The sequence below is a fragment of the Leptodactylus fuscus genome, chromosome 3 (genome assembly GCF_031893055.1).
Source record: "Leptodactylus fuscus isolate aLepFus1 chromosome 3, aLepFus1.hap2, whole genome shotgun sequence".
Lineage (NCBI taxonomy): Eukaryota > Metazoa > Chordata > Amphibia > Anura > Leptodactylidae > Leptodactylus > Leptodactylus fuscus.
The window spans coordinates 77,577,363-77,649,451 of NC_134267.1; the positions used below are offsets into that span (position 1 = coordinate 77,577,363).

A 72,089-nucleotide genomic window follows, 5' to 3' on the forward strand; every position below is an offset into this window, starting at 1 on the left:
CTCAAACCTTTTTGAGTGGTCCAGTTTATTACAAGCGACCTTCAGTACTTCTTACAACATCATCTGACTGCTGAGTTGAAACGGTTTATTTTTCTTGGAGGCTGCCATGCCTATGTACTAGTTGCGTATTCCTACCACACACTGGGCCACTTGTTTCCCCTCCCCGCATTTTTAATACATTGGTATTATATTACATTGTTTTTTAACTTATATTCATTAAAAGTTATCTTTTATAATCTAACAACTTCTATTCCAATTGGTGGTCTGCCATAAAATAGTGTCAATAGTACTTGATTGAACGGGTACCTTGATATTTATTGGATTTCACTTGAACATCTTCAAAATAAATAAACTCCTATATTTTCTCTGTCCTTCAGACTTTTCTGATCAAGGTGTGCAAGATATTTTTTTTCAATTATATAATTCAATTAAAATATTGGATTTTACCCTTAATGGTGCCTGTCCAACGAAAGTCTTCCAATGTATGCTGTCAATTCTGGTCCTACAAGCAGCCTGCACACTGTTGTCATACGCTGGACTGTCCACAATCAGGAGAAATATATCCACAGTGGTTGAGATGTTCCAGTTTTTGTTTAGATTTAAAACCTCAGTCAGTTGTTCAGTCACCAGAGCGTTGGAGTCTTTCATGTGCTATTAGTCTCACTATTCAGCAATTCCGGCATTATACATATTTGGTGGACCTGCCCGATTATTGTCTCTTTTTGGGATCAATTCACCAACCAGGATATTATAGCAGGCGCTGCCCTTGGAACCTAGGTTTATGCCCGCTAGGAGATAAGCCAAGAAATGTGCCAAACTGCAATTTTAGACTGACAAAGCATATTGTTTTTGCAACAAGCATCTATATAGTAATAAGATGGATAGCCTTCTCACTACCTCCATCAAGTTCTATACCCAGAATCACTGGCATAGTGATGTATGTGTTTGTGCCTGTCAATAATGTATGTACCATGACAATGCAATTAGTTTTGACATTTAAAAGATCCTCCCCATCTCATTCTACAACTTGTTGTGGTAGTCCACTGCTGATCTTGTACCCATGTACACACACGTGCTTAGAAAAAGAAGCTTTATTAATAGAGTACACAAACAATATATAATTACATCAACCTTAGTATTGAGGAAAAGTCGGATCAATCTTTTCAGACCAGGCCATCAAACCCCCTTTAATATCTTGAGCCATAAATTTGTGTATTCCTTTCTTTGAAAATTCCTGTAGTATCTTCACAGCTTTTTGTGAATCATTTCCTAATTTGCATATAACAATCACTACAAAAAAAAGAAAAAACAAGGGTTATTTAAAATTTCATAAAGATTTACGGATATTGATGAAGATATGTAAATTCATCATAACTTTTCCCTTCAACCACAATCTCTCCTATCCTTAAGTTGAACTTGATAGAGTTTTTTTTTTTTTAAAGATGTACTATGAATTATAAAACTTTGAATTATGTAATACTTTGCTGACACCTGCTGTACGTACACTCACCGGCCACTTTATTAGGTACACCTGTCCAACTGCTCGTTAACACTTAATTTCTAATCAGCCAATCACATGGCGGCAACTCAGTGCATTTAGGCATGTAGACATGGTCAAGACAATCTCCTGCAGTTCAAACCGAGCATCAGTATGGGGAAGAAAGGTGATTTGAGTGCCTTTGAACGTGGCATGGTTGTTGGTGCCAGAAGGGCTGGTCTGAGTATTTCAGAAACTACTGGGATTTTCACGCACAACCATCTCTAGGGTTTACAGAGAATGGTCCGAAAAAGAAAAAACATCCAGTGAGCGGCAGTTCTGTGGGCGGAAATGCGTTGTTGATGCCAGAGGTCAGAGGAGAATGGCCAGACTGGTTCGAGCTGATAGAAAGGCAACAGTGACTCAAATAGCCACCCGTTACAACCAAGGTAGCCAGAAGAGCATCTCTGAACGCACAGTACGTCGAACTTTGAGGCAGATGGGCTACAGCAGCAGAAGACCACACCGGGTGCCACTCCTTTCAGCTAAGAACAGGAAACTGAGGCTACAATTTGCACAAGCTCATCGAAATTGGACAATTGAAGATTGGAAAAACGTTGCCTGGTCTGATGAGTCTCGATTTCTGCTGTGAAATTCGGATGGTAGGGTCAGAATTTGGCGTCAACAACATGAAAGCATGGATCCATCCTGCCTTTTATCAATGGTTCAGGCTGGTGGTGGTGGTGGTGGTGTCATGGTGTGGGGAATATTTTCTTGGCACTCTTTGGGCCCCTTGGTACCAATTGAGCATCGTTGCAACGCCAAAGCCTACCTGAGTATTGTTGCTGACCATGTCCATCCCTTTATGACCACAATGTACACAACATCTGATGGCTACTTTCAGCAGGATAATGCGCCATGTCATAAAGCTGGAATCATCTCAGACTGGTTTCTTGAACATGACAATGAGTTCACTGTACTCCAATGGCCTCCACAGTCACCAGATCTCAATCCAATAGAGCATCTTTGGGATGTGGTGGAACGGGAGATTCGCATCATGGATGTGCAGCCGACAAATCTGCGGCAACTGTGTGATGCCATCATGTCAATATGGACCAAAATCTCTGAGGAATGCTTCCAGCACCTTGTTGAATCTATGCCATGAAGAATTGAGGCAGTTCTGAAGGCAAAAGGGGGTCCAACCCGTTACTAGCATGGTGTACCTAATAAAGTGGCCGGTGAGTGTATATAGCACTTTCAATATGGCACTTGCTGGGGAACAGAGACCTAGAGGTACTGCCCTTTAACAGAGAAAACTCCAAACACTGCCACTTAACTTCTCAGACGTCAGGCTCAGATGCATCCACGGTCTCAGAGAGATTTTTACTTTAACTTTCCTTTAGGTAGCCAAACAGTTTCCATAAAGAAAGACAGTGGGTCTCAATTCGCCATCATGGTAGCCAGGAAAATTTCTGAAGGCTTCCATTGCTATGCTAGTTTTGAGCCCTGTGGCAGGTTTCAATAGTAATATAGCAATTATCCCATGTCTTTCATCAGAGTCCAGTATATAGATTAGATTACAGTCATGTTAGGTTCACCTGAATCAAACGTTGATATCTCAGTTGCTCAGATATCACGGTTTTTGTCAATATGCACGTGAGCTGTAGTTCAACGGAGTACAGGAGCGTACTGCGCATGCTTGCGTAAGCGGCCACAAAAAAATGGCTGCCTGCATGTGCAGTCGTCTCTGCCCGAGCCGACTTGCGCATGCGTAGAAGTTTGTCCCCAGCGCCGGAAGAGGCCGTTCCAGAAGAAGATGGAGGCGTCACTGGAGATTTCTCTCGCAGCATTATGGACGCCCCCAGTGCTGCAAGAGAACTCATTTGCATACCGAAGAAAACCGTAATTTATACCAAACGGCAGCGCGGAGAAGACATCTAAAAGCAAAAGAAGAATAGCCTTTCTTAAGGCTATTCCTACGTGTTGGAAATGCATAAGAAAAAAGGAATCCAGCTCCACTCCGATTCCATAAAATATAGCTTTTATTGAATCAACTAAAAATCCATAAAAGGATGCAAATATTTGTTCATGTCACAGTAGGTCCATGACAATAAAGGGAAAAGCTGACGCGTTTCGAGGTAAAGAAAAGGACCTCTTAGTCATAGCCTGATTCCCTTTCTTTTGAGATCCATATATATAATGGGTCTGATTGCATGCACCTGATGCATTGACCAATTACAACCATGTGTGAATGCAGACCGACCCACAACAAAAATTGACAAGTAACACATAGAAAAGAAACAGTTGTATATAAAACCAGTTAAAAACGCACAAATTGAATGGACATATAAATAAACCATATAGTTGTAAATAACCTTAAATAAGCATTTATGAACATTTGTATTAAACAATGCATTATAAGGTTCAACATTTGTATATGTGCAGAACTGGTATCCCGAGAAATAACGTGTACCATTAATCTCCTATATATACCCTTTTATGGCTAGACCGAATGTCTGTGTGAATATAAACATAAATGAGAATGATTAAAAAAACTGCACACTCCCATAAAGGGTGTATATAAACAAGAGTGTGCATATACTCAAGAGATGAAAAATCACCTGCTGATACCAGGGTGATGACCCAAATGATCCATGTATAAAAAAGTAAACCAATGAAAAACTCTTGCTGAATGCGGCCTAAATATAAAAAGTAGCAAAAACACACCCACTGGTAAAGTGAACCTACTCCATAAGAATGTTTAACCTACCTGAGAGAGGTTATCCCCGAGAGTTGAACTGCCAAAGGCACAAATTAACCAAATAAGCCACACTACGGTAATGAACCGCTTAGTTTTTTTTTTAATTGTGATTCATTTTCGAAATATTAAGACATAATCAGGAGTTCTATTATCATGTATTGCTATATATGTGTTCTTTTTTTGACATAATGTATAGTACCACATCTGATTACTCGTTGGTCTAGTTGGACGTCTGTCGACATCTTATAAATATATAGTGGGTCAAATTAGATCGCATTAATTCCCTTTCAGGGATTTAGTTTATTTGCAGTATCCATCATGATTCAGTTCAAACACATATACTTACCAGATATTATCCATCGGGAGTATGTTTTGGTCGCTGAATTTCTTGATTCATTTTCTCTTTTTGCATTTTGAATATGTGCATGGTCTTCATTGGTTTAGTTGTCCCGTACAGCATTGTTGGAGCGCATGTGCGCGGTAGTCATGGCAACCGTTATTCTTGCAAGCGGTTCATTACCGTAGTGTGGCTTATTTGGTTAATTTGTGCCTTTGGCAGTTCAACTCTCGGGGATAACATCTCTCAGGTAGGTTAAACATTCTTATGGAGTAGGTTCACTTTACCAGTGGGTGTGTTTTTGCTACTTTTTATATTTAGGCCGCATTCAGCAAGAGTTTTTCATTGGTTTACTTTTTTATACATGGATCATTTGGGTCATCACCCTGGTATCAGCAGGTGATTTTTCATCTCTTGAGTATATGCACACTCTTGTTTATATACACCCTTTATGGGAGTGTGCAGTTTTTTTGATCATTCTCATTTATGTTTATATTCACACAGACATTCGGTCTAGCCGTAAAAGGGTATATATAGGAGATTAATGGTACACGTTATTTCTCGGTATACCAGTTCTGCACATATACAAATGTTGAACCTTATAATGCATTGTTTAATACAAATGTTCATAAATGCTTATTTAAGGTTATTTACAACTATATGGTTTATTTATATGTCCATTCAATTTGTGCGTTTTTAACTGGTTTTATATACAACTGTTTCTTTTCTATGTGTTACTTGTCAATTTTTGTTGTGGGTCGGTCTGCATTCACACATGGTTGTAATTGGTCAATGCATCAGGTGCATGCAATCAGACCCATTATATATATGGATCTCAAAAGAAAGGGAATCAGGCTACGACTAAGAGGTCCTTTTCTTTACCTCGAAACGCGTCAGCTTTTCCCTTTATTGTCATGGACCTACTGTGACATGAACAAATATTTGCATCCTTTTATGGATTTTTAGTTGATGCAATAAAAGCTATATTTTATGGAATCGGAGTGGAGCTGGATTCCTTTTTTCTTATGCATTTCCTACAATCGTCCCATGGCCAGCGGGCAGTGATCACGTGCTTCACCCATTCCTGGATCAAGTACTATCATTAAACCCAGTGGGACTATACATTTCCTGTGGAAGTTTCAAGTAAGTGGGCTGTTCAGTCTCCTTCCCCATTCTCCTCTGTTGTTGCATTCCTACGTGTTAGTCAGAAAAAATTGCATTTTAATGATAGGATCCCTTTAATCTCTCCGGTCTTTGCTGCTACCATTCTGGTATGGTGTAAAACAGCATCAGTGCCGTGGGGAGCAGGAGGGCTAGGAATCTAAGCATTTGATCGAATCCATCTATAAGTACTTAGGTTAATTCCTTTGACCCTACTAAAGACTCTGATGATTTGTACTGGTTCAACAATACCTACTAGTACATTGAAACGTGTCAGGCAATTGAATGTCCCGTTTTAGGCAATTCCTAGCTATTGCAGTCCTGGGCAGTTAGGGTTAACAGCCATTAGATCTTCACTGCCAGGCAGTCTTAGCTAGGGCTGGTGAAGCTAGATATAGCCATCACATATAGCCACTAGCTTTGTATTATATTACTGTAAAGGGAGGATTAGATTCTTGTCTGTATATACTATTTATTAAACTAAGCTGTGACGAATAGTGTCCCATGAGCATTGATGATACTATATAGTATCTGGACAATTAGTAGACACATCCAGCTGGTTTACTATAGCTGAGAGGCTTTGAAAATGCTATCAGCCTCTGGTTTATATAGTTAAAATTACAGGATTCCTCCCTAACTTATAAATGATCAATTATGGAGATTAGTCTTGGTCTTTTTGTTTGTGAGCTTAGTCTTTTAAATCATATTTAATAAAATTTAGTTTTAGACGTCCTTTTGATAGTATACTCACCTATCCTCCTTTTTCTTGTTTATTTGGGCAAATCATATCGTCATATCCAGTAATTTTTTTTTTGGCTCTTTGTTGTAATTTAACATTACTGGCTTGAGGAAGCATAGGGCTGGGTTTCCACATAACTGGAGGCAAATTTTAATTATAGTTATGAGTAGCACATTTCCACTATGCCAGTAAACAAGAGGTTTACAATCTAATGGAGGTTAGCATACATGTGAAATGCATTGATACATATGCAAGGAATTACTGCAATTAAAAACATTGTGTAAATCCAGCCGTGAAACTTGGTCTCTGTGTTGGCTGGATTTACCAGCTTGAGCATCATGCCAGGAGAGGAACTCCTAAACAGTGTAGTTATCTATGTTACTAGGAGTCCCTGCATCCCAGCGATATACTGTCCTGTACTATAATCACTATAGGACAGTATGTCACTGGGAAGTAGAGGTTGTAACATGGCGAGTCCCTCTCCTGGCATAATGCTCAGGCCGGATGAAGCTTGACTGCGTCAATGTGGGAAAAGAAGGTTTATTAGACACTTTTTTGTATTGAAAGTGCCTCTCATCCTTTTGTTGGTACAAAATCATGTACCAGTCTAGAGAAGGCCAGCATTATATGGTGATGGTCTATAGCGCTAATAATTGAAGATATCTACTAGCTATAGCTGCAGTCCAAATAAATGCATTGAGTTGTGTGCAATCTTATATGCTGAAGTTGTCTCTATATATACTCGTATATACTTGAGTATAAGCCGAATTTTCAGCACAATTTTTGTGCTGAAAAAGCCCCCCTCGGCTTATACTCAAGTCAAGCAAAAAAAAAATAAACATATTTTTTTTATTGGGGGAAGGGGAGGGGAGGGGGATCTATGACCAGCCACAGTAGTAATGTATAGAATCTCTGATAAAATAGTGGAAAAAAAAGAAGCTTTGAAAAAAATATAATAAAAAAATAACAAATAAAATTTCTAAATCCCTCCTTTCCCTAGAATACATATTAAAGTAGAAAATGACTGTGAAACATATACACATTAGGTATTCCTGTGTCTGAAAGTGCCCAGTCTACTGAATATAGGGTATCTGCAGCGCAGATACCCTATATTCAGCCAGGCTGAATTCCAAGTGGGGGGAAAAAAACAAAACAAAACAAAAAAAAACAAAAAAAAACAGTCCTCAAGCTCAGGGAAGGGGTAGATAGACAAACAAAATACCCCCTCCTCCCCTTTCCTAGCATCTACTGCACTCAAAAACTCCTACCATTTTAAGTTTTGAAATTTTCCAGTAGCCGCTGCATTTCCCTCCCTCGGCTTATACTCGAGTCAATAAGTTTTCCCAGTTTTTTGTGGTAAAATTAGGGGCCTCGTCTTATATTTGGGTCGGCTTATACTCGAGTATATACGGTAGTTAAAAATCAATCAGTAGCGCTACAAAACGTTAGTGTAGCCATGTCCTATATGATGGCTGGCTTCACCAGATAGGGATATAATTCTCAGGAAATCTTGGGCTTTGGAAATTGGTTTATTATATATTAAACTGATCATATTTTTCTCTTTGTTGGGATTTGCATGGAATCTATGAGAGGTGCATATCATGTGCATATGTTTTTCTCTGTTTTTTGTTGCATTTATTTTATACTGAGCTGGATGGGAGGGTAGTGGAGAGTTCTACAATGTGGTGGTAGGGCATAGTAGACTATCTGGTAGTATATATCAGAGAGGGTTTTCTTTTTCCTTTTTCAAGGATGTTAAATTTTTTTTTAATTTAGAATATTAGAAAACTGAGCAAGCTTGATATGTTATACGATATTTTGATATATTGACATGTATCTTCTTTATGTAATTTGTTTAGTTTTTAAAAGAGATGCATCTTACTCGGGATACATTATATTTGTTGACTAGAAGGTGGACCGCATATTCAATGAACTCTGTTTTATCTAATTATTAAAGCAACGTCACTTTGGTACATTAGAAAATTGCTTTGGAATTAGGATATGGGAATCGGAGGATACGGGAATTTAAACTCATGATGGCCTTTGACACTCTCCAAATGGGGTTAAACCAGTCACCACGTGACTGATCAAAGGAACCATAAACCCAGAGAACTTTCCTGTGAACTGATATGTTTTTTTTTTTTTTTTTTTTTTTTTTTAACTATTTGCATGTTCTGCTTTCCATCTACTTTGCATCTAACACTCTACTCCTGTATAAATATGCCTGCTTTAGATATTGTGTTATACCATCCTGATAAAGCGATAGCTTTAGTATCCCGAAAGCTCGCAATATGTCATCATTTTTTAAGTTAGCCATTTAATAAAGGTATCAACTACTGAAGACTTCTCTCAGAAAATGTTTTATTTCATATTCACTGGCTACACGGTACAAAGATATTTTTCCTGATCCAGAATTAGGGCACTAAGTATTATTAAAGGATATATTTATCTAAATGTCATGGCTCTTTCCATAAAATTACTAATTGTTTTTCAGAGGGATTAGCCTTCCAAGGTTAACAGAGGAACATGCTGCTGTTTTAAGGGTCTGTTTTGATATTGGCAGAAGTACAGATGTATTGGACAAGGGATCTTATCAATCCCTTTTACTTCTTGATTTATTTATTATAAATTGCTAGCCACAGAAATAGCTATGAGATTGTCATGTATAGGTCCTTTGAGGTGCAGCTGGATCCAATGGGATTTAAGCCTGGGAAAGCCAACCATGGACAATATAAAGAGATTATACTGGAGCATACAAAGTACAGCCGATAATGCAATTCTTTCCCATGATGCCATCAAGGCTTTGACCATGTTGACTGGAAGTATTTATACATCATTTTGTATAAATACCAGGTTTTCTTAGGTGGATCAAACTTTTATAGAAGAGGGAAAAAGCTAGATTGAGTATTAGCCTGTATTCAGACAACCGTGGGTGAAAGCAGCCATGAAAATACACCCAAGCGGCGCCAGCTTTTCCGGATCTCTCATGCATTGCATGAGTAAAAACTTTAAGACAGTTAAGGACAGGCACGGAGTGCAAAAGAACGCACCCGATCGCCATTTAAATGAATGAAAAGTGTCACGGACACAGCTAGTGTCTGCTGCTAATGCCCGTGCAAGATTTTGAACGGACATTAGCAGACACTACCTGTTGGACAATGACGGTAGTGTGAACGCCCCCTAATACATAATCCCTAATATGCTTAAAACAAACAAAAAAAAAAAAAAAAAAAAAAAACCAACGAGAATTATGAAGATATTTTATTTTTTTTGTGTATTTTCTATTTCTAGCCTTATGGTCAATTTTGTTATTTGTTAGTTATCAATGTTTTGCTCAGTGATTTGCATCAGAGGTTGTGTATGAAAACCAGGAACAGGCGTAAAACAAAACGGTTACAAATCTTTCCATTATACCTTACCTCTGTGCAATCTGCTCTCCTAGTTTTGGCTCACAATCACTGATGCAAATCACTAATCAAGACAGATATGTGAATAAGGCCTTAAGCATGCTTACCTTTATTGTCCAATTCATTAGTGCTCTTGTTCAGTTCTGCTAGTCTTTCAGTCAGGACAGTGGACCAAGTCAAATTCTTGTCCTCCAGTTGACTTAAAGGTATATCTTTGTGTAGTTTTATAAGGAAAATTTCCATGGATCAATATATATTTGTCTTACATAGTGAAGAATACACAAGTAGTTAAATAATGTATCTAGGTAATGGAGTAGGGTCAAGGAAGAGTCAGCTAAATTAAGCCACCAGCAGATAAACACCAGAAACAACCCAGAGACCCATTCATTAGGCATCAAAGGAGGAAACAAAAACTAAAAAGAACAGATTAGAAAAAAAAAATTTGGGGCTGCGCTACATGTAAAAGTCACTCACCTTTGTCCTTTAGGGTTTTTTTTGTAATAATAGTTACTATTTAAAAAAAATACAAAATAGAACAGATTATGTTAGAATAATATTACTCATTTAGTAAGGATACGAAGAGAATGTTCCAGGTGACAGATATCTACTTCAGGTTGAGGTCGCACATCAATAAGCAAGTGAGGAACTTTGTCATCAAGCATTTGTTTATAGACCTGAAAATTGTTAAATGTTAAAATATCAGAAATAATGAAAGCTCAATCAATGATGATTTTCTGTAATATCTTACAGATTAACCCCACATTCATAAGATCGAGTTTCACCTGTAAACTGTGTAAACCGTCATCCATGTGAATGATAGCCTTTCCCCCTAAAGAGGATATGCCATGACTATTATCAACAGTAAAGGTTCCACCAATCTTGAGAATGAAGTTCAGTAGTTCTGCTTTAGCAAAGTGTCCCCCCTTCTAAGCTAAATGTTTTTCCTCAATTTAAAAAAAAAAAAAAAAAAAAAAAAAAAAAAAATCAAGGGATTGGTGCTCAAGGTGCATTTCACTGTGTGAAGATTCTCTTAAGAGCAGCAACAAATTCTGCTCTGAACCTGCCTCCCACTGTTTTTAATGGGAAGCAGCAATTAAAGCAGGACGCTGAAAAATAAGCATTCTGCTCGATCGTGCCAAGGATCTCACAGCAGATTCAGCTGCAGAAGTCAGGGCAGCAGTCATTCTACTCAATAGGCCCAATCATCTGAGCCTCAACAGCAAGTGAAAGCTGCGGCAGAAAATCAAAGGAATAGAATGAGAAGAGAAACTTGAGGTGGAACTCTCTATTTCCGCTGTGTGAATGTACCCTAAATAATTACTACCTTTTCAACAAACTCTGCATTAACCCTTTTCTGCCGCAGTCATTTTTCATATTTTCATTTTTAACTCCTCACCATCCAAAAGCCTTCATTTTTTTGTATTTTTGCATTCACAGAGCTATATGGGGGCTTATTTTGTGCAGGACAAACTATACTTCGTAAATAATAATCCTTACTGGGTAGCTAGAAAAAAATAAAAATAAATCAGGCAGAATTACAGAGAAATGGCTGGAATCACTTCGTAAGGGCTTCCATCTGTCATGGACACAACACAGCTACTTCGATCTTGCTGCGGAGGAGCAGTCCTGACACTTTTAAAAATAAGGAAAGCAATGGGGTCACCACTGGAGGGGGGATCAAATGGAAATAAACCAGTATTAAAGGGATGTTTGACGCAGACCTTTCCTTCACCCCTCATGTTGAATCACTCGCACGTTCATGTCACCTCCACCTCAAAAATATCTCCAGAATACGCCCTTTCCTTACCAGAGATACACTAAAGACACTTATTGTCTCTCTGATTCATTCTCGCCTTGACTACTGTAACTCCTTACTAATCGGTCTTCCCCTTACTAAACTCTCCCCTCTACAATCTATTCTGAATGTAGTGTCCAGGCTCATCTATCAGTCTACATGCTACAGCGATGCCTCTGGTCTGTGCCAGTCGCTACATTGGCTGCCTATTCATTATAGAATAAAATATAAAGTTATCACACTCATCCACAAGGTTCTCCATAATTCCACACATCCATACATTTCCTCCCTCATCTCGGTCTACCACCCAACCTGTGTTCTCCGTTCACTCAATGACCTAACACTTACATCCTCTATTATCAGAACCTCCCACGCTCGTATACAAGACTTCTCCCGAGCTGCACCACTTCTCTGGAATACTCTACCCCGGACAATCAGATTAACTCCAAATTTCTACAGTTTCAAACGCAAACTAAAGACGCATCTTTTCAGACAAGCCTATCACAAATCCTAACGTAAACTCTTAACCTTCCTCTGTCCCGGCTCCCACATTTCCCCACATGATATGATGCCATCTCAGGCTAACTTTATAGGTCCAAGCTCCATCCACATGTTAAAGGACATGACTAGTGACGGCTCATAAAGTTTTATGTTTGTGTAATGACAGTAACCTCTATTACAAAAGTGTCTGACCTCTGCATAAGCAATGCCGCCCCTGCTACCTCGTGTCACCCCCTCTACCTCATAGATTGTAAGCTGTTGCAAGAAGGGCCCTCAGTCCCATTGTGTAAAATGACTTTCTTTGTAATGTATCTTTTTGTCTGTACTTGAACCCTACAAATTGTACAGTGCTGCGGAATATGTTGGCGTTATATAAATAAAATTTATAATTTATGTATGAAGCAGCGGTGACCCAGCCGTTACAGTGTCCCCTATGTTTCTGAGATATCACCATATTTAGAGATCAGACATACACCAGACTATTATGGCAGATATTGGGAGGGGATCAAACTATTTTAAAAGTAAATGCAAGAAGATTTGTAACCTACCTTATGAGAGAATAATGCTTTATTCCCACTTATCTGGCCCACCCCTTCACTTTACATGCTTTAAGGGAAATTAAAAAAACAAAACAAAAGAAAAAAAACAAACAAAAAAAAACAGACAGCCCTGAACCCTGACCGACTATAAGATTTAAAATGAACTAAAATGAAAGAAAATGAACATATGTAATTCCTTGTTCCATACAGTGTCTGCACCAAAAGCAAGAAAACCTAGCTGTTTATTATTTTAAGGGAAAATGCATTTATCCTAAACAAAGACTTGGAAAATCCTGCTAAATATTGCTTTAAAAGAAGCAAGAGCAGGGTGGAGAACACCATTTGCATTTCCTTCCTTGCCAGAACTTCTGGGAAATAATACTAAAGGAAGTATGTGAAAACAATAACATTCAGAAATTACAAAATCATTCAAGCTAGGAGTAATAAAAAGTATTTTTTTAAATATATGAACACGAAAAAAAACATGAAAACCACAAAATGACCAATATGGGTATAATCTGGTTGCCTTCGGCATTGACAATTCATTCTTTTACAGAATTAAATCTTGGAATGCCTCCCTTGACAAAACTACTGAAGAAATAATTAGCAACATTGCTAATATAAAAGAAACAGGATACTGGTAAGTTACTCCCTTTAGTTGTCAGGCTGAATAACAAATTCCTCATGGCATTCAGAATTTTTTTTTTTTTTTTATAATGACACAGATGGCTACTTCAGATTTTTAATGAAGATGAATTATTAAAGAGAACAAAAGTCAACAACACAAAACAAATGTTTTCCGATTCAACGATCACGGATTGAGAGAGATTTTTTTTTTTTTAACCACTTCAGTACCGGGCAAATTTGTGGTCCAGGACCAGACACATTTTAGGTTTATTGTGTATGTGCGGTTTTGAGGGCTGTAACGTTTTTCTCATATGTCTCATCCAACTAATTTTTGCATCCTTTTTCGGGGACACATACATCTTTATGTTGTTTTTATTTTCAAATGTGTTTTGTATTTTTTTTTTTTTTTTTTTTTTTTTTTTTTACTATCCGGGAAAATATGAACAAAATAGGAGGAAAAGTGTGTCTGGTTTTCACTTTTTTTTATTTTTTTATTTAATAACACAAAGTGCAACTGAAAAACTTTCTAAAATAGTTTTTCCTCTCCGTTATGGTAATTTTTATTTTGTATGTTGTTGTCAGGGGTGGGGCTATAACCTTTAATAATGGCATTTTATTGGTGTATTATTTTACAAATTATTTTATTTTATTTTTTAAACTTTTTTATTAATTTTTTTTTTTCCAGATGCTGTCCCCATAAGGACATAAGAGACCTTTGGGGACATGTGATCACTTTTTTTTTTTTTTGTTACAGAGGCTGATTTTTCCTAGAACTGGGACTGGTACATTTAGCCCCAGTTGCAGGAGGAATACAGCCTCCTGCACCTTATATACACAGTATACAGAGCTGATCTGGGTCCTGTAGGACCCAGCAGCTCTTGCAAGACACTGAGCCCTGCGGATCACGTGACCGCCGGGTCAGAGGGCAGCCCCATCATGGCAGCGCGCATAGCTGTGTATAATACACAGCGATCGAGAAGGCAGGGAAGGGAATAAACCTTCCCGGTCTTCTCTCTGGGAGCTCCGGCTGAAGTTAAAGCCGGCTCACAGTTTCAGCAGCTGCACGATCTCGTGCAATAGCGGTGTTCTGACAGGACGTACCGGCACGTCCTGTCAGAACGCAACCACTTCCCGGACGTATATAGTCAATGGGCGTTCCGGAAGTGGTTAATAAAATCTGTCATGTGTAATATCATAATTAAAAAAAACTGCAATCATCATTTCCAACATGTTTGAGGCAAAATACTGATATGAAACATCTTTTATGGCAATGGCGAAACCATTATATTTTGCAATCAAATGTTTGGTAATATTAACTAAATTTTTAATGCTTTCTAGAAAGTATGGAAATCTCAGACACACACAACATTACTTTGCTATATCTTTATATTATGCTCATATCCTAACTGCTGTAAAATGGAAAATTTGCAAATATCTAGGAACCTTGAATTCATTCTTTGAGTCTGGAATGAAATTATTAATACTTTTTTTTGGTACTTCTCTGATTTTGCAGTTGTGTTGGATGATAGAGGCTTGGGTGTGTGTACAATATACAAAATAAACTTTCCCGCACTTTCTGTAGAAAGCGCTGTGGGAAAAACAGCAATGACACTGCAGCTTGACCACCAGTGCTTTTTTTGCTGCGGGTTGCTACATGGGGCCTTAGCCAAGGAAAACTATAGACCAGTGTCTGTCGCCGCTGCCTGGTCCAAGCAAGTTGTTTGGAGCTTCTGTCATCAGTCATAGTGCCCCCCACATGTAAAATAATGTCACTCTCCACAGTGCCATCATATGTAAGATTATGACACCCCAGCAGTGCCTCCATGCTCAGTGATTAAGGAGAGAATAGTAAGTGGTTGTACTTGCCACTCTGCTCCATGCTTTCATTCTGCTCCAAGGCTTGCTGGAACATCAGCACTTGCCACCGGGAACAGAGATGAAGTGGGGAGCAGAATGGCGAGTATTGATTAAAAGGATGGTTCCTGTAGCAGTGTGTGGGTGTTCATCTTTAGCAGGGAATGGAACAATAAACATCACTGCGGCATGTAGACAATAGACAATAGGTAAAGTCTTAGGGTCCATTCACACGGAGGTAAATGGCACTTTATTTGGTGCTGAATTTTCAGCACTGAAAAAAAAGCCTCCCATTGATTTCAATGGGTTCTGATAGCTTTTTTTTCTCCACTAGCGGAATTTTCCGCTAGTGGAAAAGCTGGTGGCACCCATTGAAGTCAATGGGAGGCTTTTTTTTCAACGTTAAAAATTCGGCGCCAAATAAAGCACCATTTTCCTCCCTTGTGAATGGACCCTTAGATTTTTATTAAGGCGTTAAGTTGTAAATAAAAATAGATAAATCTGGTATCCCTGGAATTGTATCAAAACATAGCATAGAGTTGACATGCCATTTCGGCTGCAGAGAAAGCCGCAAAAATGAAGCCCATAAAAAAATTGCACGCATTTTTCTTCACATCCACCCCATTCTGAATTTTTTTTCCAGCTTCCCTATACATTGTACAGAATAATACATAGCAGCATCATGAACAACAATTTGTCCCACAAACAATGAGCCCTTATATGGCTCTGAGAATGGGAAAAATAAAAAAAATTTTTTTATGGAGTTTGGAAGGTCAAAAATGAAAATCGAAAAAACGGCGGGAAGAGGGTTAATGTAAAAAACAGATGAATATTTGTATCTAACAAACAATTAAAAAAGCTGAACAGATAGCAGAAACGTGATGTGAGAACAGCCCCTAAGGGCTTTTATACTGTTGTATCATTTTTCATTGAGGCAAATCCAGAATACCAAGGAAAATCAGTGGACTGTAGTTATAATTTGATCATATTAATGCCTGGATTCCTTACCTGAACAGTTACCCTTTCTTCATTAGACAATAAATTTAACGTTTTGCACTAGAAATGAAAGAGGTAAAAAGCCGTTAACAATACAGCAACTAAACATGGCCATTGTATTCATCATTCAAAATAATGTTATTTTACCTTATCTGAAGCTGAAGAACCACAGAAAGTCTCATAGTCTCCAAGTATTTGGAATTCTGAATTTCTGCCGCAAACTAGACAGTCAGATTTTTTGCTTCGAATCCTTATGTTTCGGAATTTTCCGTCGAGAGCATCAAACATGAGCATGACACCACTAAAAGATGCTAAGATATTGGTTAAGGTGCAAAAGGATTTCTATGTATCAAAAGTTTCAAATGAGGCTTTCAACAGGAAAACCTTCTCTAAACAGAATCTGTGTACAAAATATTTTCTTTAGGGTATTGGTAGGCAAATCTGTCAATTTATGTATAGAAGCAGTCTAAACCCACCTAGGTCTGCCTGGGAATGTAAAATCCATCAACGCAACATATGAATGGAGAAGTAGCCATAGATAGTACTGAAGGAAGAGAATACAGCCATCTCTCCATCTGCCTATACTGTATATAATGGCCTCCTCAACAGGTGGGGCTGGGCTTTGGTGCCCCTTTACTACACAACTCTTAGGGTAAATTCACACTGAGTTTTTGCAGGTTGATTTTTGAGGTGGAATTCACCAAAACAAAAACAAAATACCCCCTGTCACATTTATATAAAAGAGTCAGGAAGATTTTCTACTCTAGGTGATGTTTTCAGCTGGATAAAAAAAAGAAGCATCAGGATCTATGTTCAGGCGGTCTTCACCTTGCAAAGCCCATTGAAATGAATTGGAGAAACAAAAACTGCTCCAAAATAAAAAGTCCAGCAATTTATTTAGTCTCCTATTCATTTCTATGGGGTTTCTAAAATAGCTTTGCAGACAAAGCTCTCCTTGTGCTGAGAGTTTATTCTTAAGTCTTGTGATGCCCACAACGTGACAAAACCTCATGTGACATACTTAAGACTAGAATTAGATGTAAAGTTACTACTACAAGGAGACGTAGCAAGAAAAAAAAAATACAAGACAGAAAATCGGTTACTTTTAGGTTTAAAAATGATGGCTTAACTTATTGATTAAAGGGATATTTATACCACAGACATTTATGGCACATCTTATAGATATACCATACCTGTCTTATGGATGTGGGTACCACCTGCATCTTTTTGAAACAATTTCCCAGAGGTTGGCCAGTTGCTACTACATTTAGGTGGAGAATCAATGGACAGGTGCATGGCTTTCTTCATTCATATAATACTTCTACTGGCGTAAACACAAACAACAAAGCAAGTGCTAACCCTATGCAAATAACTAGTTGTAGGGGCAAGTCATGGAGTGCATAGGGGTTAAGAAGATGTTCATTAGAGGGGGTACAAAAAACACAAAACCTCAGGAAGGCCAATTTTGACCAGCTGAGAGAAGAGCTTAGCAGCATAAACTGGGCCAATGTCCTCAAAGTGAAGGAACACAAACAAAATGGGACATTTTCAAAAGCATCTTAAATAGAGGGTCAGTAAAAAAACATATACATTATGGAAATAAATATGTCAAAAATCATAGAAAACCAAAATGGCTAGCTAAAATAGTAAGAAGTGCAATGAAGGATAAAAAGGAAGCTTTTTAAAGTACTAAAACAGCATTAACCCCCTTCCCGACGTCTGCTGTAATAATACGGCCGATGTTGGGTGTTTAATTATGCCGATCTCTCTGTTTTATACAGCAGAGGCCCGGCTCTAATGCCCGTGATCAGTGCCCAAACTGATCATGGGCATTAACCCTTCTAGTTTTGTAGGGATTGCCAGCACCTGGAGCAGGTTCATTGCGATTGTATTCCGTCCGGGGGGAAGGTGGTGGGGTGGGGTGTCCATGCAGACTCCTTCTGAACGGAATACAAACACTAGTGTGAACCAACCCTTAGCATAAAATAGGGTTATACACCGATTAAGCTATCCTGCTTCTAACTTAGGCCTCTTTCACATGATGTTTTTCAAATCCATTCAACGGATCCATTATTTATTTTTTTATGTAGACTGTATGTCGATTAATGCATCCAAAAAACTGATCAGCACATCCGTTTTTTGCTTAAAAAAACAAACAAACAAAAAAAAAAACATCTATTTTTTATGTTTACCTCTGCTGCCCCCCACATGTGCAGGGGCAGCCATTAGGGATTGATTTCCCAACCTCCTCCCACCCCACATGAGCTACTCCTGATGATATTAGTTGAAGCACATGTTGGGGGAGGGAGGAGCCGTTTCCCATGCACTCCATGTTACAGCACAAATAAAATAAATTGTTCTGTGACTTTTAGTGCTTGGGGGACAGCTCCTGTTACCCTCAATACCATTAGGGGTAGCCATTAGGGATTTATTGCCCCCAACATGTGCTACCCCTAAAGGCTGTGGTACCAGTGTGAATGATACTGCCATTGGTGACCCCCATTAGAGAAATGGTTGTTGCTGCTGTCCCTCCTCCACCACTTGTGTGTACCGGCTCCAGAATGTCTCCAGCGCCATCCCAGTCTATCTGCTCCTTCCCGCAACGAGTGCATTCCCTACCCCGCCTTTCTCACCCCATAACTTTGTAGGGGGTTAGTATAATTTTTTTAATACTGAAATTTAGGTTTAATTTGTTGCTCTCAAACATATGAAAATTGTCCTGGCTACCAGCGGTGCAAATTGAATTTTATATACAACCCTGGCAGCGAAAGAGTTAATGTAAACTAATGCAAGGTTACGCATTTGGTTGAAGTAATAAAATGTTACCAGGGCCAGGTAACTGCTGCCTAGGCAAATAAAATTGTGGGATGCATCGAAAGAGGCATAGATTCTCATGACAAGAACAAAGTTCTGCTTCTATACAAATCACTGGTAAAGCCTTTTCTCGAACAGAAAAATAGTACGGGATATAAGTTTTAGATTTTGGTAAGATCAAGTTGATCCAGGATTTTATACAGATTTGGATTCGGGAAGGAATTTTTTGCTCTGACATGGGGAAATTGGCATAAGCCTCATGAGTGGTTTGGTTTTTTTTCCTTTTGCTTTCCTCTAGATTAACACTGTAGGGTTATAGGTTGGATTTGAAAGACCTGTGTCTTCATCCAACCGCATCTACTATGTAAATATGTTAAAGTCTCAAAATAATAGAGCGCAATCTAAAAAAAAAAGGATACGTGCCATTCCAGATACTAGCTTGAACACTTCTAAAGCTTGCAGGCATCCCATGACTCCAGGTACTGAAACAAGCACACAGTTTGGTTTCTAAACATGTTAATTAGGGCATCATACAGTATTACGAAAATGGAAGACAATTTAATAATCCAAAAATTTTCACAGTGACAGAATTTGAATCAAATCAAATTTGCTGTCTGAATTCTCCCTTCGATCATCTGCTGTAATATTCAATGGTATATAATCTGCTATTGAACCCACCTCTGCTTTGCTGTCTGAATTCTCCCTTCGATCATCTGCTGTAATATTCAATGGTATATAATCCTGTATTTCACCTCTGCATGATTACTGAACTATATCCTAGCATTTCATCCAGGCTGTATATTTTTTGCACTTCCATGTCTTCTTATCTGCACTAGTGTCAGTCTTTTGATCCTCAATGATTTTATTGCCGTTTCTGGCCAAGTGTTTACTTGGATCCACACTGCCAGTCTCCTCATGTGTCACAGTTTGTAGATTAATTAGTTAACGACTTAAATTAGTGCTAGTCTGAAGCTGTGCTTTCCTATATAAGTAGATATAGCTTATGGGGTGCATCTCATATGCGGGGGCATCTCATCTGCAGCATGCATCTTAACCAAATTGCATCTTAACCGAAGTGCAGATTAACCAAAGTGCACTTATACATGGCACTTAAACAGGGCATGGAACAGGCTAACCATGGCAGAACACTAGGTAAATTTCAACCTAAAACAACAAGTTTTACCTCATGGTATCCTGTAGCTGCACTGTCTCTTACTATCTTAGCCATTGGCTTCCTGCAGATCTCTCCTCCATCTCTACCACCAGTACACACCATCCATATCAGTCCCTCTTTTCTTCCTTCTCCCATGTACAGCTCTCACACACTTTTCACACTCTGTAATCACCCCTTTACTTCTTTTAGCAGTGACACCAAACATAAGCGCCCACATAAATCCCTGAACCACCTTCTGTCTCTGTCCATTCTGCTCCTCCTAGCTGCTGGGGACATCTCTCCTAACCCCGGCCCTCCTTCCTTCACTAACTCTTCTCCCTGCACACATAGAAGGCCTACAAACCTCATCAATATATACAGTGTTCCTTCCCCTCATCTCTCCCCTGTCTCTTAACTGCTCTCTCTGGAACGCCCGCTCAGTGTGTAACAAACTAGAACACATTAATGACTTATTCCTTAGCAAATCCCTTGGCCTGCTCGCCCTTACTGAGGCTTGGATCCAGCAGTCAGATACGGCCTCCCCTGCTGCTCTGTCTCATGGTGGCCTACAATTCGCTCACACCTCTAGGCCTGATAATAGGCAGGGTGGTGGGGTAGGATTACTTCTGTCACCGCAGTGCATTTTTCAGTCCATTCCCCCGGTCCCCTCACTCACATTCTCCTCATTTGAAGTCCATGCTATCAGACTTTTCCGCCCACTCTCCTTACGTGTAGCCGTGATCTACCGCCCACCTGGCTCACCCTACCAATTTTTGGACCACTTTGCTTCTTGGCTTCCCCACTTTTTATCCAGTGACATTCCTACCCTCATCATGGGTGACTTTAACATCCCTATTGCCCCCCCTCACTCCTCGGCTGCCTCACAGTTTCTCTCATTAACCACTTCTCTTGGTCTCTCACAATGTTCTTCTTCCGCCACACATCTAGATGGTAACACGATTGATCTAGTCTTCCATCGACTCCTCACAGTCTCTAAATTTTCTAACTCTTCTCTGCCGCTCTCTGACCACAACCTTCTATCTCTCACCATCAGTGCTCTCTCCCCTTCACAAGACGCCCCTACCCATCACACATATAGGAACTTGCGTGCTATTGACACCCACCACCTCTCAGATACTCTACAGTCCTCCCTGTCCCCCATCTCTTCAATCTCCTGTCCCAATCTGGCCACCAGTCACTATAATGAAACCCTCAAAAATGTATTGGATGAGGTTGCTCCCCCCTCCACTCGTAAAGTCCCACATAGGAGGCAGCAACCCTGGCACACGCCACAGACACGATTTCTCCAGCGATGCTCTAGGTGTGCCGAACGTCTCTGGCGAAAATCACGCTCACCTGCAGATTTCCTCCACTTCAAGTTTATGCTTAAAACATATAGCTCTGCCCTTTACCTCGCCAAACAAGACTATTTCACCGCCCTCATCTCTTCTCTCTCCAGCAACCCTAAAAGACTTTTTGAAACCTTTCACTCCTTACTCACACCCAAGGAACAGATGCCATTCACAGACCTTAGTGCTGATGACCTGGCCATGTATTTCCATGATAAAATTGATAAGATCCGTCAGGAAATTACTGCCCAAGCCCCAGGTGGCATTGACTCCCACACCTACGATAGTACTGATCCCCTCACCAGCCGCACTTCAGACTGTCCATTCTCATCTTTTGAACCTGTTACAGAAGAGGAAGTCTCCCAGCTACTTTCTTCATCTCGCCCCACAACCTGCAGTAGTGACCCCTTCCCATCACACCTTCTCCAATCTCTGTCCCCTGCTGTCACTACTTACCTTACTAAAATATTTAACCTCTCTCTCTCTTCTGGAATCTTCCCATCCTCCTTCAAGCATGCTGTTATAACCCCGCTACTGAAAAAACCCTCCCTGGACCCATCTTGTGCTGCTAACTATCGACCCGTCTCTAACCTCCCCTTCATCTCTAAACTTTTGGAACGCCTGGTTTATTCTCGGTTAATTCGTTATCTCTCTGCTAACTCTCTGCTTGACCCCTTACAATCTGGTTTCCGCGCTCTGCACTCTACTGAAACAGCTCTCACAAAAGTCTCTAATGATCTACTAAAGGCTAAATCCTATGGTGACTTCTCTCTTATTCTTCTGGACCTCTCGGCAGCTTTTGACACTGTTGACCATCAACTTCTCCTCACTATGCTCCGCTCAGTCGGCCTCAATGACACTGCGCTCTCCTGGTTCTCCTCTTATCTCTCAGACCGCACTTTCAGTGTATCATTCGCGGGCTCTGTTTCCTCCCCTCTTTCCCTTGCTGTTGGGGTTCCTCAGGGCTCGGTCCTCGGCCCCCTGCTCTTTTCTCTCTACACAGCCCCCATTGGACAAATCATCGCCAGATTTGGCTTCAGGTACCATCTTTATGCTGATGACACCCAATTATACACATCTTCCCGTGACATCACCCCTGCACTCATACAGAACACCAGTGACTGTCTCTCTGCTGTCTCTAATATCATGTCCTCGCTCTATCTGAAACTAAATCTCTCTAAGACTGAACTACTACTGTTTCCACCATCTAACAGATCTGTCCCTGATATATCCATTGCAGTCTCAGGCCTTACTATAACTCCTAGGCAGCATGCCCGCTGCCTCGGGGTCATATTTGACGCAGACCTTTCCTTCACCCCTCACATTGAATCACTCGCACGTTCATGTCACCTCCACCTCAAAAACATCTCCAGAATACGCCCTTTCCTTACCAGAGATACACTAAAGACACTTACTGTCTCTCTGATTCATTCTCGCCTTGACTACTGTAACTCCTTACTAATCGGTCTTCCCCTCACTAAACTCTCCCCTCTACAATCTATTCTGAATGCAGCGGCCAGGCTCATCTATCAGGCTAGACGCTACAGCGATGCCTCTGGTCTGTGCCAGTCACTACACTGGCTGCCTATTCATTATAGAATAAAATATAAAGTTATTACTCTCATCCACAAGGCTCTCCATAAAGCCGCACCTCCCTACATTTCTTCCCTCATCTCTGTCTACCGCCCAACCCGTGTTCTCCGCTCACTCAATGATCTAACACTTACATCCTCTATTATCAGAACCTCCCACGCTCATATACAAGACTTCTCCCGAGCTGCACCACTTCTCTGGAATGCTCTACCCCGGACAATAAGATTAACTCCCAACTTCTACAGTTTCAAACGCAAACTAAAGACGCATCTTTTCAGACTAGCCTATCACAATTCCTAATGCACAAAATTGTCCGAACACTGTATAAGCAATGCCGCCCCTGCTACCTCTTGTGTCACCCCCTCTACCTCATAGATTGTAAGCTCTTTTGAGCAGGGCCCTCAGTCCCATTGTGTGAAATGACGTTCTTTGTTATGTATGTCTGTATCTGAACCCTATAAATTGTACAGTGCTGCGGAATATGTTGGCGCTATATAAATAAAATGTATTATTATTATTATTATTATTATTATTAAGTTTCATATATACATACCAATGCCAAGTACACCACCATCTGCACAGTTAGTTACAGTCTCTGCCGGTGGAGGCACAGGAAATAAGCACCGGTAGCATGGCCCTCCTTTATAATTGTATACTGTAAGCTAAAGAGAAAAATTAGATCCTAATCAATGATTTTAACCTATTAAGGACATCACCTAGTTTGATACTTAAGGACATTCTTCGTGTTTTTCTTTTTTCCATTATCACATTCTAAAAGCAATGATTTTCAATTTAATGTTGACATAAATTAATGTATTAAAGGGGTTATCTACCTACCCAACAGTTCAGCTGCACTGGGACAGCAGGTCTGGAATCTACATACTATTCCTTATGCTAAATTAGTCTTTTGGTATGCTAATGAATAAATCAAGTGACACCTGGGTGGGCTTCCACTGTCAATTGTGCATGAACTTTCCCTACCCTGACACTGTACATTGTGAGGAGCAGCCCAATAGCATGTGACATCACTGTCTTGTCTGTTCAACAGAAACCCAGTGGAAAAGGAAACTCCAAGATGTTCCATATGGCAGGAAGAACTTGTAGGCAATGGGCATAATGCCACATAAAACTGTGCACAATCCTACAAACAGCTAAGACTGCTTCCACAATAAGTAATAATCAGACAAAAGCAATTCTCTTCAAAATTTGCACACTTGTGATTCTCCTCTAAGATACAGTATAACCCCTCAGTGAACTAAATAGAGCTTAAGAGATAACTTCACACTTAAACTGCCTGAGGGGTTATCACATACTTGCAGACAACAGTAGTATCCATCATACAATGGATTCAGCAGAATTTTGTGACTTTTGGTGTGACAGAGCTAAAGTCTGGAAAAATCATGCATGACCTGGAAAATACTGCTGCATAGAGAGCAAAAATAAATGCACTGAATGTCCTGTATGTATTTCATATTTTACAAGGCAGAAATGTAATATTATTTCTATTTCACTTTTATAAATGAACAAGAAAAAAAAAGTGTTACCTGTCCTTCCCATCTTAGTGCACTTGCAGATACTAATGGTTTGCCAGCTACGACGCAAGCATCATTGATCAAATATCTGGTAGGAACATTGTCAGAACAGTCCGCTATAACATCATATGTTAAAGGTTAGTTATGGAAAACACACTGAAGCATGACAAAAGATTTGACCAGTAACCAGTTAGGCTATATTCCTTTGTTACAGTGGGGGAATGAGGACACAACCACACAGACATTGGGTTTTTCAGATTGCATTTTAACCGGCCACAGAAATTTTTCTCAACTTTCTCTGCAAACATCTAATTAAAATGAACAGACATTTAAATGGGTGAAAAATAACTTCTAAGGATAGATCATTAATATCAGATTGTGGGGAGTGCGATATGCAGTACACTCACCTATTGACAGTTCTCAGCAGCTGATACACAATGGTGTAGGAAGTAGCTCTGTTCTCCGTGTGTGGCCGAACCAAGTCACTAAAGCTTAGTTCATCGTAAATGGGAGCTAATGTGCAGCAACTTGGCCTGACCTAGAAACAGAGATCAAATCGGGTATAAATGACCTACCCTTAGGAGAGGTTATAAATATATTTAGTCTGGAAAACCCGGGCTAAATGCAAGCGATCTCTTGATGAACTAAGGTGATCAAAGCTCTATTAGGCCAATTACTGGGAATAAGAACTTGTTCAAGCATTAGTTCCCCATAACCTCCAGTATGAAATACGTAACTAATAGGGCCTTAGGAAAGCCTAAACACTTAAAAGGATATTGCTGAATAAGTTGCAGAGCATTACTAGGATCTAGCATCATCTGGTAAGGAACATATTCAACTGATGAATTTAACCTGAAATGATCAATCACAAAGGTTATTCACACATGCAACAAACAACTGAGAAAGTGTAAAATATTATAAATTTGCATCAACCAGAATGGAAAATGCAGCAACAACGTGTTAAAAATAAATAATTTATATATATATATATATATATATATATATATATATATATATATATATATATATAATGTCTATCAACTGCTTTTCCAGCCACAACTTCAATGTAGGTATTACCATCTGAGGTTAGTTACATCATTTAAAATTACATTATAAGTCCACAGACAGCTAACACTGAAATTAAAGGGGTTGTCCAGGAATTTCATCATGCCATCCCAGAGAATGCCGGGGAATGTGAAACATCGCAGTCATTTGTGGTGCAGGACTTACGTTCTAGCAGCTTCATGGTGTGCATTGGAATTAACAATGGCAGCAGACACCAGAGCACCAGGGAAAGGGGAGTACGATTTTCTTTTGATTGTTATGTTCTCGCCATTCCACCCCCAAATAGCCAGGGGGTTAAAGCCCATGATCAACGCAGGCATATTTAAATACTCAACATCAGCCATACTATTATGCTGGATGTCAGTAACGGGTTAAAAATTGCATGTAGCTTTTTGAGTTTTTTGTTTATTTAAAAAAAAACAAAAAAAAACCTCAGCCTCATTACACAACTTCATTTCAGGTCTGGTTTCCACAGTGGGAAACCACCTGTAAAGGAGGGGTGGGTAGATACCTGCTTTTTACTGTCAGACAGACCTAGATTCTTGGTCACTCAGCAAAGATGAAGCCAAGAAGAAGCAGAGAGAGCACTGACTCTGGGAACGCATGTAAAGGACACATGTTGTTTGGAATGATTTAAGGAAGCACCCTGTAGCCTAGAAGTGGGACCCAGCGAACCAAACCATCACTTTGGTATTACATCTTTTCTATTCTTTTATCCCATTTGATTTTACGGATTGTATTTTACTTTTATCTGTATTTGCTTATCCACTGATAAGAAAGGTGATCGCAGGTGGCTTTGGTGAGGAGAGATCCTTCACAGGGTCCCTACCTGCCATGTGTTGGCTATAATACTCAAGTCCTCTTACTGTATGTTGTAGAAGGTCTTTGCGTCACCTCAGGCTTCAGGCCCTGGTTCGATTGCTACCTCTGCACCCCCTATAGATACACCCCTAATGTCACCTGTATACTAACGGCCATTAGCCTAAGGCCTCATGTAGTCTCCTGCAGCAAAAATAAACAAAAAAAAAAAAAAAAAAAGCGCTGAGGGAAAAACCACGGCGGCAATTTTGCAGTTAAAGGGGTATTCCCATCTACAGAATTATTTTTAAATTTGTAGATAATTAAAAGTTAAACATTTTTGCAAATATAAGTATTTAAAAATTCTGCAGAGTTTTAAAGATTTTCTCTAACTTTCTTAGTGGTGACAGTCTGTTATCGTGATCGGTTACTATGGATACGACGACCAATGCAGAAACTTTCTAAGGTCAGAAAATCAGCCATGATTTCCTTATTGTGGCCGGGATATCTTCTCATACATGTAGTGTCCCTGCCTGATAACCCGGGTACAATAAGAAAATCATAGCTGGGTTCCTGACAAGTCCCAGACCATAAAACGTTTCTGCATTAGTGGTCGTATCCATGGCAACCCATCAAGAGAAAAAACCGTCACCATTAAGAAAGTTAGAGAAAATCTTTAAAACTCTGCAGAATTTTTAAATACTTATATTTGCAAAAATGTTTAACTTTTAATTATCTACAAATATAGATATCATTATGTACATGGGAATACCCCTTTAATTGAAACTGAACATCAACCAAAATAACCAACGTGATTTTGTTCTATTTGGTGACTGGTAAAATTCTGGAAGATTGCTATATCTCCTCCAGATTCCTCACTTATGTGTGGTAAGTGAGGTTACAACACAGACGTCTGTAACAAAACCTCAGCTGTGAGAAGGCCTTTCTATTAACCACTTCTTGTCCAACTAGGGAGGCGCCTTCAAGCACAAGTGGGAGCGGAGTCTCATTAAAGGCAAAATAAAAAGTTGATAAGAGTTCAATCCTGGGCAGTTCCTGGGGAAAAGAGGAGGAGCCGTGTTCTGAGCTGTTACCATTACTGTGCTCTATGTTGACCATGTGGCTGAAGTAAGACACATGTACAGTTAGGGTTTTTGCTGTGTAGTTAGTAGTTCAGACGCGCAGGATTTCTGTTATTGTTTCGTTGTTTTTTGCAAAATAAACATACAGGGTAAAACCTGTTTGCACCTGAATTTTTGCGTTTCAGGAGGCGGTTTTTTGAGTAGGATTTTGACGTGGATTCCGCATCAAAATCCTGACCATTTTACCCCGTATGAACTAGCCCTAATATTGTAAGTGTGCTGTGCTCCTATTAAGCTATACCATAGGGTATATGTGACTCTCACAGTTTTGAGTAGTCTATTAGTTCAATTAAAGAGGCACCGTCATTTCAACAAATTCTGCATAAATGAGTACAAGCGATGGACCCCTGAGAATAGATCTGGAATAAGTTATACATAAAATCACTTGCCCGCCACAACTATTTGAAGCAAATGCAATAAATGTACACTGACTATCTGTGTTATATATCTTTTTTTAAAGTAACACTGAAAGAGTCACTTAAAGGTATGCATTACGCAATGAAAGAATGAAGCTGCCCGCTACAACCTCTCATTTTTCAGAGGCCCTTTTGAGCAATGGCTATTTTTCCTTTTGATAAGAAACCCCAATGGTCATATTTGAAAGCATGAATGTTTAAAAATACAAAATGGACTAAAAGGACCACATACTTCCTTAGGGTTTTCACCACAGATGCAGATTTGGACATGCCTTTTCTTTCCTCTCCATGTAAAACTTGTCTATGAAGATTGCTAGTTTCCACTACATCATAATCCAACAAACCCAATCGTCCTGTGCACATAAAAATAAAATTTAGAACTTCATTATGTTATGGCAACAAAAGTTTAAATAAATGTAATAAAGGACACGAATTTGGGTTTTTAAGGCTGGGTTTACACAGTGCATTGCAGTAATGAATAGAACATGTTAATATGCATCTCACCTGTACAGTAATGATCATTAAACTGATGTACTGGCCGCTAGCATATAGGTGACATGTACAGTAGGGCTGGGCAATTAATAGAAATTGAGGTTCTACCTGCAGTTTTGTTTAGACCAGACAAATCGAAAATACCATTATTATACTCTGGAGTCTATATATTATATATATATACATACATATATATACACACACACACACACACACACACATTTTCTAATAATTCAGTGACAGTGCATTTTCAGAAACGAAGCATCACCAATACCCTCCGCCTTTATCCCGCTCATACTTATCCATCTTAATTTTTCTGCCACCAATAACACTTCCTCCACTTCTGACTGCGTAATAACGCTTTATTGTCGCCGGCAGAATCAAAGAGCGCATACCACACATATGCAAGAAGTCCACAGAAGAAGATGCTGCCGGGACTGAAGAAAATGATCTCCAGGACACAGAAGACAGGCAAGTATGATTTGGGGCTGAATTAGGTAGGTACATAGATAGATAGGGCTAGCAGTCGGTAGGCGTAGGAGGGGGATCATGGGAGTTGTAGGCTAGGGAAGCATATAAACAAATGCAGAAGATCCCGGAGAAAACCAGAAAAAAAACTCAAAACACTGCTAAAGGAATTTTGGTGCAATTATTAACCCATTAATAGTATTAACCCATTTACCCCCTTAGGTGTATGGCTGGAAGCCCTATTACTCCTATTAAAGTGAAAGGGAGCAGGGCCGCAGTTCACGTGAATGAAAGCAGGGTTGCAGTTTTAGGCGCCACCACTACAGTGTACGAAGTTCTGTACACTGTGCAAAGCTTCTGGTCCATACAGTGTAGCGGTGGTGCCTGTAAATGCAGCCTCGTTCTCATTCACTTGAACTGCAGCCCCACTTCTTATCAAATAGCTTCAGATCCTGGAAACTCCTGTAGCCTGAAGCCCCATGTGGTGTAAACCCTATTTCAGAAAAATGCTGTTAGTGGCAAAAGTGTTGCATTTTGTCATATTTTTTTCCCGCTTTTTTGGCTGTGGCGTGATATGTGGGGCCTTAGTCTCAATTTTATTTAGATTGTGAGAAAAAAAAGCCGCATTTTTCAAAAACATATCTTCTTGAAAACACAACGTTAATTTTAGATGCAAAATCGTGAGTAGCTTCTCAATATATTTAATAGGGAAAGAAAACCCCTGAAAAAAACGCAACAAAAACTCAATGAAAAATGATGTGGAAAAAACATAATACATTTTCTCAGCGTTTTTTTTAACTGCGCTTTGCTACATGGGCGCTTAGCTGCAGTTTTTGAAGCTAAAACCAGGTGCATTTCATAAAGGGAGTGAACATATATATCACAGGTGCTGCTACACCTCTTTTTCTTAGATCATCATAGAAAACGCTAGGAGTCTCACAGCATGTCGCTGGGTGGCAGGGTCTCTTAGCATTATAGATGAGTGTAACGCTAGGAGTCTTAATTATATCCATTAGAAGTAACAGAATGAATGGCAGTAAGCAGAGATCTAGCAAACTGTGAGGAATTGATACAGAAAGTATACTGAAACATTGTTAAAATTTGTATAATAAAAAGATATACATTTGTCTCATTATTGGTCTGAAAGTGGACAACCCCTTTAAGTATTATGCCAGTCAGTGCATCCTTTTTGGCTTAGTTATGCGCACTCAGAATACCCCGTTTCCGAGCTAAACAAGAGAACCAATACAAAGTGAATTTCTGCTCTTTCAGGTATCTCATTATCTTGTTGCACATTCACTCTATATAAGGAACTATCTAGACGCGATATCAAATCATACGCTGTCAATGTCCTCACAATAACTTTAAGCATGTGACAGTAAACATGAAACCCCCATGGACCTTCAAATTATCTGCTATTCTGTGAATAGGGTAAAAGGTCCTTGGGATGAACAAACCCTCTAAAAGGTGTCTTTACAAACAATAGTACCTGTGAATGGGTAAAACTCTGTAATATACATAATGCTAATGGAAAAGTTAAGAGAAAACTTAGTAGAAAATGTCAGTACAATTTAGATATTACCTATTCCAGCTGCAGCCAAATATTGAGCTAATGGACATCCTAAACCTCCACATCCTATTACTAACACAGAGGCTCTTGATATGTTAAGTTGACCTGGAAAAGGTACAAACAAATATAAACTATTAAACATTTATAATGCAGTTGTTCTTTGACATACAATGAGCAGGAAAGTAATGTAAAGATCAGGATAACCGACTTTTCCATCACTGTAACAGTTCTGTTTATTTACAAAATGTATTTGTCAATGGTTGTGAATGCTGCACAAGAATCTCTAATGATAAATGTATGTCCTGTATCCTAATATCCTGTATCCAGCGTTAGAGGAAAACTAATGCTCTCATTATTTATCTACTGAAAGAGAATGTATTATCTGAAAATGACTAGCATGTTAAAAAGGTTTTTAAAAAAATTGGTATTTTTTTTACTATACAAACAAGAAAAAAATCATTCATCATTCTTGGTATCTGGGGGAGGGTTTTGTGCTTCATCATTCATAAGCCATAAGAAAGGCTATTCTTCTCCTACTTTTAGATGTCTTCTCCTTTTACCACCTCAATTATAGTTCTTAACATCTATTAATAGGTGCTGTTCCAATGATTCCAGCACAGTTGGATTTTTTTTTCCTTTAGCTTTGGTACCTAAGGTGCCATTTAAGCTCTATTATCAGGAGGTGAGTGGTGTTTGATTCTGAGCTCTGACAATGGCTGCCTATGACTGGAGCTCAGAATCACTCCCCACTGCCTAACACTGATTTCTGATTTACAAAGCATAAATTGCACACCACGTCAAAGTCAGTAACTTTATCTGACACAACACAAAAATGATCCTGACTCCTCAACATTGTATATATCTATATATAATGTTTAGCAGAAATACATAATACTTGCCTTTAACACCAAACTCAGGTACAACAAGTTGCCTGCTGTATCTAAGAATGTCCGCATTGGTAAGAGAAGTCTTCACAATTTCAACCAACTTTTCACCTACATCATGGGGATCCAGCGCTGACGTGCAGATTTTATCCTGCAGAAATATAAATAAGCGCCAGTAAAACAAATAAAAGTATCTTCGGTTACACACAGATTTATTTGCATGAATCCCATATGCATTATTCACATAATTCTTTGGGCTTTGGTGTACTTGCACGTCTTTGATATTAGGGCATACCACCAAACGGAATAGATATACATATAAAACATAACTTAATAATATATGTTAAAAAATACAATATAAGTGAGGTGCGGGGAAAGGGAACAAATGGGCCAGTATGAAGAATATAAAATTACACAGACACGGCGGCCTCCAAGAAATTAAACCAGTTCAATTCACCAATCTGATGATGTTGTAAGAAATGAAGACCATAAGGGATGGAGGTCGACTGTGAATAAACTGGACCATTCAACAAGTTTTAACCCAATAGCCGGAGGCCAAAAATATATAAATTCAAGTGAGGGGAGGTAATGTGAGATGGCAAGTCAGGAAAAACTAGACAGTGGGTATTTCTGTCGAATCCCTACATACCTAACTCAGAACCAATACCCTTGTGCATACTGGTCTGACTGGAACCTCACCCTAAACTAATGGCCACCCTATAGAAGAAACCAGATAGTGCACTCAGAATAGGGAGATAAAATAATATGAGCATGCCACCCGACATGCATGTTTCGTCAGGGTTAAAGTTAGACAAACCAACCCTGACTCATCAGGGGTTAACGGTGCTCAAACAAACCAGCCCTGTTTAGGCAGATAAACAAATAACAGAAAAGTTACCCTGAGCCATACACCATACATACTCACTAATACATTGTACAGCCAAATATCCCACAAGGTCATGGGATAGGAGAGTGAAGTAAAGGTGAATCCTAATGATAGATAGAAAGGATAAATGGTCCCCTGGAGTGCCAAACAGGGACTCAGACATGCGCCTCGTTTCGATTTGAAGCGCGCGCTTTCCTGGCTATTTAGATGCGGCAGTAGTTGCGGGGTCGCACTCTATCTGAGGTCTGAGCTATTGGTCCCTGTTTGGCACTCCAGGGGACCATTTATCCTCTGTCACATTGCTGAAGGGGAATAGGGGACAAAGTTCCCCGTGCCTTCTCCATATGAATGAAGTGCTGTTTCACTTTCGTAACTGGAGCTCCATTCACTGATGTGGGGTTGCCAGAGATTGTAGTGTAACCAGCCCTGCAGCAGTGATTAGAGCACCAGTCACTCGAGTGCATTAGTGCTCCATGCATTCAGTCTCCTTTATTTCTTATCACTAGGGAACCTAGCAGTCATCAGAGAGTTCCTCAGAGCTGATGGAGTCCCAAGACTATAAAAGGTTAAATGGGATGTCTGGGGTGTAATAATTTACTTAACGGGTCCTGGAGAAGATTAACCTGGGGCTTCTGATGTGATGAGGTTTTGACCCTCAGATCATGTGGTCTGAAGCAGTGTTCTGCCCCCTTGGTCACTCTGCTCCCTTCTACCCAGATCTCACCGGTCCACCAGTAAATAAAGGGATCCTATCATTAGAAGTCTTTTTTTTTTGTCCCTAACACGTAGGAATAGCCTTAAGAAAGGCTATTCTTCTCCTACCTTTAGATGTTTTCTCCGCCCTGCCGTTCAGGATATAATCCAGTTTTCGTCAGTATGCAAATGAGTTCTTCCGCAGCAGTGGGGGCGGGCCCCAGCACTCAAACAGCACTGGGGCGTCCCCAATGCTGCGAGAGAAATATCCAGCGCCGCCTCCATCTTCTTCAGGAACGGGGTCTTTACGCGTCTTCTTCCGGGGGTTGGCTTCAAACCTGTAGGCCTCGGGCAAAGCCGACTGTGCATGCCTGCCGGCCAAAAGAGAATGGCCATTTACACAGTATTGTAAGCGGCCATTTTCTTGTGGCCAGCAGGCATGCGCAGTCATCTTTGCCCTAGGCCTAGAAGTTTGAAGCCAACCCCTGGAAGAAGTTTCATGAAGAGGACATTCCTGAATAAGATGGAGGCGGAGAGTTCTCTCGCAGCATTGGGGACGCCACCAGTGCTGTTTGAGCGCTGGGGCCCACCCCCAGTGCTGTGAGACAACTCATTTGGATACCTGCAAAAAATGGGATTTCCACGGAGTGGCGCGAAGAAGACATCTAAAGGTAGGAGAAGAATAGCCTTTCTTAAGGCTATTCCTACGTGTTAGGGACTAAAAAAAAAATGATAGTATGCCTTTAAATACCTGTGAGATTGGGGAAGGAAGGGACAGAATGCTACTTCATATCAGATTACCTAGGCGTAAACCCTGATCAAGTGTTAACCACGGATTACCTCTGGAGTAGAGACCCGATGTTTACCTTGTTCTAGGCTACACTGAGACCATGAACCTACCCGCAGCAACTCTATTGTAGTCAGTACAGCAATGCCTCAGAAATCAGGCGCACACCCATACATCGGAACTGAGCACTACACCAGTTAGGAACTGCCAGAGATTTCTATTGTAATTTACAACAAGACACTATTGTGAATCATAAATATGTCAGGTTGAGACGTCATTGTCCTGCTCATACCATAGTTGTACGATGTTTGGTGCTAGATGGAATATAGAATATAATATATATATATATATGCTGGAGGGAGGTCCCACTACCAGGGACAACTCCATTCTAGACACAACTATCTCTTTACCGTCATGAGCCCACACACTGTTAACTATTTCTTTACCGCGTGGCATGCTGCCAGCTGCTCTCTCAGGCTCTTTATCTCAGCGTTTTTTTGCCGGATTTCATCTCTGAGCGCTTCCATGTCAGGTACACGCGCTATCTGACAGCACTAAAGGACCTTTGATGACGTCATCTCCATGTGATCAGTCACGTGTGTGGGAGGAGTTTGGCCTGTGGCTGTGCTGCCTGAAGGCTATGGGACGACTTGAGCTTGTTCTCATCCTGCCCGTGACGCTTGGGTTACGGAACAGGCTGTGACGTGCAAATAGTGTGATTTATATATGATCGACTTCACACACAGCAGTTTAGTTTCGCTTATGCTATGGGTTTTTTGACATTGTGTCGGTGTGTAAGAAAAAAAAAGCAAGGAGAAGCTTCTAGTGAAGAGACCCAACATTGGAGCCATTCTCAAATAGAATGTGATACTGGGGAGGGGAAGGGGCCACTGCTGGGTATATAATAATGTGGGGAGGGGCACTGCAGGGCACAGTGATGTAACTAGGAATGGCGGCGCCCTTGGCAAACTTTTGACGTGCCCCCCCCCCAACCGACGCCGAAGACCTTGACCGACTGACTCCCCCCACCCGCATTCCTGCATGCTCTATTATGTCTCAGTGGCCCCTGCACACAGTATTATGTCCCATAGTGGCCTCTGCACACAGTATTATGCCCCATAGTGGCCTCTGCACACAGTAGTATGCCCCATAGTGTCCCCTGCACACAGTATTATCCCCCATAGTGACCCCTACACACAGTATTATCATACCTCCCAACCGTCCCAATTTCCGCGGGACAGTCACGATTTGGGTGACATGTCCCGCGGTCCCGGTTGGAGGGAGGTATGTCCCGATTTCAACTCAGATCTGCGTCCAGAGGACGCAGATCTGAGTTGAACACATATGCGGCTGAAGCAAGGAGCTGACACAGGTCAGCTCCTCGCTTCGCCGCTGCCCGCCTCTCTCCCTGACACATGCGGCTGAAGCTACCCGCGTGCTCGCTTCGCCGCTGCGTCTCTCTCTCGCTGACACATGCGGCTGAAGCGAGGAGCTGACCTGTGTCAGCTCCTCGCTTCGCTGCTGCCGCCGGCTCCTGGCTTGTAGACGCGATGTACAAGCCAGGAGCCGGCGGCAGCGGCGAAGCGAGGAGCTGACACAGGTCAGCTCCTCGCTTCAGCCGCATGTGTCAGCGAGAGAGACGCAGCGGCGAAGCGAGCACGCGAGCAGCTTCAACCGCATGTGTCAGGGAGAGAGGCGGGCAGCGGCGAAGCGAGGAGCTGACCTGTGTCAGCTCCATCCTTCAGCCGCATGTGTCAGCGAGAGAGTCGGGCAGAGAGCGGCGAGGGAGCGGAGGAGAAGGTAAGTTTAATGTGGAGGTGGAACGTGAATCTGGGGGCAGATGAAAGAGAGGACGGCATGACACTGGGGGCAGAGATGGAGAGGACGGCATGACACTGGGGGCAGAGATGGAGAGGACGGCATGACACTGGGGGCAGAGATGGAGAGGACGGCATGACACTGGGGGCAGAGATGGAGAGGACATGAATCTGGGGGCAGAGATGGAGGGACAGGAATCTGGGGGCAGAGATGGAGGGGACATGAATCTGGGGGCAGAGATGTGGGGGCATGAATCTGGGGGCAGAGATGTGGGACATGAATCTGGGGACAGAGATGTGGGGACATGAATCTGGGGGCAGAGATGTGGGGACATGAATCTGGGGGCAGAGATGGAGAGGACATGAATCTGGGGGCAGAGATGGAGGGACAGGAATCTGGGGGCAGAGATGGAGGGACAGGAATCTGGGGGCAGAGATGGAGGGGACATGAATCTGGGGGCAGAGATGTGGGGGCATGAATCTGGGGGCAGAGATGTGGGACATGAATCTGGGGGCAGAGATGTGGGGACATGAATCTGGGGGCAGAGATGGAGAGGACATGAATCTGGGGGCAGAGATGGAGGGACATGAATCTGGGGGCAGAGATGGAGGGACATGAATCTGGGGGCAGAGATGGAGGGACATGAATCTGGGGGCAGAGATGGAGGGACATGAATCTGGGGGCAGAGATGGAGGGACATGAATCTGGGGGCAGAGATTGGGGGACATGAATCTGGGGCAGAGATGGAGGGACAGGAATCTGGGGGCAGAGATGTGGGACATGAATCTGGGGGCAGAGATGTGGGGACATGAATCTGGGGGCAGAGATGGAGGGGACATGAAACTGGGGGCAGAGATGGAGTGGACATGAAACTGGGGGCAGAGATGGAGTGGACATGAATCTGGGGGCAGAGATGGAGGGACATGAATCTGGGGGCAGAGATGGAGTGGACATGAAACTGGGGGCAGAGATGGAGGGACATGAGTCTGGGGGCAGAGATGGGGGACATGAATCTGGGGACAGAGATGTGGGGACATGAATCTGGGGGCAGAGATGGGGGACATGAATCTGGGGGAAGAGATGGGGGACATGAATCTGGGGGCAGAGATGTGGGGACATGAATCTGGGGGCAGAGATGGAGAGGACATGAATCTGGGGGCAGAGATGGAGGGACATGAATCTGGGGGCAGAGAAGGAAGAGGGACATGAAACTGGGGCAGATGAAGGGTGTATATGAAACTGGAGGAGAGATAGAGGGGGGACATATAATTTACGGGTGACTGTAGGAGGATTATACTGTGTGCGGGCACATGAAAAATTAACGAGTGGGTGGAGTCAACACAAAAGTGGGCGGGGCTAAATTTGCCTAATTTTGTCCCTCTTTCGGTTCTTCAAAAGTTGGGAGGTATGGTATTATGTCCCATAGTGGCCCTTGCACACAGTATTATGCCCCATAGTGGCCCCTGCACACAGTATTATGCCCCATAGTGGCCCCTGCACACAGTATTATGCCCCATAGTGGCCCCTGCACACAGTATTATGCCCCATAGTGGCCCCTGCACACAGTATTATGCCCCATAGTGGCCCCTGCACACAGTATTATGCCCCATAGTGGCCCCTGCACACAGTATTATGTCCCATAGTGGCCCCTGCACACAGTATTATGCCCCATAGTGGCCCCTGCACACAGTATTATGCCCCATAGTGGCCCCTGCACACAGTATTATGTCCCATAGTGGCCCCTGCACACAGTATTATGCCCCATAGTGGCCCCTGCACACAGTATTATGCCCCATAGTGGCCCCTGCACACAGTATTATGCCCCATAGTGGCCCCTGCACACAGTATTATGCCCCATAGTGGCCCCTGCACACAGTATTATGCCCCATAGTGGCCCCTGCACATAGTATTATGCCCCATAGTGGCCCCTGCACACAGTATTATGCCCCATAGTGGCCCCTGCACACAGTATTATGTCCCATAGTGGCCCCTGCACACAGTATTATGCCCCATAGTGGCCCCTGCACACAGTATTATGTCCCATAGTGGCCCCTGCACACAGTATTATGCCCCATAGTGGCCCCTGCACACAGTATTATGCCCCATAGTGGCCCCTGCACACAGTATTATGCCCCATAGTGGCCCCTGCACACAGTATTATGCCCCATAGTGGCTCCTGCACACAGTATTATGTCCCATAGTGGCCCCTGCACACAGTATTATGCCCCATAGTGGCCCCTGCACACAGTATTATGCCCCATAGTGGCCCCTGCACACAGTATTATGCCCCATAGTGGCCCCTGCACACAGTATTATGCCCCATAGTGGCCCCTGCACACAGTATTATGCCCCATAGTGGCCCCTGCACACAGTATTATGTCCAAACCCCATAGTGGCCCCTGCACACAGTATTATGCCCCATTAGGGGTTGGTGATGGTGGGGAGGTGGATTGGTGGTGGAGGGGTGCACTGGTGGTGGTCGTGGTGGAGGGGTGGTTGGGGGTTCAGGGGTGGTGGGAGGAAATAGGGGCCGCCTGTTCGAGTTTGTGTGTATAGCACTGGCGGGGGGCGTTGTTATGTGCCGCGGACAGGTACGGCTGCTGCACATGGATGGGAGTGGCGCCCTTGGTTGCGGCACGGCGGGGAAACTGCTCGGGCAAAGCATTTGCGCCCCTGGGTAGCACGCAGGAGGATGGTGCGCAGGACCCACTTTGGGGGGGGTTCAATGGGGGGCACGTGAGGCAGGGGGAAGGGTTGCCTCTCCGCGGCTCAGCGCCATCGCCAACCCGCGGACGAAGTCGCGGGCAGATGCTAGTTAATTATAATCATAATATATAAAATAACTAGCTTTACCCGCGACTTCGTCCGCTGCCCCCCACCCCCTGCGTGCCCCACCTGCAGTGCCGCCGGCCCCCCCCCCCTGCCGCCGCCTTTGCTTTGTGGCCGCTGTGGGCCCTTCCAACCCCAGTGCGCCCATGGACCCCCACCTTGCGCCCCGCTGGCCCCCTTCCTTTCCCCCCTGGCCCCCCACTTTTTTCCCTATCCGCTCCAACATTCCCTCGCTCCGTTCTCCCTCCCCAATCCACGACCCTGAGCCCACTTCCCACCTCACCCCGTGCCCCCTTTCCTCCCCTACCCCTCCCCCACCCTGTGCCCCATTTTTGCCATCTCTAACGATCCACCCGCACCTGCGAACCCGGCCCCAGGCCACCCCGGGCTCCCCGTGCGCCGAGGTTACAGGGGTGCATGGGGTCGGCAGACCGTGCAGCACAGCTGCTGCGGCGATGCATGGCGCGCGGCACAAGTAGACGGCGATCGGTGGGAGTGCGGCACAGTTCCCTGTACCCCTTCTGACCCCCGGGGCCCACTCTACGTCGCGCATCGGGCTCCAGCAATGCCGGCAGGTGCAGCTCTCAGATGCCGGCATGCACGCCAGCATTTTCTTCCTGTGAGTGGGTGCACGCCAGCTTGTGGGTCTATAGCTCCACCCACACAGCTCCTGGACCAATCGGAGCCCCGCGCATGACGTGGTGACGTCAGCTCAGGTCCTTCAGCCCTGTTTGTTCCGACCGAAAGTCACTGCTGCTGGTGCGGCTGTCTGCAGAATGTGGGGTGAGGCGGCCGCAATCTATGCCGGCTCCATGCTGCCGGCCGGCATGGCGTCGTCGCTCCGAGCCGAGAGCAGCCGCCATTTTCTCGGGCGGAGACTCTCAGTGGTGCCGCTCACGCAAGCCCACCAACGTATCAGGCCACTCGGCTTCCCCTGTGGGCCGCCCCCAGACTGCAGCCAAGCAATCGAAGCCCCGCTGAAAGACCTGTGATGACGTCATCTCAGGTCCTGCAGCGGAGCCGGAGAGCACTTTCACTGGTCGCAGTCGGGATTCTGGGTGAGTGTGGGACCTAAAAAGTAGCCTATGTTTCCTTCCTAGTGAATATCTAGGTCTGTGGCAAATTTCATCCAAACTCACAAACATCCAAACACACAAACTTTCACATGTATAATATTAGTAGGATTAGGATAATGATTATAATAATTATTGAAGTAGTGAAGGCTTCCCTGTGAATGGAACACCAGTGCGCTTGCATGTACATTCACATCTATGGGGCTGCTGGGATTGTAATCTCTACATGGCCCGCAGCCCTGGGATAGAATATTGTCAGTTATTAAATGGGGCAGCTACAATCCTTACTTTGAGATAACCTGACAACATTGATCATAGAGTAGATTCAATTAATTGCTGCCCACTAGTGGTAAAGTAGTGCAATACAAAATATTAAATAGCTCTTGATTTTCATGAAAACTACAACAGAATTGTTCTATGAACTGGATTATAAAGTGAGAAGGCTTCATACTTGGGTGTTCTTGAGTGACAGACTGTAAAAAGTTTTCTTCAAATGTTGGAGTTTAATGTGTTGCTTTGCCTTCCCCTCCCCCTTTGTTTCCGGTTAAAAAAAATACGGTTTCGCCGCGGAGAGCAGAAGACGCTCATGGGCACTCACGGGCGGACATTTTGCAAACCCATTCAAATTAATGTGTTTGAAAAACTGCCGGTTTCCATCTCCTGTCCAGTTTCTCAGGCAGGAAACGGAAACCTGCAAAATGGAGATCTGGCACTGCTGTGAACCCGCCCTAAGGCTGAGGCCCCACGTTGAGGAAAAGCTTCTTTTGCTGCAGATTTTGCTGCGTTTTTTTGAGCCAAACCTAGAAGTGGCTACAAAAGGAATGGGAAATATATCGAAACTCTTATACTTCTACTATCCACTCCGGACTTTGGCTCAAAAAAACGCAACAAAATCTGCAACAAAAAAAAGCTCTGTTTCCGCACTGTGGGGCCTCAGGGTATGTTCACACATCAGTATGTCATCAGTCCGTTTGAATTCAGTTTGAGACTAAAAACGGACTGATGCACATACTGATTGTATACTGACACCTTTTTATGCTGATAGCAAACACTGTCCATCCCCTAGAGGACAGATAAGGGGATTAAAAGTAGCAATTGTAACCAAAGTAGAGATAAGGACATATAATAAATGTAAGATAAGGCATTTATTATATGAGATTAGGACATTTATTATATGAGATTAGGATATTTATTATATGTCCTAAGGGCTAGTTCACACGTGGGCAAAGGGGAGGTTTTTGACAGCGGAATTCGCTTCAAAAACCTCTCCTTTAACATGGTGGTCTATGTAGACCACTAGCTTTTTTTTTCCTCCTAGCGTTTTCCGCCTGAAGAAGCGACATGACCTTTCTTCAGGCGGAAAACGCCTGAAGAATTGCATAGAAGTGAATGGGAGGCGAAAACCGCGCGGTAAAAAACCGCGTCAAAAACCTCGTCAAAAACCGCGTGGAATGCAAAAAACAGCGTCAAAAAAACTCCTCGAGGTTTTTTACCTCGCACAAATAAGCTAGGCGGTTTTCACGTGTGAACTGACCCTTACCTCTACTCTGTTTACAATTGCTACTTTTAATCCCCTTATCTGTCCTCTAGGGGACACACAGAGTTTGCTATCAGCATAAAAAGGTGTCAGTATACAATCAGTATGTGCATCAGTCCGTTTTTAGTCTCAAACTGAATTCAAACGGACTGATGGCATACTGGCCAGTCAGGATGTTAGGCTATACCTCGTAATCAATAATGGATGCCACCACATCTAGGGAGGGCTTCTGTTTGTCTTCCGTAGGTGTCTGAGGGCTCACGCGGTGGTATTGGTCTGGACAGGTCACTTACTTTATTGACTGGGGTGAAGCAGAGTCGCAAATATTGCCAGTCACCAGATATGACGGTCTGGGCTGCATGATGTCACACAATGGCTAACCTGTATAGTAGCCGTAGATGGGAGACTGCTCTCCTTTTAGCACTGCTAATGATCCCTGCTGCCGCTATTGTAATGCAATAATGCTAAAAGAGAGGTGAGTGTTTCTCCTGACCACTGTCATTATGGAAGGATGGGCCCAGACAGCTGCTCTGCACTGAGCTGATGGATAGCTGTTGGGCAGAGAGAGAGAGAGCAATGCAGCCACACAGGTCTATGAGGGTATGTTCATATAGAGTTTTTTGTAAGCGGATTTTGATGTGGAATCCGCCTCAAAATCCGCCTGCAAAAACACCTCCCATTCATTTCAATGGGAGTCACTCAGTTTTTTTTCCGTCCTTATCTCTACTCTGTTTACAATTTTCTACTTTTAATCCCCTTATCTGTGCTCTAGGGCGGACGGATAGCATACTGATGTGTGAACCAAGCCTTAGGCTGGGGCCCCACACAGAGAATATGAGACTATGGCTAATCGAATTCACACACTGCAGAAGAAAAAAAAAAATGCTACGGAAAATCACAGCATGCCAATATTACATACGGAAAAGCTCATGATTTCCCTATAGTGTGCATTCACACTGAGTATACACTAAGCTCTTTCTGAACGTAAAACACGCACGTATCACATTGAAAGGAATAGGGAAAAAAGCAGCCCGTTCATTTCAATGGGGAGCGTACATATGCCAGCTCCCATAGAAATGAATGGGATCTGCTTTGTACGCGCTCATTCTGAACGTGTTTTACGTTCAGAAAGAGCTTAGCGTATACTCAGTGTGAATGCACCCTTATAGTGGAAGAAAAGCTGCAAAAAAAAAAAAAACGCAGCAAAGAATGCTGCAAAAAAAAAATGTGATGCATCTTTTTCCGCAGTATTTTTTAGCTTGTTTCTGCAACATGGGGCCTTAGGCCAGATTTTATATTTCCCTTTTTGGGAACCTGCCAAAGGCAGCGCACCATTTTAAAAAGTTGCAATTTTTTGCGCAACATGATTGTGTCTTTTTATGCCTTGTACACCAGTAAACTAGTGTACAAGGCATAATAAATTTGCCCCAATGTGCAGAAAAGGGAGAACATAACAGGTACGGTTGGTAGCTCAGAGATGAAATAAGGGGATGCCTTCTTGTGGCGAAGCTTGGGATGGAGCCCAAAAAGGATAACCATTCCTGCGCAATCTCAAAGAGTTGAAACAAGATCAGCTAACGTGGATTAACAGCAGTAGGAATCATTATACAACTGATAACCATAATCTGCCACAAGAAGGCGCCCCATCATTATATTTTGTAATGTATTCTGTTTTTTGCACCCTTGTCTTGTAGAAAACTGATGTGCGTGGGCGACACCTGCTGTAAAAAAATGGAACAGTGGTGCGTGACTATAACACAGTTCAAAAGATAGATGTACTGTATATACACACTGCTACAAGCTACATGTACACACTGCTTCAACATTTTTAGACAGTAGGTGTTGCTCAATAAAATGATATTCACTTTTGCTAAACAATTTTCTGGACCAAGCGTCTCTTCTACAAATGTGGACAAAATTGTTGATACCCCTCATTTAATGAAAGAAAACCCCCACAATGGTCACAGAAATAACTTGAATTTGACAAAAGTAATAGATAAAAATTGTTGACTATTAGGCTTGGTTCACACATCAGTATGCCATCCGTCCGTTTGAATTCAGTTTGACACTTTAAAACGGACTGATGCCCATACTGATTACGCTAGGTTCACACTAGCGTTCGGGTCTCCGTTCTGTGGTTTCCGTCTTCTGCATGAAAGAAGACGGAAACCACAGACCGGGTCCGGCGGTGAGCGGACATACTGCATGTCCGACTCTGTGTCCGATTTTAAAAAAACGGTTTCGCGGGGGAGAGCATAAAACGCTTACCGCCACTCACGGCCGGACATCTTTCAAACACATGGGTTTGAAAGAGTCCTGCAGGTTTCCGTCTCCTGCCTCTGTTTTTTGCAGGAAACGGAAACCTGCAGAACGGCGACCGGGCGCAGATGTGAACAAGCCCTTACATACTGACACCTTTTTGTGCTGATAGAAAACTTTTGTCCATCCCCTAGAGGACAGATAAGGGGATTAAGAATAGAAAATTGTAAACAAAGTAGAGATATGGACATTTATTATATGTCCTTATCTCTACTCTGGTTACAATTGCTACTTTTAATCCCCTTATCTGTCCTCCAGGTGATGGACAGTGTTTGCTATCAGCATAAAAAGGTGTCAGTATACAATCAGTATGTGCATCAGTCCGTTTTTAAAGTGTCAAACTGAATTCAAATGGACGGATGGCATACTGATGTGTGAACCAAGCCTTACTGTTGTCAGATTCAAGTTATTTCTGTGACCTTTGTGGATTTTTCTTTCATTTAAACGAGGGGTACCAACAATTTTGTCCATGTGTGTAAACGCATGCTACATTTTACATTCTTCTTTGTTGTCATTAGGTGTCGCTAACACACCTGTTTCCTATTGCAGGCCGAGTTTGTCAATAAAAAAAGACAGAAGAGCCAGAGGTCTTGCACCCAAGGTGTCAGATTATTTAGTTAGAACCCCGTATACTGCGGCGTAGCTGTAGATATGAGCAGTTCATCAGGCAGAACACCAATGAGGGTGACTTTTTATAACCTTCTTTAGTAAATTTTTGAGTACTAGTTAGGGCTTATTCACATCTGCCCCCGGGTCTCCATTCTGCAGGTTTCCGTTTCCTGCACAAAACTGGGCAGGAGACGGAAACCTGCAGTCATGTTTTAAACCCACACAGAGTCGTACATGCAGGACTCTGTCCGATTTAAAAAAAAAATGGTTTCTCCACGGAGAGCATAAAACGCACACCGGCGCTCACGGCCGGACTCGGTCTGACAGGTTTTCGTCTTCTGCCGGCAGAAGACAGAAACCTGATACAGAGACCCAAACGCTGGTGTGAACCCAGCGTAAGTGCACGTGTCATGAAAAAGTAAATGTATTTTTATAGGCTATATATACAAATGTAGTAGAATTAACCCAAACTATGTGGTGCCTGAGGATCCATTCACACGGAGTAAACGCGCAGCTCATTTTGGTAAAATACACGCGTAAAGAATACATGTGTAAAAATAAGTCTTCCATTGATTGCAATGACATTTTATACATATATTTTGACGTGTATTTTGATGTTTTTTGATGTGTTTTTTACACGTGTGAAAAAAGGTCATTGAAGTCAATGGGAGTCTTATTTTTACATGTGTATTTTGCCAAAATACATGCGCGTTTACTCCGTGTGAACGGGCCCTCCCATTGACTTCAATGACATTTTTCTGTAAAAAAAAACACGTCAAAATACACATCAAAATACACGTGTAAAATGTCATTGAAGTCAATGGGAGGGCCTGTGCACATGGAGTTAACGCAAGCGCATTTTAGCACAATACACGTGTATAGAATACACGTGTAAAAATAACACTCCCATTGACTTCAATGAAATTTTTTACACGTGTAAAAAACATGTATTTTGACACGTTTCATAGAAGTCAATGGGAGTGTTATTTTTACACGTGTATTCTATACATGTGTATTATGCTAAAATATGCTTGCGTTAACTCCGTGTGCACGGGCCCAAAGTCTTATTTTTACACGTGTATTTTTTTACATTTGTATTTTGCCAAAATACACGAGAGGTTACTCCATGTGAATGGACACACACCCTCAATTGTTGCTATTGACATATAGTGCCAGTTTCTGAGTGTTAATTCCCCAAATATATTGGGGCCTGCATCTCCCCTTTCACACAGTCAGTATTTAGTGAGTGATTTTGTGCCCAAACTAGGAGAGGGTTAAAAACACAGAACAGCTACAAATATTTCTATTATACCTGATCTCTTTGTAGTCTCCATTCCTACAGTAATTTTGTCTGACAATGACTGACCAAACACTGCCATGTGAAAGCAGCCTTAGGTCCCTTGCAAATGACTGTGGGGAGATCAGTGTGCTCAGGGCTAAGCTCTACAATGTCAGAGCTTTCTCTACTGCTAGGCAGAGCTGCACATGAGTTTCCTCCCGTGTCCTGTGCACCCAGCCATTCAGCCAAATGTAAGCATATTTTTGGGGTACAATATGTTTAGATGTGTATATGTGTTAAAATTATGTGTCTTATATACTGTGTAAGTCCTGTATGTGTGTAGATAGGTGTGTGTTGTATATGAATGTATATGTGTGAATGGATGGGTATATGTTGAAGTATATACAGCCTTTCAAAATCTTTCTATGTATCTCATATCTATCCATCTCATATCTATCTGTCTATCTTCTATCTATCTATCTATCTATCTATCTATCTATCTATCTATCTATCTATCTATTTCATATCTATCTTCTGTCTATCTATCTCATATCTATCCAACTCATATCTATTAGAGATGAGCGAACACTAAAATGTTCGAGGTTCGAAATCCGATTCGAACAGCCGCTCACTGTTCGACTGGGTTTCGAACCCCATTATAGTCTATGGGGAACATATACTCGTTAAGGGGGAAACCCAAATCTGTCTCAGGAGGGTCACCAAGTCCACTATGACACCCCAGGAAATGATGCCAACACCTCTGGAATACAACTGGGACAGCAGGGGAAGCATGTCTGGGGGCATCTAACACACCCAAGTCCCTGTATTACCCCACTATCACAGCCTAACAACTACACATTTTTCACACTCAATACCACCTCTCAGACAGTGGAAAAACACCTTGAAACGTGTATTTGGCACTTGGAGTGAGGAGAGCCTGTCACCAGCATTGTATTGGGTACTTGGAGTGAGGAGAGCCTTGTAACAGCAGTGTATTTGGCCTTGTAGTGAGCTGAGGTTGGCAGCAGCATTGTTTTTGAAAATCAGGGTGGATAAAGCCTCTAACCAGCAGAGTTGTGCGAAATTCATGGTGGAGGGAGCCTCTAATCAGCAGAGTTTTGGGAAATTCATGGTGGAGGGAGCCTCTAATCAGCAGAGTTTTGGGAAATTCATGGTGGAGGGAGCCTCTAACCAGCAGAGTTTTGGGAAATCAGGGTGGAGGGAGCCTCTAACCAGCAGAGTTGTGCGAAATTTATGGTGGAGGGAGCCTCTAATCAGCAGAGTTTTGGGAAATTCATGGTGGAGGGAGCCTCTAACCAGCAGAGTTTTGGGAAATCAAGGTGGAGGGAGCCTCTAACCAGCAGAGTTTTAGGAAATTCATGGTGGAGGGAGCCTCTAACCAGCAGAGTTTTGGGAAATTCATGGTGGAGGGAGCCTCTAACCAGCAGAGTTTTGGGAAATTCATGGTGGAGGGAGCCTCTAACCAGCAGAGTTTTGGGAAATCAGGGTGGAGGGAGCCTCTAACCAGCAGAGTTTTGGGAAATCAGGGTGGAGGGAGCCTCTAACCAGCAGAGTTGTGCGAAATTTATGGTGGAGGGAGCCTCTAATCAGCAGAGTTTTGGGAAATTCATGGTGGAGGGAGCCTCTAACCAGCAGAGTTTTGGGAAATCAAGGTGGAGGGAGCCTCTAACCAGCAGAGTTTTAGGAAATTCATGGTGGAGGGAGCCTCTAACCAGCAGAGTTTTGGGAAATTCATGGTGGAGGGAGCCTCTAACCAGCAGAGTTTTGGGAAATTCATGGTGGAGGGAGCCTCTAACCAGCAGAGTTTTGGGAAATCAGAGTGGAGGGAGCCTCTAACCAGCAGAGTTGTGGGAAATCGGGGTGGAGGGAGCCTAGTAGGAGCAGAATTGTGCAACGCTTATAGTGGATCAGTATGAGGATGCGGAGGAGGAATTGGAGAGGTTGAGCACAGACATCGACTTTCATGTTGGGGTGCTTTACATAGGTGGGCACGAAAATGAAGGCTTTATCCAGTGGTGGTTCATTTTTATCAAAGTGAGACGGTCGGCACTCTCAGCTGACAGCCGGCTGCGCTTGTCAGTAATGATGCCACCGGCTGCACTGAACACCCTCTCAGATAGGACGCTGGCGGCAGGACAGGACAGCACCTCCAAGGCATATAGGGCAAGTTCAAGCCACAGGTCCAACTTCGACACCCAATACGTGTAGGGCGCAGAGGGATCGGAGAGGACAGGGCTGTGGTTGGAAAGGTATTCCCGCAACATGCGCCTATACTTCTCATGCCTGGTGACACTAGGACCCTCAGTGGCGGTACTTTGGCGAGGGGGTGCCATCAAGGTGTCCCAGACATTAGACAGTGTGCCTCTTGTTTGTGTGGACCGGGGAGCACTTGGTTGCCTAGTGGAGGAACTGCCCTCTCTGCTGCCAACGTCACATGCTGGAAACATCTCTATCATATTCTGCACCAATTGTTTGTGGCAAGCATTGATGCGATTGGCCCTCCCCTCTACCAGAATAAAAGATGAGATTTTTTTTTATACCGGGGGTCAAGGATAGCAAAGATCCAGTACTGGTTGTCCTCCATTATTTTGACAATACGCTTGTCAGTTGTAAAGCACCCCAACATGAAGTCAGCCATGTGTGCCACAGTGTTAGTTGGCATGACTCCTCTGGCCCCACCGGAAAGTTCAATCTCCATTTCCTCCTCATCCTCCCTTTCTACCCATCCGCGCTGCAACAATGGGACGATTCGAAGTTGCCCGGAAGCCTCCTGTATCACCATCACATCATCAGACAGGTCTTCCTCCTCCTCCTCTTCCTCCATTAAATGCGGTGAAGCGGACAGATGTGTGGACCTACTCTCCAGCTGTGATGGATCTGATGCTATCCCTGACTCCTCTGTGTGATCTGAGTTATCCCTGATGTCAATGAGGGATTCTCTCAGCACACACAAGAGCGGGATTGTAAGGCTCACCATCGCATCTTCAGAGCTCACCCTCTTTGTGGACTCCTCAAACACCCTTAGTATGTCACAAAGGTCTCTCATCCATGGCCACTCATGGCTGAGAAACTGAGGCAGCTGACTTTGTGGCACCCTAGGGTTTTGTAGCTGGTATTCCATCAAAGGTCTCTGCTGCTCAACCACTCTACTCAACATCTGATAAGTTGAGTTCCAGCGTGTGAGGACGTCACACAAAAGCCGGTGTTGTGGCACATGCAGGCGTTGCTGGAGTGTTTCTAAAATAGCAGCGGCTACTGTCGACTTGCGAAAGTGGGCGCAAATGCGCCGCACTTTCACCAGTAGCTCCGGAACATTTGGGTAGCTCTTTAAAAAAACGTTGCACCACTAGGTTAAAGACGTGGGCCAGGCATGGAACATGTTGGAGTCCGGCAAGCTCCAGAGCTGCTACCAGGTTCCGGCCGTTATCACAAACGACCATGCCTAGGCCCAGGTGCAGCGGCTCAAACCATATTGCCGTCTCATCGAGGAGGGCATCCCTCACCTCGGAGGCAGTGTGCTGTCTGTCCCCCAAGCTGATCAGCTTCAGCACGGCCTGCTGATGTCTACCAACGCCAGTACTGCAACGTTTCCAACTCATAGCTGGGGTCAATCTAACAGCGGCGGAGGAGGAGGGTGTTGTTCCCGTGTCCCTGCCAGGAATGTTAGGTGGGGAGACAAGGTACACCGGGCCAGTTTGGGAAGCAGTCCCAGCCTCAACTACATTCACCCAGTGTGCCGTCAGTGAAATGTAGCGTCCCTGTCCGCATGCACTTGTCCACGTGTCGGTGGTCAAGTGGACCTGTGTGCAAAGCGCAGAACTAAGGGCCTGCCTGATGTTGAGTGACACGTGCTGGTGCAAGGCGGGGACGGCACATCGGGAGAAGTAGGGACGGCATAGCGAGGTGCCGCACTTGCCATCAGGTCCAGGAAGGCGGGAGTTTCAACAAGCCGGAACGCCAACATCTCCTGGGCCAGCAGTTTAGCAATGTTGGCTTTCAAGGCTTGCGCGTGTGGGTGGTTAGCGGTGTATTTCTGCCGGCGCTCCAATGTCTGAGAGATGGTGGGTTGGTGGAAAGAAGCGCCTGATGGTGCATGAGATGGTGCAGGAGAAGAAGATAAGACAGGAGAGGATGAGGGAGAAGTCAACAAAGTGGCGGAGCCAGATGATGTGGTGTCCTGGCTCGTCCTCTGGAGTGCATCGCCAGCACTGTAAGCAGTGGGAGAGGCAGTGGCGTCAACGGCGGGCGACGTTTGTCCTGCCATTGCTCTCTGCCACTGATTCCAGTGCTTGGATTCCAAATGACGGAGCATTGAAGTTGTGGACAGGTTGCTCTTCTCAGAGCCCCTACTCAATTTCGAGAGGCGAATTGTGCAAACAACACTATATCTGTCCTCGGCGGATTTCTTTGAAAAACTCCACACCTTCGAGAAACGTGCCCTCGAGGTGGGAGTTTTTCTGGGCTGGGTACAAAAGGGAACATCTTGGGAGATTCCGGGTGTGGCCTGGCTTCGCCGAAGCAGCTGACCTCTGCCTCTAGCTACCCTTTTTGGTGCTGCACCTGCCTCAACATCGACACTACTTTCCCTGCTTGACATCCCCTCTGTCCAGGTCGGGTCAGTGTCCTCGTCGTCCACCACCTCCTCTTCCAACTCCTGTCTCACCTCCTCCTCCTGCACAACGCTCATAGCAACTGGCTGCCCTGACGGCAACTGTGTCTCATCGTCGTCGATGAGGGTGGGTTGCTGGTCATCCGCCACCAAATCTACCGGAGATGGAGGAGGCTCCAGTGTTTGAGCATCTGGACACAGATACTCATCTAGTAGCTCCGTGGAATCGCTAAATGGAGGGGCAGGTTGAGGGACAGTGAAAGGACCGGAGAACAGCTCCGGGGAGCTGGGAAAGTTGGGGTTATTGTTCTGGGAATTTTGGGAGGAAGGAGGACAAGACTGTTGGGTAGGAGGAGGAGAGGAGGTAGAGGCTGACTGGCTGGTGGACAATGTGCTGTAAGCATTATCCGACATTGCAAGACCTGTTTCTGGTTCTCGGGCCTAGTAAGGTTTGTACCCTGCAGCCTAGTTAATGTGGCAAGCAACCCTGGGACTGTGGAGCGGCGCAATGCTTGCTGCCCCACAGGAGTAGGAACGGGACGCCCTGTGGCTTCACCGCTAACTTGCTCTCCAGAAGCATTCCCCCCACCTCGTCCACGTCCTCTTCCGGGAGCCTTGCACATTTTAATATGCTTTCCTTGCTTAAACACACTCAGAACCTGGGTGTATATGCCAATACCAAGAAATTAAGGGTGTATGTAGGCCCCAATTTATTTGGTGGAATTAACACTCAGTACCTGGGTGTTTATGCCAATATGAACAAATTAAGGGGAGATGCAGGCCCCAATACATTTGGGGAATTAACACTCAGAAACTGGCACTATATGCCAATAGCAACAATTGAGGGTGGTATGCAGGACCAAATATATTTTAGGAACTAACAGTCAGAAACTGGCACTATATGCCAATAGCAAGAATTGAGGGTGGTATGAAGGCCCCAATATGTTTGGGGAATTCACAGTCAGAAACTGGCACTATATGCCAATAGCAACAATTGAGGGTGGTATGAAGGCCCCAATATATTTGGGGAATTTACAGTCAGAAACTGGCACTATATGCCAATAGCAACAATTGAGGGTGGTATGAAGGCCCCAATATATTTGGGGAATTTACAGTCAGAAACTGGCACTATATGCCAATAGCAACAATTGAGGGTGGTATGAAGGCCCCAATATATTTGGGGAATTTACAGTCAGAAACTGGCACTATATGCCAATAGCAAGAATTGAGGGTGGTATGAAGGCCCCAATATATTTGGAGAATTTATAGTCAGAAACTAGCACTATATGCCAATAGCAAAAATTGAGGGTGGTATGCAGGACCAAATATATTTTAGCTGAAAAAACAAAAAAACAGTACCGCGCAACACCTAGCGCATTATCCTTTGAAAGTAGTTCCACACATAACAAAGGAGCTAGTAGAATAATCACCTTTCAGGTGAATAAATACACCTTATGATAATAGGGCTAAACAGCAGCAAGGATCAGCGTGCTAGCACGTCACAGAATCAAATAACGAAGACCATCCAATCCACAGTATATAAAGATGGAAAGAAAAAATTCAGATCCGCGCTTACCCTCACACCAGTAGTTTATTCAGCTTTACATATACACAACGCGTTTCGGGACGCAGTTCGTCCCTTTATCAAGTGTCCGTTTCTGTCATAAAAATGACAGACACGGACACTTGATAAAGGGACGAACTGCGTCCCGAAACGCGTTGTGTATATGTAAAGCTGAATAAACTACTGGTGTGAGGGTAAGCGCGGATCTGAATTTTTTCTTTCCATCTTTATATACTGTGGATTGGATGGTCTTCGTTATTCAAATATATTTTAGGTATTAACAGTCAGAAACTGGCACTATATGCCAATAGCAACAATTGAGGGTGGTATGAAGGCCCCAATATATTTGGGGAATTCACAGTCAGAAACTGGCACTATATGCCAATAGCAAGAATTGAGGGTGGTATGCAGGCCCCAATATATTTGGGGAATTTACAGTCAGAAACTGGCACTATATGCCAATAGCAACAATTGAGGGTGGTATGAAGGCCCCAGTATGTGTGGGGAATTCACAGTCAGAAACTGGCACTATATGCCAATGGCAACAATTGAGGGTGTTATGCAGGACCAAATATATTTTAGGAATTAACACTCAGAACCTGGCACTATATGCCAATAGCAACAATTGAGGGTGGTATGAAGGCCCCAATATATTTGGGGAATTCACAGTCAGTAACTGGCACTATATGCCAATAGCAACAAATGAAGGGTGTATGTAGCCCCAATTTTATTGTTGGGGGATTACACACATTGTATTCAAGTTAGTTTCAGGCGTGAGGGTGCACACTGTTGGAACGTGGATTGGGGGTATATAGGGTATATGGGAATACACTTTCAGTGTATCCCACTCAGGATCATCCACACTGTGGAAAGATGGGTTGCGCAGATACAGCCTGTGTTCCTGTGTCTACCGTGAGCAGTGTCATCAAGAAGTTTAAAGCCCATGGCACTGTGGCTAACCTCCCTAGATGTGGATGGAAAAGAAAAATTGACGAGAGATTTCAACGCAAGATTGTGCAGATGGTGGATAAAGAACCTCGACTAACATCCAAACAAGTTCAAGCTGCCCTGCAGTCCGAGGGTACGACCCGTACTATCCATCGACGTCTGAATGAAAAGGTACTGTATGGTAGGATACCCAGGAAGACCCCACTTCTTACCCAGAGACAAAAAAAAGCCAGGCTGGAGTTTGCCAAAACTTACCTGAGAAAGCCAAAAACGTTTTGGAAGAATGTTCTCTGGTCAGATGAGACAAAAGTAGAGCTTTTTGGGAAAAGGCATCAACATAGAGTTTACAGGGAAAAAAAAGAGGCCTTGAAAGAAAAGAACACGGTCCCTACAGTCAAACATGGTGGAGGTTCCCTGATGTTTTGGGGTTGCTTTGCTGCCTCTGGCACTGGACTGCTTGACCGTGTGCATGGCATTATGAAGTCTGAAGGCTACCAACAAATTTTGCAGCATAATGTAGGGCCCAGTGTGAGAAAGCTGGGTCTCCCTCAGAGGTCATGGGTCTTCCAGCAGGACAATGACCCAAAACAAACTTCAAAAAGCACTAGAAAATGGTTTGAGAGAAAGCACTGGAGACTTCTAAAGTGGCCAGCAATGAGTCCAGGCCTGAATCCCATAGAATACCTGTGGAGAGATCTCAAAATGGCAGTTTGGAGAAGGCCCCCTTCAAATCTCAGGGACCTGGAGCAGTTTGCCAAAGAAGAATGGTCTAAAATTCCAGCAGAGCCTTGTAAGAAACTCATTGATGGTTACCGGAAGCGGTTGTTTGCAGTTATTTTGTCTAAAGGTTGTGCTACCAAGTATTAGGCTGAGGGTGCCAATACTTTTGTCCGACCCATTTTTGGAGTTTTGTGCAAAATGGTCAATGATTTGACTTTTTTTTCATTCTCTTTTGTGTTTTTTCATTGCAAGCAAAATAAATGAAGATATTAATACCAAAGAGCTTGTGCTTGCAATCATTTTCTGGAAGAAACTAAGTATTATCTGACAGAATTGCAGGGGTGCCAATACTTTTGGCCAACATTGTTTCAAGTCAAATCAAATAGGCTTTATTGGCACGTCCGAGTGGATATTTGGCATTGCCAAAGCTAGTAAAGTGGGGTGGGGGGGAGTTTGAGTCTAGGGGAGGAGTATGGGGTAAGGGGGTTGGGGTGTGTGGCTGATTTGGGGTATAACAGTCCATGGAGTCTTAACTTCCTCTTAGTTGGTGACTGCTATATCGGGAGGTGGGGTGGGGCAAGTAGTTTGAGGTATAACATTCTATCTGTCACATATCTATCCATCTCATATCTATATATCCATCTCCTATCTATTTATCTTTCAGTCATATCTATCTATCCACCTCCTATCTATCTATGTCATATCTAGCTATCTATCCATTCATATCTATCTATCTATCTCATATCTATCTATGTCATAGCTATCTATTTCATATCTATCTATCTTTCTATGTCATATCTATTTCATATCTATCCATCTCCTATCTCTCATGTCTATCTATCTATCTATCGATCTATCTATCTATGTCATATCTATCTATCTATGTCATATCTATCTATCCATCTCCTATCTATCTATCTATCTATCTATCTATCTATCTATCTATCTATCTATCTATCTATCTATCTCATATCTATCCATCTCATATCTATCTATCCATCCATCCATCTCCTATCTGTCTATCTTATATCTATCCATCTAATATCTATCTATCTATCTATCTATCTATCTATCTATCTACCTATCTTTCTCATATCTATCCATCTCCTATCTATCTATCCATCTCCTATCTATCTATCTCATATCTATCCATCTCATATCTATTTATCTATCTATCTATCTATCTATCTATCTATCTATCTATCTATCTATCTATCTATCTATGTCATATCTATCTATTTCATATCTATCTATCCATCTCCTATCTATCTCATGTCTATCCTCTCTATCTATCTATCTACTATCTATCTATGTCATATCTATCTATCTCATATCTATCTATCCATCATCTATCTATCTATCTATCTCACATCTATCCATCTCAAATCTATCTATCTATCTATCTATCTATCTATCCATCTCATATCTATCTATCTATCTCATATCTATCTGTCATGTCTATCTATCTATCTATCTATCTATCTATCCATCTCCTATCTAACTATCTCATGTCTATCCATCTCATATCTATCTATCTATCTATCTATCTATCTCATATCTATCTATGTCATGTCTATCTATCTATCCATCCATCTCCTATCTATCTATCTCATGTCTATCCATCTCGTATCTATCAAATCAAATCAAAAAAGCTTTATTGGCACGTCCGAATAGGTATTTGGCATTGCCAAAGCTAGTAAAGTGGTGGGGGGGGGAGAGTTGGATTCGGGTGGGTGAGTGGTGGGTATAGGGGGTGGGGGGTGGTGGTTTGGGTTATAACAGTCCATGGAGTTTCATCTTCCTCTTCGTTGGTGACCGCTATATGGGGAGGTGGGGGTGGGGTGGATAAATATAACAGTCCATGGAGTCTCATCTTCCTCTTAGTTGGTGACCGCTATATGGGGAGGTGGGGGTGGGGTGGGGCGGGTGTATTGGGATAAATATAACAGTCCGTGGAGTCTCATCTTCCTCTTGTTTGGTGACAGCTTGACACGTATTGGGCAGCTATCTCCACAGTGGCCTCTTCTTCTCCCAGTAGAATGTAGAGTTTCCTCTTCTCGTCTGCAGATATGAAGTCTGGGATGTGGGCAGAGAGTCTTTGGTAGTAGACGGCCCTCACAGCTGAGTATTTGGTGCAGTGTAGCAGGAAGTGGGTATCTATCTATCTATCTATCTATCTATCTATCTATCTATCTATCTATGTCATATCTATCTATCATCTATCTCATATCTATCTATGTCATGTCTATCTATCTATCTATCTATCTATCTATCTATCTATCTATCTATCCATCCATCTCCTATCTATCTATCTATCTATCTATCTATCTATCTATCTCATGTCTATCTATCTCATATCTATCTATCTATCTATCTATCTATCTACAGTCCTATGAAAAAGTTTGGGCACCCCTATTAATCTTAATCATTTTTAGTTCTAAATATTTTGGTGTTTGCAACAGCCATTTCAGTTTGATATATCTAATAACTGAGGGACACAGTAATATTTCAGGATTGAAATGAGGTTTATTGTACTAACAGAAAATGTGCAGTATGCATTAAACCAAAATTTGACCGGTGCAAAAGTATGGGCACCTCAACAGAAAAGTGACATTAATATTTAGTAGTCTTCAATGTTCAAGGGATACAGACTTCGTCCCAGTGTAGAAGCTAGGGTCCCACCCCGTATCAATAAGTAAAAAGAAGAGCTTCACACAGATGTAAATGCCAAAACAAACACGTGTGTTTATTGGTAGAGCTTTAGCTGGAGCAAACGTTTTCGGTCTGAGTAGACCTTCTTCAGGCTCTACATAAAAAGACAATATAACACAAAATGATACAGTGATAAGATCCCAAATGATCATAATAAACACAACACAAAAACAAATCAACAAATTAAATGTATGCTGTTTACAAAGAACCAAAATGTAGTCAGAATGCGTTTGTTATCCGTGAGGAAACCTTGGAAAGGTATGAGAACATTGAGTCAAGGTAGATAACATGTCATAAAATAACATACATAACGAATGTTATTAAGATCCACCCTAACTTCACTAATGTAGGATAAAGAGTACAGTTCCAAAGTGAAGCAGTATTTAGTAGATCCTCCTTTTGCAAAGATAACAACCTCTAGTCGCGTCTTGTAGCTTTAATCAGATCCTGGATAAAGGTATTTTGGACCATTCCTCTTTACAAAACAATTCAAGTTCAGTTAAGTTGGTTGTTCTTTATGTTCTTTTTGCTATTATTATACAATAAATCCACTTCAAAAGGCATTTGTTTTGCAGCATCATCTTCTAAAACCCAGAACTTTTTGAATTTTACATTGACACAACTAGGTCTTTGTAAGTTTTCTATCTTTACACTGCAAAGACCAGTAATATTGGGTGTGACCAGCAGCTATAATAGACATGTCAAGGATTGAAAACTCCTGTACATTTAGTTGTAACATGTGGAGGAAATTTGTAGTAATCTCACAGTACTGCTACTGTTGATGGCAGCAGGTTAGCAGATGGCAAGTCATCATAATGGCCTAGCTTGCCTTCACATACCATAATGGCCCCCCTTCTGCCCCCCAAATCTAGTTTAATGGCCCTCTTTTACCCCATGCACAGTATAGTGGCCCCTTTTTGTCCCACACACCATAAAATGACCCCCGTTTTGTCCCAATCACAGTATCTTGACCACCTTTTGCCTGCATACCATGCATAATGACCAGTAATTGCTGCCATATGCAGGTTCAGGGCCCCCGTTTCACTTCAATTTGTCCCACACAGTATAATGACTCTGCTGCAGGGAGTTGGACTGCTTCCTGCCATAAACCTAATACATAGCACTGGGTTTCTGAAACACCTGATCGTGTCAGGGTCCAGGTGTCTGACTCCGATGGATCAGATACTGATCACTTATACTGTTATGTTGCTATATATGTTGCTAGTATCAATTACCTTAACCCATACGTGCACCCGGATGTACATGTACGTCCTGGTGCATGTGAGTGACTATGGCCGAAGGTCTGCAGCAGAACGGATCTGTGCTGTTTCACACTGCAGGGACCCAGCAGCATTGCAGTGACTCTGATCACTGGCATTTAACCACTCAGATGGTTCTTTCACTTCCCCAATCATGTTCGGTAACGGGACTATGGATTTTAGATAAGCTATATTGCAGAGCTCATCATGTAGTAAAACTACCCTAAAATATAATTTTTTAAAAAAACTGGAGATGAAGACAAGAGAAGTAGAGACAAAAATAATAAAATATAAATCAGGCAAGAGCAAAAGGGTTAAATCCCAAACCCAAGTTGGGATTTCAGTACCCACATTCACTGCTACAGCCTGTACAATGAGTGAGCAGAACGGCACTGTCTTAAGGATAGGCCATCAATGTTAAAAACCAGATAACCCCTAAAAGAACTAGTTTGAACCAGGCTTTGCAGTGCTAAAATAATGCAGGATCACTGCTGGTTGTTCTGGAATCTTTCAGATACTCTTGATCTTTTTCTCGCTATATGATCGGAATTGAAGGGAACACATTGTCAGGATCCAGGTGTATTGCTTTGCCCATTTTGTTTTTATCTGCCCTGTTCCAAGATGGAGAAGACTGCTTCTTTCGGCACACCCAGTTCCTGCTTGGACTTTGCTTAAAAGGCCTCACCTGCTGCTGCTTAGTGCCTCAGTATCAGCACTGGTTTCTGGACTTTGGCTGCTGAACCTACCTCTTCTGGCTTTGGGACTTTGACTGCAGAACCCCCTCTCCCTCCTGGCTCCTGGACTCTGGCAGTGGAACTCTCTCTCCTGGCTTTTGGACTCTGGCAGTTGAACTCTCCCTCTCTTGGCTCCTGGAATCCATGACATTGCTACAACACCTGCATGGACTTGGATAAGTTGTCTGCACTCTGTTCCTACATACCATTTGAGCATTGTCTGAACTCTGTTCTTGCATATCGTGTGAGCCTGTGTCTAAAACTCTGTACCTGCACAAGATAAAGAACATTATTGACTGTATATTGTTGTGCTAGTCTGCTTGTGGGCCGGTGGCTCAAGGTATCCCTAGATTAAGGAGTATCATTACACACATACAGGAACCTGCCCTTCCAGCCCATGATCCAGACAATTCAGAGAAAACAGCTGGGGAAGTTTCCAAATGGCTCTGGTTGCCATTAGATCTAATTCTGGAAGTCCCCATCCGTATGTAATAAAATGAATGATTGAGTTCATATTCTTATGAATTGACAATGAACTCTCAGGTCTAATAAGCTCAACTTGGCCCACAGGAAAACTGTCTTGCTATTTGGAAAGTTTTGCTTCTGGTCCCCCCTCACTTAGATGGTAAGCTGAGGCTGGATTGTTTCTATGGAAAGTGACTTTCCTGCAATAAAAGGAAGGATCTCTAGAAAGACTAGCTGGATGGCCCTTTCAGTTATCAAAAATTAGGAAATCACAACCTGTCTTGCTTCTCACAGTAACCCTGTACCTATGGTTCTATAGAAGTGCACTCCTGCCATTCATGGTAATGACTTCTGAATCTATGAACTGGAAACTTTCCCATTCACTAGATATATTCCACAAAAGTTGGGAATCAGGTTGTGGATAAACAGGGCAGTTAGATACAGTGCGTTAACCTATGGACTCCATAGTCCTGCTACAATTGCCACCTCTACCCCTCACTGATACCAGACAAGGTCTTCTAAACAATATATAGACAACTATGTGCTTGCAGACCAATGTGTACATAGCATATAGAGTCTGCAAAACAGGTTCCTATTTCAAGACATTGGTATGCTAAAGCTTTATTTGATTTTCCATCCTGGTAAATAAAATATATTACTGACTGTCAGATTGAGAAATGAGGAGCTGCTGCCTGTAGCCGTAGATGTAGTAAGTCCCATTGTTCTTAGAATTGTTTAGGAGCAGGATCTTGCTTAGAGGTATCAGTATCTTAATTTATTTCATTAATACGTACAGTAAATATCTTTCATGCAATGATTTCTGATGGGGTGTACACACATGGACAAAATTGTTGCTACCCCTCTTTTGATGAAAGAAAAATCCAAAATGGTCACAGAAATAACTTGAATCTGTCAAAAGTAATAATAAATAAAAATTCTATGAAAATTAACAAAGTCAGAAATTGCTTTTCAATAGGATTTAGATCAGGGCTCATAGAAGGTCACTTCAGAATAGTCCAATGCTTTTCCACTTAGCCATTCTTGGGCGCTTTTAGCTGTGTGTTTTGGGTCATTATCCTGTTGCAAGACCCATGACGTGCAACTGAGACCAAGCTTTCTGACACTGGGCAGTACATTTCTCTCTAGAATCCCTTGATAGTCTTGAGATTTCATTGTACCCTACAGAGATTCAAGACACCCTATGCCAGATGTAGCAAAGCAGCCCCAGAGCAGAACAGAGCCTCCTCCATGTTTCACAGTAAGGACAGTGTTCTTTTCAAGATATGCTTCATTTTTCTGTCTGTGAACATAGAGCTGATGTGCCTTGCCAAAAAGTTTGATTTTTGTCTCCTCTATCCATAGAACATTCTCCCAGAAGCTTTGTGGCTTGTCAACATGTAGTTTGGTAAATTCCAGTCTGGCTTCTTTATGATTTGTTTTCAACAATGGTGTCCTTCTTGGTCATCTCCCATGAAGTCCACTTTGGCTCAAACAACGACGAGTGGTGCGATCCGACATTGATGTTCCTTGAGCTTGAAGTTCACTTTTAATCTCTTTAGAAGTTTTTCTGGGCTGTTTTGTTACCATTCGTATTATCCATCTCTTTGATTTGTCATGAATTTTCCTCATGCGGCCACGTCCAGGGAGGTTGGCTACAGTCCCATGGATATCACAGGAATATCACCTTTACCATGCTTGTCTATAATTTTCTTTATAAGCTCCTGAGACAACTCTTTCCATCTCTTCCTCTGGTCCATGTTGAGTGTCGTACACACCATGTCACCAAACAGCACAGGGAGTATCTGTAGTCCTATATACAGGCCCACTGACTGATTAGAAGATTGTAGACATCTGTGATGCTAAATAGTGGACACTCCTTGATCTAACATGTCCCTTTGATCACATTATTTTCAGGGGTACCATAATTTCTGTCCAGGCCTGTTACATGAGTTTTATTTTTTTTTTTAATTCTGTTGAAGCATGGTTGAAAAGATTCAAGCTATTTCTGTGACAACTGTAGGGTTTTTTTTCATTAAACAAGGGGTATGAACAATTTTGTCCATGTGTACATCTGGTGTACACCATTGATTACATAGATGGGACATTACAGAACATTTCCTAGAGTATCACACTACCTGAGAAGACTTCCTTCAACATTGCACCCTAAAGTCATCTCTCCCTTCCCCAGATGACAACAGACATGCCCCATTGCTATGCACATGATGTGAAACAGGACACGATCAGATCAGGCCGCCTCCATCCATTGCCTCAAGGTCCAGTTCTGATACTAACTTGTGCACTTATTTTTGGCAGTGGACAGGGGTAAGACTAACCTCCTGGCTGGGTCTAAAAGATATCTTAAATAGAAGACCCAGGGGCATTTGTTAGGCCCCTAGCTACCAACAGAAGCCATCACAATTGTAAACCTTTCATGAGGCCCCATGGTGCTATAAAATCTCAGAATATATAAAAGGTTCTACGTTGTAGAACGGCAAAGAGTAGCTTTAACAGAGGTGAGAAGTATAAGAGTATCCTGTATATTTCCCATTTCTTTTCAAGTCATTCTTGAGTTTGGCTCAAATAACTGCAGCAAAAAATGATGCTTTTTCACAATGTGGGTCCTTATCCTCATGCACACCTTGGGTGCTGTAGAACTTCATATTACATACTGTGGCTGCTGCCAAACCTCATAATACACAACTTGATTTATGCAGAATCTAAATACACATTTTTCCTACTAGAGAACACCATAATACAAACCTCGGTTGTTGCAGAACCACATAATATACACATCAGCTGCCACAAAATATCTTAGGGCTCTGTTCATATGTGCGTTAGAGACCCACATAAAAGCCTCCTCCTTCGTAGGTCCACACAAAAATGATGAGCATGATATCACAGCATACTGTGATAGTTTATCTGGTAAATGACAGTTCCCTGTCGTCCCCAACAGCGGCACAATGTGGGGGTATTTCTGCCCCTGTGTGCTGGTAGGACAGGCGGATATTTAATTAGCCAATAAAATGCGTGGCAGGCCCTATAAGAGGGCACAAGAACCTCCCCTCTGCTTGTTTTTTTTTTCTGTCCTGTGTGGACAGAGGACAGGTGGGGGGACTTGTGTCCTCTTACAGGGCTCAGCTGAGGCTGAGCATGTTGTTTCTTTTAATGTCACCCTCTTTCCTTAGGGAAGAGGGTGCTGATTAGCCTGCGTGGCACTTCCCTAATCCTCCTCTCCCCCCTCCCCTCCTCTCTTACCTCCTCCAGCGTCTGTACATCCGGTCTACAGCCGAAGCGCTGGACTCCCACGCCGTCCTTCACCAGGCCGTTAGGTCCGTGGTTGCGGCGGGTCCAGGCGGCAGCCGGAACTATTGGTCAGGGCTGCATTCGCCCGACACTGCCAGGCTCCACTGCAGGATTGGAGTCCTAACTGAGAGGAGGGTGAGTTCCCCTGGCAGGGGCTTGTTGGGGGGGGGGGGGGGGGGAGAAAAAAGTTCTGTGTATAACCCCTGTTTGGGGTAAGGACGGGAGCTGCTTGGCTCCTCCCATTTCCGGCCGGCCGTGTCAGTAGTACCTTCCTACAGTATCTGGAAGGCTGTGCGATTGTGGTGCACAATATTTGGCATTGCCAGTTTGCTAACCTTATTGGTGTCTGTCACCTTTGCTGTTCCGGTCTACGTGAACCTGGTAAGATCTACCCTTTTTAAACGCATGGTAGAATGTCATGGTGACAGTGTTGCATGGTCTATTATCTCTTTTGCAGGATATGTCATCCTCTACTACCCCTCCGGGGGATGGTAGGAGGAAAACCTCTAGGAGGAAACTGGAAGCATCTTTCCAGTTTCAATTGTGACACACCGCTCCCTGATGGTAGGTAGCGGCTTAAGGGGTTGTTCCCTTTGGTGTACTGTGGAAGATCCGGTCAGACAATACGACGGTGGTTGTCTATATAAACAAACAAGGGGGCACCAGGTCACCAACCTTGCTGAGAGAGACGAATCTCATATTTGCCTGGGCAGAGAAGAATCTAGTCCAGTTATCCGCTGTTCACATAAAGGGCTCCCTGAACATAGTAGCGGATCAGCAGATCCAGAGATTGTCCAGAGATGGGGTCTCCCGGAGGTCGATCTTTTGGCTACCTGACTCAACGCCAAGGTAGGGACCTTCTGCTCCCTGTACCAGGAGGACAATCCCTTGGCAGTGGATGCCCTGTCCATCCCGTGGAGGTTCAGGCTTTTTACATATTCCCTCCAATTCCAATCATACCGAAGGCATTGATAAAAATAAGACAGGACCTCATACTAATGAGTCAGGGCATATATTGGAGGCTTCCCCCACTCCCAGACCTGGTAACCCAAGGAGAGCTGAGTTGCCAGGATCTGAGGAGTCTCAACCTGACAGCCTAGAGGTTGACCAGTCCCTATTGAGAAATAGAGGACTGTCACAAGCCGTCTTGAAGACCCTATCCAGCGCCAGAGCAGATTCGACTAACAAGAACTACCGTCGAATAAGTAACATCTTTAATGCCTGGTGTCTGCAGGAGGCGATCCTGGACTTCCTTCAAGACGGACTAGACAGAGGTCTTGCTGAGGCCACACTCAAGGTACACGTGGCGGCCCTGTCCGCCTATCTGGGGAGGCGTTTGTCTCAGGATTCCTTAGTGAGCACCTTTATTAAAGGGGCAACTAGGCTGAGACTGGTGGTAAACACCCCCGTCCACCAATGGGACCTTATTCCGGTCCTAAATGCGCTATGTGATCAGCCATTTGAACCTTTGGAGGAAATCTCCCTCAAGTCACTAACCGGCAAGATGGCGCTGCTATTGGCAGTAACAACTGCCAAACGGGTTGGTGAACTGCAAGCTTTGTCCGCTGAGGAGCCATATACTACCTTTTTTTCTGACCATGTGCAGCTTAGGTTCCTCCCGGGGTTTCATCCCAAGGTACCATCTGCTGTAAACAGGAACCAAATAATTTCCCTTCCGGTATTTTTTTCCTTTCTCTTCTTCTGCTGAAGAGGAAAGATGGCACAAGCTGGATGTGGTCAGATGCCTGCAGATATACTTGCAGCGCAGTTGCCCTTTTAGGCGGACTGAAAACCTGTTGGTCAGCTATACTGGAAGAAACAAGGGCGCCAAAGCCACAATATCCCGGTGGGTTACCGAGACTATTAAAGTCGCCTAATACCGCCCAAGGGCTGTCGGCTCCATCCTTCCTTCATGCCCATTCAACCAGGGCAGTGTCCACTTCACGGGCAGAAAAAAGTGCTTTGTCTGTGGACCAAATATGCGCAGCTGCCTCGTGGGCATCTGAATCTACCTTCATCTGGCATTATCGCCTGAAGGACCAAGTGGCAGACTCCACTGCCTTTGCCCATACCGGTTTAAGTTCGGTCATGGGTTAGTCCCACCTATCTTGGGGACCTGCTTGCTATATCCCCACATTGTGCCGCTGTTGGGGACGACAGGGAACAAGTGATTATGAAGATAATCTTGTTTCCCTTAGTCCTAACAGCGGCACAAGATTTCCCACCCTGGGAATCATATCTTATGTATAAAACTGTATATAAATGTTATGGAGGTACTTTTGTATTTACACGCAGAGGGGAGGTTTTTGTGCCCTCTTATAGGGCCTGCCACGCATTTTATTGGCTAATTAAATATCAGCCTGTCCTACCAGCACACAGGGGCAGAAATACCCCCAAATTGTGCCGCTGTTAGGACTAAGGGAAACAAGATTATCTTCATAATCACTTGCTGTCTGAAAGAAACCCATCAGGACCAATTACAGTCAATGGAATCTGTCGCTCACAGAAACACAGAAAGTCTGCTGAGCTTTCCTCTGCAGCTTTCTACCCCTATTATAACTATACGGAAACCACCAGAGTTTCCGTAGGTATAAATTGACATGCTGTGATTTACAAAAAAACATTAGCGTTTTGAAAAAGCCGCATTTCTGCGACAGATTTCTTTCTACAATGTGTAGGATCAGTCAGAATAGGGACTGTAACATGCTTTCTTTTTTTTTTTTTTTTTTTTGCCACTGCGTTTCTGTCTGTTATATTGTTAGGAGGCGTTCACACTACCGTCGGTGTCCGACAGCTAGTGTCCGCTGCTAATGTCCGTTCAAAATCTTGTGCGAACATTAGGATCAGACACTAGCTGTGTCCGTGACATTTTGCATTGATTTAAATGGACATCGGGTGCGTTCTTTTACTGTCTATGGGTGTCCTTAAGTGTCCGTTCCCAAAGATGTCCGACTTTTCAAGCGGACAGCTAAACCCTACGTGTTGGGTTTTGCTGTCTGCTTGAAAAGTCGGTACTTCTTTTCTGCACGCTATGTATTATTATATGTTGCCTTGGATGCCCTTATTACAGTTTTTCTGTATTACTGCACAGTACTTATGGATATACTTTCTCTCTGTTCACAGTTTCAGAAGTGCCTGAAATGTTACTGTTAATTTTATTGATGCATTAGGAATCTTAATAAATTATTGCACTTCCCTTCTGAGCTCTGTTCCTGACTTTGGCTTCTGTGTCTACATCAAGACTATATAGCCATTATAGGACCTAAGAGGCTTAAATCATTGAAGGGGTTGTCCAAGACCCAGGATGCTCATGGCCTATCAACAGGTTTAGTATGAGATCAGATCCGACACCTGGACACTGCACCGAGCAGTTGATTCGACTGCTGGAAGCTGTATACAAGGTATATGGCCAGAAACAACTCTACTCTTATTTAAGTGAATGGGAACAGAGCTGTAGTTCCCTGACACTATTGCTGCAGTGTACAGCTCCATACACTGTATAGAAAGGCCGGACCAGAGCGCAGCTTAGGGGTAGGCCGCCATGACATGGCCTGCAGAGGTCAGAAAAAGGTGGTAGTTAGGGATGGGAGGGGGAGCTGCTGGCCACTGGTGGGAGTTTCTATAGGAAGGGGATAAAGCCCCCTGCCTCTCCCGCCTTGGGGCCAGTCACGCAGCAGAGGAGCAACAGTGAGGTAAGTCACATCCCTACCTCTGAAGACATGATGTCCGACCTGGAGGTCCTCCTTGTGCAGCTTCGTGCTGCCGCCAGCAACGCCGATCCTCGATGGCTTCAGGTGCAGCCTGGGGATCATAGCTGTGATCCCCTGCGCAGAGGCAGCCAGCGCCTCCGGGCAGAATGCTCCTCCATCCCTTCTCCTCCTGCTGCAGCTCCGGTGGGCGGAGTTTCGTCCCGGCGGCAGCGCCAGATGAGACCGCTGGAGTGTCTGAGTCCAGAGATGGCGCCCAGGTCCCGACGTCGGCTTAGGAGCCCTTCCAGGGCCCCACCACAGCGATTTTTTTTTTTTTTTTTTTTTTTTTTTTTTTTTTCCCCCCCCCCCCCCCCCCTCTCAGGCGCGTGGGGAGTGTCTCGGCGGGTCGGTTAGGGGGATGAAATGGCGTCGTTGGGCTTGGTGAAAGGGTTGCACCAGGAGCTGCGGGCGCTTTTGGGGAGTCTGCGGGACGTATTGACTCGCTCGGGTGCGAGGCAGGGGTCCAGTGGGTCCCCAGTGTCTGCATGGGTGGGGGGTTCCCCTCCCCCTCCGGTAATTGTTCTGCCCTCAGCTTGGTTCGGAAGGAAGCGGGCGTGGCAGTATCCGTCCAGACTGAGAGGGAGGGGGATGGTATTCGTTTAGACAATAGGGCCTAGGGGGAGGTCTACGTTTGCTTTGAGGGTCCCCTGGGTGCCCATTTGAAGAAAGAGGTCAAGCAGAAGATTTGTTGTGATGAATACATCGAAATCTTCTCCCTGCTCCCTTTGGAGAAGTTCAATTTGGATAAGGGGTAGCGGGATGAACTTAAAAAGGAGGAGGAAGAAAAAAGACGTTGGCGCTTAATCCCGCAGACCTTTACTAATTGGCTGCAAGCCTTCACCATCTTGGCTAGTGTTGTTGGAGAGAAGGCCCCGGAGAATTGCTCCAGCCTTTTTTGGTATCTTGATGCCTTTCGGGAGGCTTACCGCGTGTACGGGGGTCAGACATGGCTGCAGTATGATGAACAGTTCCGTCAGAGGAAAGCTGTTTGCCCATCTATCAGGTGGGATCAGAAGGACATCGGGTTGTGGTTACGGGTCATGGCCCCGGCGCGGTTCAGTCAGTCCTTTCAGAGGGGGCCGGATACTCCAGCCAGACTAATCAGGCCTCCACGGGGCAGGGTGCAGGAGGGAAGACTGGTCACTGCTGGCAATTTAACTATTTAATCTATCTATCTATCTATCTATCTATCTATCTATCTATCTATGTCGTATCTATCTATCTGTCATATCTATCTATGCAGGGGTGAACCTGCCCCTCTCGCCACCCGAAGCGAACGACAGAAAGCCACCCCCCCACCCCCCCCGGGAGGAGGGGGCGTGGCTTAGCGTTGTTCGCAGGCACGGAGAAGACCTGCTCTCTGCCTGAGCGTGAGGGGAGGCTGCCGGAGCAGCGCTGCTTCAGCGGCCTCCCCAATCCACCGCTCGGTGCTAAGCCAGTCCAGGACAGCTTGTCCTGGACTGGCTTAGGTAACCAAAAATACCGCCCTCCCTGGGGCCCTGCTATAGCGCCGCCTGAAGCACTCGCTTCAGGTCACCTCATGGGAGGTGCGGCGCTGTATCTATGTCATATCTATCTATCATCTATCTATCTATCTACAGTCCTATGAAAAAGTTTGGGCACCCCTATTAATCTTAATCATTTTTAGTTCTAAATATTTTGGTGTTTGCAACAGCCATTTCAGTTTGATATATCTAATAACTGATGGACACAGTAATATTTCAGGATTGAAGTGAGGTTTATTGTACTAACAGAAAATGTGCAGTATGCATTAAACCAAAATTTGACCGGTGCAAAAGTATGGGCACCTCAACAGAAAAGTGACATTAATATTTAGTAGATCCTCCTTTTGCAAAGATAACAGCCTCTAGTCCAGGGGTGGGCAATTAATTTTCCCATGGGGCCACATGAGAAATTTTAACGGTTCTAGAGGGCCATTTGCGCCATGGCAAATTTAGCTCCACCCACTTCTCTGCTGACTCTGCCCATTCTCAATCATTTTTCCATGTGCCCCACAAAGTAAAATCCTCCTACAATCACCCTAACATTATACCCCCCCCCCCCACACACACACACACACATTATACATACAAACATATTATATTTCCCTCCAAATGTCCCACAGTATTAAGTCCTTCTCCTGGTGCCCCAGTATAAACCAGCAGAAACTAGAGGGGACATTAAACTGGGGCAGCTGGAGGGGGACATTAAACTGGGGGCAACTAGAGGCAGACATGTCCCCCTCCACCTATCCCCCATGGTTTAATATCCTCCTCCAGCTGCCCCAGTTTTATGTCCCCCCTCATGTGTATTCAGTTTAACTGCCCCCCTACATCTGCCCCTAGTTCCCCCTCTTGCTCACACATGCTGTCTCTTCTCTGTACAGCTGCCTCCATTGCCGGCAGCTTACAGAGAGCACACAGTCCCGTGTGGCTCCGCCCACTAACGAGTCATAGCCTATCCTGGTGATAGGCTGTGATGACATCATCACAGGTCCTCTCTCTGTCACTTAGCAGCCCCCATTGCCAGCAGCCTGGTGACATCATCACAGGTCCTTGAAGAATCTTACAGTAGCTATGGCTATGCGGGCCGCATAGAAACAGTCAGAGGGCCGGATGTGGCCCGCGGGCCGCACATTGCCCAGGTGTGCTCTAGTCGCTTCTTTTAGCTTTTAATCAGATCCTGGATAAAGGTATTTTGGACCATTCCTCTTTACAAAACAATTCAAGTTAAGTTGGTTGTTCTTTATGTTCTTTTTGCTATTGTTATACAATAAATCCACTTCAAAAGTCATTTGTTTTTGCAGCACCATCTTCTAAAACCCAGAACTTTTTGAATTTTACATTGATAAAACTAGGTCTTTGTAAGTTTTCTATCTTTACACTGCAAAGACCAGTAATGGTAGGTGTGACCAGCAGCTATAATAGACATGGTGCCCCAGTATAAATATAAACCAGCAGAAACTAGAGGGGACATTAAACTGGGGTAGCTGGAGGGGGACATTAAACTGGGGGCAACTAGAGACACATATGTCCCCCTCCAGCTACCCCCCTGGTTTAATATCCTCCTCCAGCTGCCCCAGTTTAATGTCACCCTCCATCTGTCCCCTAGTTTAATGTCCCCCCATGTGTATTCAGTTTAACTGCCCCCCTACATCTGCCCCTAGTTCCCCCCCTCTTGCTCACACATACTGTCTCTTCTCTCTTCATGCTCTCACATGCTGTCTCTTCTCTCTTCATGCTCTCACATGCTGTCTCTTCTCTCTTCATGCTCACACATGCTGTCTCTTCTCTGTACAGCAGCCTCCATTGCCGGCAGCTTACAGAGAGCACACAGTCCCGTGTGGCTCCGCCCACTAACGAGTCATAGCCTATCCTGGTGATAGGCTGTGATGACATCATCACAGGTCCTCTCTCTGTCATTCAGCAGCCCCCATTGCCAGCAGCCTGGTGACATCATCGCAGGTCCTTGAAGAATCTTACAGGAGCTATGGCTATGTGGGCCGCATAGAAACAGTCAGAGGGGGGATGTGAACCGCGAGCCACACATTGCCCAGGTCTGCTCTAGTCGCTTCTTTTAGCTTTTAATCAGTTCCTGGATCCTGGATGAAGAAATTTTGGACCATTCCTCTTTACAAAACAATTCACGTTCAGTTGGTTGTTCTTTATGTTCTTTTTGCTATTATTATACAATAAATCCACTTCAAAAGTCATTTGTTTTTGCAGCACCATCTTCTAAAACCCAGAACTTTTTGAATTTTACATTGACACAACTAGGTCTTTGTAAGTTTTCTATCTTTACACTGCAACGACCAGTAATATTGGGTGTGACCAGCAGCTATAATACACATGTCAAGGATTGAAAACTGCTGTACATTAAGGGCTAGTTCACACGTGAACTGCCCGCGCGGGTTTTGACACAGAGAGAGACGCGGCGAGCCGCGTCTCTCTTTTGTCAAAACCCGCCCGCCGCGACCATCGCTGTCGCAGCTTAACCCTCTGCTGTCGGCTCAAATGAATGAGCCGACATAGGAGGGAGCTGCCGGGGGCGGAAGCCGCGCGGCTGAGCCTGCGCGGCTTCCGCCTGAAGAAAGGACATGTCCTTTCTTTTCTCCGCTAGCAGCAGCTCGCCGCTAGCGGAGAACAGAAGCCCGGCGGTCTCCATAGACCACCATTATAAGGGGAGGTTTTGGACGCGAAATCCGCTGTCAAAAACCTCCCCTTATACTCACGTGTGAACTAGCCCTTAGTTGTAACATGTGGAGGAAATTTGTAGTAATCTCACAATACTGCTACTGTTGATGGCAGCAGGTTAGCAGATGGCAAATCATCATAATGGCCTAGCTTGCCTTCACATACCATAATGGCCCCCCTTCTGCCCCCCAAATCTAATTTAATGGCCCTCTTTCACCCCATGCACAGTATAGTGGCCCCTTTTTGACCCACACACCATAAAATGGCCCCTGTTTTGTCCCAAACACAGTATCTTGACCACCTTTTGCCTGCATACCATGCATAATGACCAGTTTTTGCTGCCATATGCAGGTTCAGGGCCCCCGTTTCACTTCCATTTGTCCCACACAGTATAATGACTCTGCTGCAGGGAGTTGGACTGCTTCCTGACATAAACCTAATACATAGCACTGGGTTTCTGAAACACCTGATCGTGTCAGGGTCCAGATGTCTGACTCCGATGGATCAGATACTGATCACTTATACTGTTATGTTGCTAGTATCAATTACCTTAACCCATACGTGCACCCGGATGTACATGTACGTCCTGGTGCATGTGAGTGACTATGGCCGAAGGTCTGCAGCAGAACGGATCTGTGCTGTTTCACACTGCAGGGACCCAGCAGCATTGCAGTGACTCTGATCACTGGCATTTAACCACTCAGATGCCATGAGATCTAAGTGGTTTCTTTCACTTCCCCAATCATGTTCGGTAACGGGACTATGGATTTTAGATAAGCTATATTGCAGAGCTCATCATGTAGTAAAACTACCCTAAAATATAAAAAAAATTTAAAACTGGAGATGAAGACAAGAGAAGTACAGACAAAAATAATAAAATATAAATCAGGCAAGAGCAAAAGGGTTAAATCCCAAACCCAAGTTGGGATTTCAGTACCCACATTCACTGCTACAGCCTGTACAATGAGTGAGCAGAACGGCACTGTCTTAAGGATAGGCCATCAATGTTAAAAACCAGATAACCCCTAAAAGAACTAGTTTGAACCAGGCCTTGCAGTGCTAAAATAATGCAGGATCACTGCTGGTTGTTCTGGAATCTTTCAGATACTCTTGATCTTTTTCTCGCTATATGATCGGAATTGAAGGGAACACATACAGGAACCTGCCCTTCCAGCCCATGATCCAGACAATTCAGAGAAAACAGCTGGGGAAGTTTCCAAATGGCTCTGGTTGCCATTAGATCTAATTCTGGAAGTCCCCATCCGTATGTAATAAAATGAATGATTGAGTTCATATTCTTATGAATTGACAATGAACTCTCAGGTCTAATAAGCTCAACTTGGCCTACAGGAAAACTGTCTTGCTATTTGGAAAGTTTTGCTTCTGGTCCCTCCTCACTTAGATGGTAAGCTGAGGCTGGATTGTTTCTATGGAAAGTGACTTTCCTGCAATAAAGGAAGGATCTCTAGAAAGACCAGCTGGATGGCCCTTTCAGTTATCAAAAATTAGGAAATCACAACCTGTCTTGCTTCTCACAGTAACCCTGTACCTATGGTTCTATAGAAGTGCACTCCTGCCATTCATGGTAATGACTTCTGAATCTATGAACTGGAAACTTTCCCATTCACTAGATATATTCCACAAAAGTTGGGAATCAGGTTATGGATAAACAGGGCAGTCAGATACAGTGCTTTAACCTATGGACTCCATAGTCCTGCTACAATTGCCACCTCTACCCCTCACTGATACCACACAAGGTCTTCAAAACAATATATAGACAACTATGTGCTTGCAGACCAATGTGTACATAGCATATAGAGTCTGCAAAACAGGTTCCTATTTCAAGACATTGGTATGCTAAAGCTTTATTTGATTTTCCATCCTGGTAAATAAAATATATTACTGACTGTCAGATTGAGAAATGAGCAGCTGCTGCCTGTAGCCGTACACGTAGATGTAGTAAGTCCCATTGTTCTTAGAATTGTCTAGGAGCAGGATCCTGCTTAGAGGTATCAGTATCTTAATTTATTTCATTAATACGTACAGTAAATATCTTTCATGCAATGATTTCTGATGGAGTGTACACACATGGACAAAATTGTTGCTACCCCTCTTTTGATGAAAGAAAAATCCAAAATGGTCACAGAAATAACTTGAATCTGTCAAAAGTAATAATAAATAAAAATTCTATGAAAATTAACAAATAAAGTCAGAAATTGCTTTTCAACCATGCTTCAACAGAATTTAAAAAAAAAATAAAACTCATGAAACAAGCCTGGACAGAAACGATGGTTCCCTTAAATTAATATTTTGTTGCACAACCTTTTGAGGCAATAACTGCATTCACACGATTCCTGTGACTGTCAATGAGACTTCTGCACCTCTCAACAGGTATTTTGGCCCCCTCCTCATGAGCAAACTACACCAGTGGTCTCGGTTTGAAGGGTGCCTTTTCCAGACAACATGTTTCAGCTCCTTCCAAAAATGCTCAATAGGATTTAGATCAGGGCTC

General features: G+C 43.4%; 1 protein-coding gene across 2 annotated transcripts; it reads right to left on the bottom strand.

The window, feature by feature from the left end:
- Positions 1-1,073: 1,073 nt before the first annotated feature.
- MOCS3 (molybdenum cofactor synthesis 3) lies at positions 1,074-34,378 on the bottom strand. 2 transcript variants are annotated; one of them, XM_075267789.1, is made up of 13 exons: positions 34,283-34,378; positions 31,486-31,621; positions 30,599-30,691; positions 28,289-28,409; positions 25,409-25,487; positions 24,648-24,761; positions 23,657-23,765; positions 19,428-19,490; positions 16,342-16,505; positions 16,207-16,254; positions 10,460-10,556; positions 9,990-10,094; positions 1,074-1,290 (listed from the first exon to the last, which is right to left on the bottom strand). In XM_075267789.1, exons 1-13 carry the CDS (start codon positions 34,361-34,363, stop codon positions 1,133-1,135), a joined length of 1,368 nt encoding a protein of 455 aa, XP_075123890.1. In that variant the 5' UTR covers positions 34,364-34,378; the 3' UTR covers positions 1,074-1,132. The 2 variants fall into 2 exon arrangements, with proteins under 2 accessions (XP_075123890.1, XP_075123889.1); XM_075267788.1 differs by having other exon boundaries at positions 24,648-24,751; positions 25,399-25,487.
- Between the last annotated feature and the right edge of the window lie 37,711 nt (positions 34,379-72,089).

Bases quoted from the DNA above. Each gene is read 5' to 3' on its own strand.
- MOCS3 (XM_075267789.1), bottom strand. From the start codon at position 34,363: ATGGAAGCGCTCAGAGATGAAATCCGGCAAAAAAACGCTGAGATAAAG. The intron at 31,622-34,282 runs GTAAAGAAATAG...ATATTTCTGCAG, and splicing joins AGCTGGCAGCATGCCACGCG to GATAAAATCTGCACGTCAGC. The intron at 19,491-23,656 runs GTATGTATATAT...TGCTTGTTTCAG, and splicing joins TGGTGGTGTACTTGGCATTG to TACCTGGAGTCATGGGATGC.